Consider the following 72,089-nt stretch of genomic DNA (forward strand, 5'->3'; position numbering starts at 1 on the left):
TGATATGCATAGCAAGATAACAAGAACACCATTAATAAAATACATTTACACCCAATTAAATCAAGTCCTTCAAATAAATATTTTTCATATATAATTCTTCCAAATAACTCTCTTTTAAATATAATTTTCTCAAATAATTATCTTTCAAATATAATTCTTTCAATAAATCTATTCAAATATAATTTTCTCAAATAATTATCTTTCATATAATACTTTCTAAATAAAATTCCTTCCAAACAAATATTTTGAATATAGTTCTTTCAATTAATAAGTCACCATGTGACACCTCCTTTCATAATCATAAAAATACGGGTCTCATCCCATTTTCATATTTTTCGTAAACACGGGCCTCAGGCCATTTTTTCATATTTCCACGACACCTCGTGCCCATAATTTAATCATCATATTTCCCCAGCATCCCGTGCCCCCATTTCATATCACAACTGCACGGAAAATGCACGTGTCAATATCATCATTATTTACTCACGACACCTCGTGCCTACATTTCATATCATAATCTGCCTGGCAATGGCCACAGACCCCAATTTCAACATAAATCAGACTATTACCAATTTACCAACAACAAGACCAATTGCACAAGATATAAAAATAAACACAATGAAAATCACAACATCACATAAAAATTTTCAACGCAACAACCCTACATCATCACATATCATCTCTGACAATAGCCACCCTTATCTCTCCTATAGCCACCCTTATCACTCCTATAATAGCCTCCCTTATCCTTCCGCCCTTATCCCTCCTATAGCCACCCTTATCGCTCCGCCCAAACAATACCCCAACACACATAACAACAGTGAAATGCCTCCATTATGCCCACATAATATCAACAGTGAGATGCCACCCTTATATCCTTAAAATGATAACTCAATTAACACAACAATTTACACAGAATATTATTACGGCAACGTAACAAAAATTAATTCATATCACAATTTGCACAACGGCCACCACTAATTCCAAGGATATAACAAAATCAATTAATTTCACAACAAATAGCCCAAGGCTCCACACAATGTATATAAAACCTCAAAAATAATCAACAGAGATAAAAAAAATAATCAACATAGGGCACACCTTCATTAATCTAAATTTAGATAATTATATTAATACTTCTTCTTAAGCTTGCTTAATTAATTATTTGCATAGGAAAAATTTATAATGAAATCAAATTCCAAGAAATATCAAACCATCAAACTCACGGAAATCACATAACTATACAAGTAATAATTACATCGAATTGTCACATAAAAACAAGTTCAATAATTGTGATTTGAAGCATGGCAATTAGATGATTAAATATATACCAATAATTATTCAATTTACTACACAATATGCCCCAGACTTTAACTCAATAAATTTTGCACATATAAGCCCGAGTACGTACTCGTCACCTCGCGTACACGGCTTTTCACATTTCACAAATGGCATATAAGACTCGATGCCTAAGGGGTAATTCCCCCACTCGAGGTTAAGCAAGACACTTACCTTTTTGAAGTTAGGCCGATATTCCAAAATAGTCTTCTTGCTTGAATTGACCTCCGGACAGCTCAAATCTATCCAAATTAATTGTATAACTTCATTAAAATTCATCGGAAATAATTCTGGATAATAAAACGTCAACTTGAAAATTTATTCTAAAAAGTCAACAAAAGTCAACGCGGGGTCCGCCTCTCGAAACCCAACATAATTTTCATGAAATCCGAATATCCATTCCGATATGAGTTCAACCATACCGATTTTATCAAATTCCGATAAAAACTCGACCTCCAAATCTTAAATTTTTATTTTTGGAATATTTTGCAAAAATCTTGATTTTTCTTCCATAAATTCACGGATTCATGATGTAAATGAGTATGAAATCATGAAATATAATCAATATAGGACAAGGAACACTTACCCCAATATTTTCCCGTGAAAATTACCCAAAAATCGCCCAAGAACCGTGCTCCAAAAATTCAAAATGAAATGAAGGAAATGACCATTTTTGGTCCTTAAGTTTCTGCCCATCCATCACTAAAAGTCCATTTTTCGTCACTAAAAGTCCACACCAGAACTTGCTTGCACCAACCTTTATTCAATTGATCATAATTTTATATACAAATGTCCAAATGATGAATGGTTTAACTTTCTAGAAACTAAAATCAAAAGACTACAACTTTCATGTTTTGATAATTTTTTGATTGAGATATAAGCTTCCAAAGTCGGCTCCATGCATCAGAAATTTCAGGCAAAACTGCTCTACTAGCCTTCATTCAATCCATCATAACTTTATGTACAAATGTCCAAATAATGAATGGTTTAACTTTCTGAAAACTAGAATTAAAAGGATACAACTTTGACGTTTTATAAAATTTCTGATTCCTTATATATTGTGAGATATAAGTTTCCAAAGTTGGCTCCACGCACCAGATATTTCTGGCGAACAACTCTGCAAAAGAAATTTCCAGCAACCCTCTTTGTTCGAAATCCATTCCGTTTACCTTCCGAAATCCACCCGAGGCCCTCGGAACCTTAACCAATTATACCAACATGTCCCAAAATACAATACGAACTTAGTTGAGGCTTCAAATTATATCAAACAACATCAAAACGACGAATCGCACTTCAAATCAAAATCTATGAACTTTGAACTTTCAAATTCTATATCTTGTAATGAAACATATCAAATCAATCCGAAATGATTTTAAATTTCGCACACAAGTGATAATTGACATAACGAAGATATTCTAATTTTCAGAATCGGATTCTGACCCCGATATCAAAAAGTCAATCCCCCGGTCAAACGTCTCAAAAATTCATCTTTCGCCATTTCAAACTTAATTCCACTACAGACCTCCAAATAATTTTTCGGACACGCTTCTAAGTCTATAATAACCGTACAGAGCTATTTACATCATCAAAATTTTATTCCGGAGTCGTTTGCTCAAAAGTCGACTCTCCGGTCAACTCTTTGCTCAAAAGGATTGTTCTTTTAATTTAATTTCGAATCTCCGGTTATTCAAACTCGATCACACCCGCGGGTCATAATACATATTATGAAACTACTCGAGACCTTAAGTCACTGAACGGGGCGTTAATTCTTAAAATGACAAGTCGGGTCGTTACATATAAAGTGTGATTATAAATACGTAGGTATATACTTGTCGTTCATGACTCATTAGGCATCTTGAGTTAAAAATAAACATTAGGTTACATAAATTTTGAGAATGCAAATTCAACAAGTTTCAACATGGTTGGGTTCTCCACATTAAAGAAATTTGTTTTTTTTGGTAAGTTACTACTCCAGGTGCAAGGAAACAGTGCCCAAACAACAAAGTTCAAGCTCAAACAAATTTTTAATTATTAATTACCTAGTTTATTTATGTCATTAGACCATAGTCTTGTGCTCTGGTCAATGAGTGAACTCGAAATCAACATGCACAAAAGCTCTCTCAACATCAGGAAGCTGCTCTAAATTTTCTTGCAATGTTTCACCAATATTATGTGCTTGGCTTAGAAGCATGTCCTCTGGCAAAACTATATCAACTTCCACAAAGTAATTTGCACCAAATGTGTATGCTCTCACAGTATCAATGTGCTTGATTTCTTTGTGATGATTCCATATAAGATATGTCAATTTCGCCAGAAATTCTGGTGGAGCTATTCTTCCAATGAGTGATCGCATGTTTTCGATTACTGTCTTTGCCAACGTACCAATTGTGTATAGTGTTATCTGCAAATACATAATGTTATCGTTAATAATAATGGAAAATTTGGAGGGATGTCTTTGAAATTTTCTACTCATTTTATTTGCTCAATCATTTAGTGATAGTCGTCTACCACAATTGGTTTAGTACCTTTTGACTAGACGTGAAATTCAAGAAATAAAAGAGACAGATGTTAAATATGCTTAATAAGTCAGAAATAACATATATACATAAAGGTGTCAATCTTGATATAAAAATATAAATGTTTGGAGATTCTAAAGTTATAAAGATGTCAATCTTTTAGGACAAAAGAAAAAAAGGAAATAGTGCCTAGTAAATTGAGACAAGTGTGTGCACGTGCACCCAAGAGTATGACCTAGTGGTCAATAAAATTGGTATAAAGGTTGAAATTATGATTCCATTTATAGTGGAGACAAAAAATACAAGTTATTCCCACAAGCCAAAGCCTTGGGGAGTAACAAGGTGTCTGGTAAATTTTTTAGTGAGAGATAACAGGTACTAAGTGAAATAGTTGATGCGAACACCACTATATTTGCGCAAGTTGTCTTCGTGTGACCTAAGAGTCACAGGTTCGAACTGTGAAAGCAGTTATTAATGCTTGGATTAGGATAAGATATCTATATCATACCTCTTAGGTGCGGCTTTTTCCTGAACCATATATGAATGGGGAATACTTTATGCATCGAGATGCCTTTTAAGAAAATAGATAAAAATAAAAGAAGTATAAGTGATGATTGCGAACTCACCAATATAATCCAAATGACAAATGGTTTTACTTTCTGAAAACTAGACACAAAGGGCTACAACTTTTATTTTTGGATCATCTCCAAATTTCTTATAGATTGCGAGATATGAGCCTCCAAAGTCAGACTATTGCAACAGAGATTTCCTTCTTCGCGAACGCGAAGAACAAAGTCCCAGCAGCAAAATTCTTCTTCGCGAACGCGAGAGGCTCCTCACGAACGCGAAGAACAACACCAGAACCAGCAACCAGCACCATAAAAACACCCAAACTTGGTCCGGAACCACCCCGAATCAAACTCGAGGCCCCCGGGACCCTGTCCAATCATACCAACCAGTCACAATACATAACACGAACCTGCTCGAGGCCTCAAATCACATAAAACAACATCAAAATCACGAATCGCACCTCAAATCCAAATCTATGAACTTTAAACTTTCAAATTCTATATCTTGTGGCGAAACACATCAAATCAATTCGGAATGACTTCAATTTTTTCACACAAGTTATAAATGACATAACGGGCCTATTCCAATTTCCAGAATCGGATTTTGACCTCGATATCAAAAAGTCAACCCCCCGATCAAACTTCCCAAAAATTCAACTTTCGGCATTTCAAGCCTAATTCCACTACGGACCTCCAAATAATTTTTCGGACATGCTCCTAAGTCCAAAATTACCATACAGAGCTGTTGACATCATCAAAATTCTATTCCGGAGTTGTTTGTTTAAAAGTCAACTCTCCGGTCAACTCTTTCCATTTAAGCTTCTAATTAAGGATTGTTTCTTTTAATTAATTCTGAATCTTCCAAAAAATCAAACTCGACCACACCCGCGGGTCATAATACTTATTACAAAGTTTCTCGAGACCTTAAGTCGCTGAATGAGGCATTAATTCTTAAAACGACAAGTCGGGTCGTTATATTTAGGCTCTTGAATTAGGACGATACGGCCATAGAAAAAGAATGGCTTCCCCCCTTTTCGGCTTGAAAAGTTTATTATTTAATCATACAAAATCTGTTGTACCTTAGCATGAGATAAGGGATTTGCTCCAGAGTTCGAACGATTTCGTACCCATTAGGGTTTTCGAGGGTCGATATTATCGAGACCCTTTGTTTCGTAATGCCTTAGTATAAGATAAATAATTTGTTCGATAGTTCGAATGAATTTGTACCCATTAGGGTTTTCGAGGATTGACATTATCGAGACCCTTAGTAATTCAGCCGAGGGTAGCCTTTTTAACCGATTTTTGAAAATATCGAAGGCCTATTTTATAACGGAAATCGGACGTCTCCGAACCGTGTTAATTTGGCCGTAGCCTTTAGCTTGGGATTCACCTTTTGGGCTTGTTCCCCTATTAAACTTCGAACTTGTTCGAAGTATCAGTCCTAGAGTGGGGTGGCCATGGCTTATAAAATCAAGGATTGCCTTTTTAAGGTCTTACGATTTTGAGGTTTAGTAATTCGATCATGTCGATTTTTTGGACGGCAGTCCTCGAGTATAGTGTAAATTGTTTGAACTTCAGTTGTGACCGGCCCTTAAGCTAGTTTCCACAATAAATCACAAGCACGACATTGTAAAGTAAACAATTTCTCTAAGGCATGAAATATCTAGGGCTAACATGCATACATGTTTTCCATTAGGGCTCGAGTAATCTACATGGTCATGGTTCGTTCAACCGTTTGACCCTTACAAAATTTACCAATCGAGACCATGTTGGCACGAAGTATTTTCCTTGTAACTATCCAAGGGTGATGCCCTCCAGTATTCGAGGTTGATTGTAAAGGAGCCTCAGATACTGTTTAATTGCTCTAAGTTAGCACGAACAATGGTTGCCTCGTTAAAAACCTCGCCGGAAAAACCCATTTGGGATAAAAACCGGTCAAAGGAAAAAAGAGTGCAACGCGTGCTTTTAGACCTAAGGACTTTACGTTTGAAGAATCCTTTGATGTCTTCGATTAAACACCTGCAAATGGTTAGTATAAAATATAAACGAAAGTGGAGAAGGTCGTACCCTAGCAGTAATATCGTTTGAGGAGTGATATGTTCCAATTGTTTGGTAATTGTTTGCCGTTCATCGTGCCAAGCTTGTAGGATCCCTTTCTGATGATATCGAGAACCTGGTACGGTCCCTCCTAGTTCGAGCCAAGTTTTTCTTCGTTTGGGTCTCAAGTATTGAGGGTGACCTTCATCAGAACCAAGTCCCCGATTTTAAAGTGTCAAAGATTGGCTCTTCGATTGTAGTACCTTTCGATCTGCTGTTTCTGTGCGGCCATTCGAACGAGGGCGGCTTCCCGTTTTTCATCTAGCAATTCAAGGCTTGTATTCATACCCTCATAATTTGACTCTTCTGTTGTATATCAAACTATGGCGCTGGGTTCCCCAACTTCAAACGGGATCAGAGCTTCAATGCCATATACTAAAGAGAATGGTGTTGCTCCCGTACTGGATTTTGGCGTTGTTCGATATGCCCAAAGGACTTCGAGCAATATTTCTCTCTATTTTCCCTTAGCTTCGTTCAATCTTTTCTTTAGATTTTGAATGATGGTCTTGTTTGTCGATTCGGCCTGTCCGTTCCCACTAGGATGATATGGCATTGACAGGATCCTTTTTATTTTATGATCTTCGAGAAACTTTGTCACTTTGCTGCCGACGAATTGCTTTCCATTGTCGCATACGATCTCGGCAGGCATCCCGAATCAGCATATAATGTGGTCCCAGATGAAGTCTATGACTTTTTTCTCTCTAATTTTCTCAAAAGTCTGTGCTTCAACCCACTTAGAGAAATAGTCAGTCATAAACAAAATAAATTTAGCTTTACCTGGGGCCGATGGTAGAGGGCCGACGATACCTATTCCCCATTTCGTGAATGGCCACGGGGATAAGACTAAGTGGAGTTGCTCTACGGGTTGGTGAATCATCGGCGCATACCTTTGACATCTGTCGCACTTTTGAACAAACTCTTTTGTGTTATTTTTCATATCGGCCCAATGGTATCCTGCTCTGATGACTTTGTGAACCAATGATTCCGCACCAAAATGATTTCCGCATGTGCCCTCGTGGATTTCTTGTAGGACGTAGTCGGTATCTCCTGGTCCCAAACATATTGCCAGTGGTCCATAGAACATCCTTCTATATAGTGTTCCATCTTCAGCAATGTGAATCGTGCGACCTTCGTATGTAGAGTCCTTGAATCCTTAGGATCCGATGGAAGCTTCCCGTTCTTTAGGTACTCGATATATTTGTTCCTCCAATCCCAGGTCAGACTTCTGGAGTTGATTTCAGCGTGGCCTTCTTCGATTACTGACCTTGAAAGTTGTACGACAGTCCCCGAGCTAATCTCGTCGTCTTTGACTGATGACCCCAGATTTGCAAGGGCATCGACCTCGCTGTTTTGTTCTCGAGGCACATGTTGTAGGGTCCATTCTTTAAACCGATGTAAAGCCACCTGTAATTTGTCCAAGTACCTCTGCATTCGATCTTCTCGAACCTCGAAGGTTCTGTTGACTTGGTTTACCACAAGCAGAGAGTCACACTTGGCCTCGATGACCTATGCTCCCAAACCTTTAGCTAGCTCGAGACCTGCAATCATGGACTCATACTCGGCCTCATTGTTAGTTAACTTGGAAGTTTGGATAGCTTGTCTAATTGTATTACCCGTGGGCGGCTTCAAAACGATGCCTAGCCTGGACCCCTTCACGTTCGAAGCGCCGTCTGTGAAGAGGGTCCATACCCCCGATGATGTACCCGACGTTAATAATAGTTCCTTTTCGACCTCGGGTACGAGGGCTAGTATAAAGTCGGTCACGAAGTCCGCTAAGATTTGAGACTTGATGGCCGTTCGGGGTCGATACTCGATATCGTACCACTGATCTCGATGGTCCATTTTGCCAATCGGCCCGAAAGTTCGGGCTTATGCAAAATATTGCAAAGGGAATAAATAGTCACCACACAGATCGGGTGACACTCAAAATATGGTTTTAATTTCCTAGAGGCGCTTATTAGGGCAAGCGCTAATTTTTCTAAGTATGGGTACCGGGTCTCGGCCTCACCTAAAGTTTGACTAACATAGTAAATATGAAATTGCGTACCTTGCTCATCTCGAACTAGGACCCCACTTACCGCGATCTCCGAGACTGCTAAGTACAAGTAGAGTTACTCGTCCGCTTTCGGAGTATGAAGTAGTGGGGGGCTCGAGAGGTACCGCTTTAATTCTTCCAATGCTTGTTGACATTCCAGGGTCCATGCAAAATTGTTCTTCTTTTTGAGAAGTGAGAAGAACCTGTGACTTCTATCTGAAGACCTCGAGATGAATCGGCCTAGGGCGGCTATGCACCCTGTTAATCTTTGTATGACCTTAACATTGTCCATGACTGCGATGTATTCGATTGCCTTTATCTTATCGATCCCCCGATTTGATACCATAAAGCCGAGGAACTTGCCCGAGCCGACCCCGAATGCACATTTCTCTGGGTTGAGTTTCATGTTGTATTTTCTCAGTATATCGAAGGTCTCCTGTAAATGTGTCAAATGGTCCTCTGTTCGTAGGGACTTAACTAGCATATCGTCAATATAAACCTCCATTGATTTACCCATTTGTTCTTCGAACATTTGATTTACTAAGCGTTGATAAGTGGCACCAGCATTGTTTAGTCCAAATGGCATTACATTATAATAATAGGTGTCGTACTTAGTGATGAACGAAGTCTTTTACTGATCCTACGGGTTTATTTGTATTTGATTATACCAGGAGTAGGCATCGAGAAAACTAAGGATCTCGTGGACGGTTGCGGCATCAATCATGCGATCGATATTCGACAGAGGAAAAGAGTCTTTAGGACATGCTTTGTTTAAATCTTTATAGTCTACGCACATTCTAAGTTTATTTCCCTTTTTAGGGACTACGACTACGTTTGCTAACAATTTGGGATATTTTACTTCACGAATGGATTCTATTTTGAGAAGTTTGGCTACCCCGTCCTTGATGAGTGCATGTTATACCACGGATTGAGGCCTTCTCTTTTGTTTTACCGTGCAGAACTTCGGGTCCAAGCTCAGTCGATATGTAGCGATCTCCGGCGGGGTCCCTGTCATATCTAGGTGGGACCAAGAAAAATAATCTATATTATTGATAAGAAATTTAATGAGTTTTTCCCTGAGCTCAAGGGTTAACCCCTACCCAGGTATACCTTTCGATCGGGTAGATGCTCGATCAGTATGACTTGCTCCAGCTCTTCGACTGTCGATTTGGTGGCATCGGAACCCTCGGGGATTATTAAGGATCGAGGGGTCCAGTATTCATCGCCCTCGTCCGTTTCCTGCTTCTCCGACTGAGTCGAGGCTGGTGATTGTGATTGCTATTTAGCTTCCAGTTCTCCTTTGGACTCCGATCCCTTTGTCTTCCGAGCAGTGCGTTGTATCTCATATCGCCCTCGATCACATAAACTTTGTTTCTTGAATAGTTCCGGCTATATTTACTAGTAGGATGATTTCACCTTTAGTTGTTTCACTCGACATGTTGAAGCCATTGAGAATCCGAGCTGCGGGTAGGATCTGATCTTATAGGCCGAGCTGCTCCATGACCCTCGATTGAATAAAATTGACCGAGCTTCCTGGATCAATTAAAACAAGTTTAATCTGAATTTTATTCATAAGGATAGAGATTAACAAACCATCATTATGGGGTTGTGAGATCCCTTTTGCTTCCTCATCATTGAATGATAAAGTGCCTTCTCGCACATAGTTTCGAGTTCGTTTTTCCCTGGTGATTGATACTTTAGTGCGTTTGAACACAGGCCATTGTGGAATATCGACCCCACCAACGATCATGTGAATCACGTGATGTGGTTCTTCCTGCTCGTTTTTTCTGTTTGCATCCTTGTCTCTGAAATGGTTTTTAGCTCGGTCGCTCAAGAATTTTCGAAGGTGACCCTCGTTGAATAGACAGGCCACCTCCTCCCTTAGTTGTCTGCACTCTTCAGTTTTATGACCATGCGTGCCATGGTATTTGCATATTTGATTGGGGTTTCTTTGGGATGGATCGGTTTGTAGAGGTCTCGGCCATCTAGTATCTTTGATTCTTCCAATGGCTGACACAATACCTGATGCGTCAATGCTGAAGTTATATTCTGATAATCGTGGTGCTTCTGTGGGATCGGCATGTTTATCGAAGCCACTTTTGCTCATGAGCCCTCGAGAGCTCTATCCTCAATCATTCCTTCGATCATTTCGGATGAGATTGCATCCTGGGCCGCTGTTTCTACGATTTGCATTGTATGGTCGATACCGATCTCTGTTCGACCGAGGTTCTCTGTTGATATCCCTTTGAGTTCTGCCGACGGACCTGTTTGGATAAACGGAACTGGAAGGGGTCCCCAATTGATCATCCTCGACCCTAATATTTGATTGGTACCGATTATGTATATCATCCCAAGTTACCGCCGGATATTCAATCAAATTCTGCTTTAGCTGTCGTGATGCCACCGAACTTTGTTCGTTCAAACCTTCAGTAAAAGCTTAAACAACCCAATTGTCTGTGACCGGTGGTAGTTCTATGCCTTCCATCTGGAACCGATATACAAATTCCCTCAACATTTCGTTGTCTTTTTGTTTTACCTTGAAGAGGTCTGACTTCCTAGTCACAACCTTTATCGCTCCGGCATGTGCCTTTACGAAGGAGTCTGCAAGTATGGCGAAGGAATCGATGGAATTAGGCAGCAAATTGTGGTACTATATCATTGCTCCTTTCGACAAGGTTTCTCCAAATTTCTTCAGTAGAATAGATTCAATCTCATCGTCTTCCAAGTCATTCCCTTTTATTGCGCATGTATAAGAAGTGACATGCTCATTAGGGTCGGTGGTCCCATTGCATTTAGGAATTTCTGGCATTCGGAATTTCTTCGGAATGGGTTTCGGTGCCGCGCTTGGGGGAAAAGGTTTCTATACGAATTTCTTCGAATCCATATCCTTTAAAATCGGCAGTACCCCCGGTATTTGGTCAACCCGGGAGTTGTATGTCTCTATTTTCTTGTCATTTGCTTCGATTTTCTTTTCTCCCGATTCAATCCGTTTAGTGAGCTCCTCGAGCATTTTCATAATGGCGGGGTTAGTCCATGATTCGTTGGCGTTTGATCTTTCCGGCACAGGCTCGGTCGTGTGAACGACTTCTGGTTCGATCCTACTCGGTGTTCAGTGCTGATTTTGTAGTTGTGCTATAGCGGCTTGTTGAACCTGTAACATTTCGAATATCAATTGGAGGCTAACTCCACCACCTGATCAAACTTCCCTGCGTACTCTACCTTCGGGATCATCACCCAAATTTGTATTTAGGGTGACATATGAACTGACATCGATGAGATTTGCAATTGATGCTCCATCGAGGTCAGCTTGAGGCACCTTGATCCCTGGGGCGGCTATATTGTCGTTTTTCCCATGAAATCCGAGGCCGTTGTCACCATGTGTAGGCGCTGCTTGTGAGTTTGACATGTTTATCCTGAAAACAAAAATTCTTACGAGAACAAGTGTAAAGCAGTGTGTGTTATCGGAATAAGTATTAAGCAATCACTATTATCCTTGGCCCCACGGTGGGCGCCAAACTGTTTATCCTTAAAATTGGATAACAATTAAACTTATAATGTGGTTCTAAGGATACATGATTTCACTTAATACCAATTGATAAATATGAAGATTGATAAATATGATGAACTATAAAGTAAAGCAAACCAGTGTTAGAATAGAACTCAGCCCTCGAGTTTGGATACCCTCGAACTGGTTGATGCAAGAACAATTAAAGTATAACAATCTGATGAACAATAGTATAAACGAGAAAGAGAATTATATTGCTTTGATATCTGTGAACCATGTGTCTTACAAATGATTAGAACCCCCTTTTAAATAGTAGAGAAATTTCACTCATGGTATAATTCTAATTACAGAAGAAAATCCCATGATTAGCTAATTAACTGTTTCTGATTTGATCCGTTCCGAGATTTACGCCGAGATTTACGCCATGATCCTCGATCAGTCACGAATATCTCGCCATTCCGTTATTGTGCTATCTTCGATCTTGCTCGATGTCTGTCTCATTTGGTTTCGATCACTATTAGCCTCGATCTCGACAGGTACCTTAATTCCGAACTCGGTACCTTATCCTCGTGATTTAGTCTGTTCCGTTACGAGACCATCCTTCGATACAATCTCCCGGTCTTGGTCAAATAGTAAAATCGGGTGAGCCCGGTTTTAAACTTATACAATTTTTTTTTTTTATTTTTTTTTTTTTTTTACAATCCACCATAGTATTGCATTACATATTTGACCACGTTTGTGGTATTTTTCTTATTATATGGAAACAGAGGGAAGATTAAATATTGAATGACTTTTATATATTCTTCTTTTTTTGTTTTAATTGATTATGAAATTCACACATATTTAGTAACAAATAGTTTTAGAATATATATGAACGTGAAAATTTATTACTTTTGATATACATTTTTTAATGTTTGGCACAAGATATTTCTTGCATCGTGCATCGCAAGAACATAGAGACTAGTATATATATATATATAGAGAGAGAGATATTGTATGCGTCGGTGTCCCAAAGTGCAAATTAAATCAACTATCGTGAACTTGAAGTAAACTTGGGGATCGAAGCATGTTAGAATATATCCTCAGAATATACTTCTGTTCTTTGATGAAAGTATATCAATAAGTATTTTATTAAAAATAAAAATTTACCCCCAAAAGAACTTTCTAAGCCGATGTTGTATTAATCAAGAGTTTATTATTAAGTTGCCAATATTGGCCATATTATAAACGTACTACAGCAAAAAATTTCAAGAGGTTATCATATTCTATTTCACGCCTTTTATTATAATGTCAGCTATTCGTTGTATTTAAATATACCTACTTCATCTGTAGCAAAGGAATTTGATAAAGGGAAAAGAAGTAACATGATTAAATAATTTAACCTACTTCATCTATACCAAAAGTAAGATTTTCATAAATTCTATCCATCCATAAATTAAACCTACTTCATAAATTGTTTTATGTATTGTTGCAATCAGAGTCGAAGATAAGATTTGAAGTTTATGGACTCTCTACTTGTCATTATTTTCATAACACGTTTTAATTATTGGGATTTAAAACTTAAATATTTATACATATTTCGCGAGCTATTGTAAATTTAAATTAGGCATGCAGAGAAATAAGAAGGGAAAAAATGACATATGACTTGAGTTTTACGTTATCTAGCAAAGACCTTCTGGAATACAAGGAATCAATTGCCTTATGGGCTTCGAGAATATGTATTTGTCTGGTTCAAGAAAGTGTGCACATTAGAAGCTTCTCATTGGTAATTTAAACGTAGTATACTAATTAGTTCTTGCATAAATATTTAATTTGAACCAAAATCATGGCATAGACTAAAGAGTGTACCAATCTCAAAAGCCATTAAAAGGTACTTCGTTTGTTTCAATTCATTCATGTGGCAACAGATTAGACCAAATCTTCTATAAAGAGATAATTAAATAATAGTTTAGTGAGATTGCTATTTTTTCTTGAAAAAAAACTAATACATTGGGCACGTTTGGTACGAGGGATAAGGGATAATTAATCTTGGGATTAAATTTGAGATAAATTAATTATTCTACGTTTGATTGGGATAAAATCGCGGTATAACTGATCCCGAGATTAGTTATTCCGAAATAATTAATTTTGGGATAACTTATTTCCATATATCATGGAAATTAGGGAAGGGCAAAGGGAAAGGTGCAAGGGAACAATAAAAATTTAACCCACAAATATTGCAGTTACAAAACCTAGCTAGAGTACGTGTAAATGAATGTTGTAACAAATTACCCTAAACAAGACCTAATAAAAGTAAAACATTAAGCCAAAATATCACGCACCACAAATCGTGTACAACTAAGTTAAATGCAAGAACTATAATATATCAGTAAAAGGGATTATATATTCAATTTAAATCATCAAAAGTAACAACATGAATCAAATCTTGATTCAAATTTCAAGCAAGTTATACAAGAATTAATAATACCAAAAATACATTAGTAAATGAAAAAATAAAAAAATTGTAAAGTTAGCTCTTTAGTAATGTGCTGTCCTCCTCCAAGCTCCTTCATTCTTGGAAACCAACACGGGATGGTATCTAACAAACTTCATTGACAATGGAGTTGAAACTTTAAGAATCTTGTCTTGGAACAACATGTCACGGCGGTCCAAGGTGGCGCCGGTGGCCGCTGGCGTTTCAAGAACGCCGCCACACACAGAAGCTGGCGCCGCCGCAGCAACATCATCAGTAGAAATATTTTTGTTGTTGTTTCCGTTGATTTTTGGTGGCCTTGGATAGTAGAAATCAGTAGGGAAGAAATAATATTGAAGCCCTGCCATTGTGTTTTGTTTTGCTCTAAACTTTCTTAGTGATATTGTGTTTGCGTTTTGTGTGTGTTGATATTTTCCTTTCTTGCCTTTTTGTTGTGTATTTATAGAGAGAGGGAAGTATTCCAAATTGAAGTAGGAGAAGGAAAGTGCATAACCTTGACTGCCTTGTTCTCCAAGTAGTTTCCTATTCAATTTATGTCTCCCAACGTGTTTTCTAGAAAATTTTTGGGAAAAGAAAAATTACACTATATAACCAAATAATAGGCGTAAAAATATATATTTTTATTACACTTTATATATATATATATATATATATATATATATATATATATATATATATATATATATATATATATAAAATTCTGTATTTATATACAAAAGATATTACAATTTTTTTACACTTTTGTGACTATCGGATATAAATAGTTTTTGACTGTGAGCTAAAAGTGATATTTACCCAGTTTTTTTGGCTGAAATTAAATATCCATCAGAGAAAAATGACTTTTATCGAACCTAGAAGTACTTGGGAATCAAGAATATAATATATATTATCTGCATAGAATATACTTTACTTCTTTTTGCGCAACAGAATGGTCATAATATGTACGTACTCCTATAACAATTGATTTTTCATGTTCTCTTTTTAATTGAAAAATATTATTGTTTAAGATCTCTCAACTATTCTATCTTGGGATTAATATCCTGAGAGTAGAGAGAGAAGTGGAAAAGGTTTAGAAACAACAACAACAAAAACAACATACCTCACGTAGTTGGGTCGGTAGAGGCGGATTTATAAGCTAGATTATGGGACACGTGAATCATAGTCTAAAATGGCTGAATGGTGCACTTTGTTGAATATTGAATTATTTAACAAAATGATTGGGATGAATTCTCACTTAATATTTTTTTTTTCCTTTTTTAGTGGTGCACCATGTTCTAGAAATCTTAGATCTGCCTTTACAGGGTCTGAAAAAGATAGTGTATACGCATATCTTAACCCGACCTCGTGGAGACAGAGAGCTTATTTCCAATTGGAGAAGAAGTCTAGAAAGAGAGGGAAAATATCTTTTTGATTCTATGTAACTGACCATTAATACATACATGACCATTCTCAGACCCTTTATCCCCATATTTGTTTGTATTGGTAATGGAATATCTCAGCAGGCAGCTAAAGACATTAGCACAACAGTCTAATTTCAACTTTCATCCGAAATGTGCTAAGTTAAAACTGATTCAGCTGAGATTTGCAGATGACTTACTTTTGTTTTCTAGGGGAGATATTACTTTTGTGAAAATGCTCTTGATGTTTTCAAAGCTTTTCAATAACTTCTGGACTAATAGCAAAATTAAGCAAAAGCTCAGTATTTTTTGGAGGGTAGAACAACATGAAATATTGGCTATTCTGGGATTCTCTAAAGGGGAACTTCCCATAAGATATTTGGGTGTCCCTTTGAGTTCAAAAAGGGTCTCAGTGATGCAATGTCAACCCCTGCTGGATAAAATGATAGAAAGGATCAAGTCATGGACTAATAGATTCCTCTCTTATGCAGGTAGAGCCCAATTGATTAAGTCTGTCCTGTTTTCCATTCAAGTATATTGGTCCCAGATTTTTGTGCTACCTGAGAAGGTGATAAAACTTATTGAAGCTAACTGTAAAAGATTCTTATGGACCGGAGGTATTGAACTATCCAAAAAAGCTTTATTGGCATGGGATAAAATTTGTATGCCTAGATCTGCTGGTGGCCTAAATATACTTGATATCTCTGTGTGTAATAAAGCTGCAATGTGCAAACTGTTGTGGAATCTTTGTCAGAAGAAAGACAAGCGATGAGTAAAGTGGATTCATGTGTACTATGGGACAAACAGAAATTTGATTGAAGATGTTCCCCAACAAGCATCATGGGTGGTACAGAAGATATTAAAAGCCAAGAGATACTATATTGAGGCAGGTTATGGGGTGCATGATATATAAAATATGGAGAGGGCCTCCACAAAGGAACTTTACAACAGTTTAAGAGGGGAATTTCCAAAGGTAACATGGAGGAAATTGGTGTGCAATAACCAAGGCCTACTCAAATGGATCTTCATCTTAAGGAAGGCAGCACACAGAAGATTATTCACAAGAGATAGATTAATGAGATGGGGAGTGATAGTAGACAAAACCAGCCCTCAATGCAACCTTGAAGATGAAAGTATCGAGCATGTGTTCTTTAAATGCGAGATTTCTGCACAGATATGGAAACACCTATTACAATGACAGGGTATTAACAGAGAAGACCCTATGTGCTGGGATGAGGAACTAATGTGGGATGTTCAGAATGCAAGTGGAAAGAGCCCTGGAGCTGCAGTATATAGAATGTTGTTATCTGCAGCAGTTTACTATATGTGGAATGAAAGAAATCAAGAAGTATTCACCAACAAACAACAAGGAAAGGAAGCCATCATCAAAAAGATAGTTCAAGAGGTGCATCATAGAGGAGCAATGAAGCAGGGGATTGCAAAATGGCTGGAGCAGCTAAATTTCTATCCATTATAGCTAGGATTGTCAATATGAGAGTAGTTGAGGCGATTGTAGTGTAGAGTGATAGCTGGAGTTGGGGCTTGCTGTCCAACTATCAGTTTTTTTGTTATCGGTACATAACTCTATTTGGTAAATAAAAAATGTTTTACTTGCCAAAAAAAACAAATATAGAATACACTCTGTAGCACAAAGTATAATTGTTCCTATCTACTTTTATACAAAACTTCATATGCACCCTCACATCAAACTTCTATCTAGCAATTGCTGCCTAATAAATCAATGAAAGCTTGTTGTATTGATCACTTATGTGCTGAAACAATCTCTTCCAATACAAATGCACAACTTCTCAAGTTATAACCTGCATATTAGTGACCACAGATTAGAATTCTCTTATAGTGAATAAAATCAGTAAACATTGTCAGAATTTATCATTCATCACTCTCATTGAAGGGGAACCTTGGCGTAACTGGTAAAGTTGTTGCCACGGGGTCACAGGTTCGAGCCGTGGAAACAACATCTTGCAGAAATACAGGGTAAGGCTACATACAATAGACCCTTGTGGCCCGGCCCTTCCACGGACCCCGCACATAGCGGGAGCTTAGTGCACCGGACATCCCTTTTACTCTCGTTTTCAACTTTTACTGACTGGCTAATTCTTCTTTGTAGCCTCACTGGTAGTAAAAACATTCAGAACTGCATAAATTGGTTTCTATAGTCCTATTTAGCCTAGACATCTGTTAATTATATAGGTTACCTTTGAGTTCCCTTTTTGTTATTTCACAATCAGTGAATTACAAAGAATACAGGAAAGTATGCTTACCTTCATAATTCCTATAGGAAAGTAGTCAAAAAATTTGTTGGATTCATATTTCTGGGAGTGGAACAACTGCTTCGAATGCTTCCACAAGCATCGCCACTCTTTTTTTCCTGGCTGGAGTTAGTGTGGTGACTATATGCTGCATTGCATAATCAAGCATCCATTTTTCTGCTTTTTTCCTCTCATCTGTCATTTGGTGCCTTAAATCCACTGTTTCAGGTTCTTGATCAGGTGTAGGAGGCAGAAGCTGAGGTGCTCGTGGATTAAATTTCCTAGCTTTTTCCAGTGCCTTGATTGATCTCTTGAGGAGGATCAACTTCTTCAGCTTGCTCCAGTTTTTTGACTTTTGTGGCTCAGGTTTGTTCTTGGCTAAAGGAAGTGCTCTCTCTTCTTCTGTGATGATAGTATTAGCTTCCGGACCCTTTGTTTCTTGATCAAACATTTTTCCATCTTCACTCATGTCATGATTTGTCAAGCTCTCCTCTGTAGAATTTGAGCTGTTCTTTGCTTCACCTTCCATTTCTGAGAACTCCTGGTCCATGGTTATGTCACTGGTGACCGACTGTGTATCAGATGAATCATCTTGAATTGGCGTTGTAAGGATCTCGTTAACTGCCTCTCGTATGAGTTTGACAGCATCATCTCTGCAAAAATTTCTCCCATTGTGGCTTGGATTATGATCTTCTCTGCTTGTGTCTGGCTCATCCTTTGTGTCGGTGAAATCCTGGCGAGAATTACAGGTTCTCGTTCCAGTTGGTGTATTGCTGTCCTCCACCTCATCATCAGTTCCATCAAGTAGTTCATTTCCAACTTTTGACGCAACGTCTGATAGCACATGTTGTGATATCATGTGCCACATGCTGATGTAGTTCCGCTTATCCACCTGCTTTTGGGATGCTGCATCATCTTTCTTTGGATCGGACATTGCTAATAGGAGAGAAAATCCCCGAACAGCTTTAGGTGCTTTCTCACATTCTTTTGCTGAGACAACAGAGGATGTTTCTTTATTAAAATCATTTGAACTATCTTCCTGATCTTCTTTCTGAGCTTTTGCTTCCACCAAAACCTCATCTTTCGAAGCGCTTGTCACTTCGTCCAACTTCTGCCTTGGTATAGACGGTTGAATATCGTCATCTTTGTACTTAGAGCAGTCTTTTTCTTCACACTTACTGTCTATGCCTGAAATAACTTTCTCTGCCTTAATCCCCGTATCGCCTGCTCTAGAAACAAATTCATTCTCCTTATTTGTGATCTGCAAATGTTCTTCACTGCTGGCTCGGAGCTTAGGAAATGCAACCTGGCTATTGTCTCCTTGGGGTGGAACTACAGTTTCAAATGCTTTTATAAGCAATTCCACTTTTCTTTGCTGAGTCGGAGCAAGTTGACTTATCGCCTTCTGAAGTGCATAATCAAGCATCCATTCTTCTCCTCTTTTCCTCTCATCCGCTGTTTGAGGTTTTAGATTAACCTTTTCTGCCTCAGGATCAGGATTCAACTGCAAATGCTGCGGCTTCCTTGGATTGATCTTTCTCACCTTTTCCAATTCCTTAACGAATCGTTGGAGAAGTATCCACTTCTTAAGATTGCTCCAGTGTTTTGGTGCTCTCTTCTCGGTTTTGTTTTTGACTTCTTTTCGTGTTGTCTCCTTCTTTGAGCCAACAATGTCTTCTGTGTTCAGACTTTTTGACTCTTTGAAGTTTTCTTTGGTAGACGACACTGTTGCATTGAAAAAACTTACATCAATTGTTCAGGATAATTCCTATAGTGAGAACAGATAAAACTTACATCTACTCATGCTAAAACTCTCATTAAACAAATGAAAGACAAATATAAGTTGTAGTACTAATTTCATACCTTCATTGAGATTCATTTCCAAGGATTCTTGATCTGCACCGGACTCGCTTGTAACTGATTGGTCATCAGATTGAACTTCTGGAAGGAGTATTCTTTCGATTGCTTCTCGTACCAGCTTGATGGCGAAAAGCTTCCGCAATTCAACTTCTTGATTTTCTGCATCCTCATTTGCAGGTATCAATTCTCTTTCAACAAAATCCAAACATGAGTCAGAACTTTCTTCGTTAACTCCACTAGACGATTTGTTCTCAGATTCTGCAGATCCATCCGGAATCATATGCCTACGAATCATACTCCACATGCTCATATGCTTCTTCTTTGGTTCAGCAACTTCAAGTGGAAGACAATTCTTGGATTCAGAATCCACAGCTGAACCTGATGTGCTATCAACGTCCTCGTCCAGATCAGCTTTGCCATCCTTTTCTTGGATATTTCCAAGTTCCAGCTGGATATTTCTAGCTGAAACTGAAGAGATTTCACTGCTACATTTTTCTCCATGAAAAATATCCAACACCGATCTCGTTCTATTAGTGAATAGTCCATCTTCAGACCGAGTGTTTGCACTGTTACATTTTGCTCCATTAAAAATATCCAACACCGATCTCGTTCTGTTGTTATTTTCATCCTTACCAGATGTAGAGACACTATCATCTTGCTTTAAGACAAGTGAAAGATTTCTCTCCTGGTGACCAGAAACAGGTGATGCTGTAACACTATCATCTTTTGAGTCTACAGCATCAGTAACAGAAACAGATTCAATCTGCTCTCGCGCCATACAATTGCAGCATGTTGAAGCTGTAAAATGAGTGTCTTTCTCTTGTGTAGAATATTTTCTCATTATGTTGAGTGTCTCCTGGTAACTTTGTTCTGGAAATGATGTTTCACCAAAGGCAATCTCAGCAAGATCAGCATATTCAATAGCCTCGTAAAATCCAGCGTCTTCTTTAGTATTGCTTTCTACACAAAAAGAAGGATCTACACTAGGGATCAATCGAGTCATTTCGGAAAACTTCTCTCCATTTCTTGGCTCACTTTTCATTCTGATGCTTTTTTGTGATTTCAGCAATCTTTTCCTCCTATATACGCGCTTTACTGGGGGCGAAGGATCATCATAATGTCCTCCATGCAGAGAACAATGATGATATGAACAAACTTTAAACTTAGAAATCCTATCTGATTCAGTTTGTCCAGGTTGAAACACCACATGTTCCTGGAACTTGGAATCCTTAAGAGTCGAAGAACACGTTGCCTTATCCGGAATTTGACAGCATTTAGAGGAACCCCTCTTGGATTTAAGACTAGCCTTATTTATCAAAATCTTGACACTTCTCATACTAGTTGTCCTTGACAAAGTTTGCACATATTTCCTCGGACTCCGGCTTTGATCACTACTATCAAAGCTAGATTCATAGCTATTATGTAAACTTGAATGAGAATAACCTTTACCTTCAGAACAACTTGTTGCTTTCCTATAATGTGGTGGTGATGATTCTGAAACCTCAACTGAACTTGCAGCATAATCAGATAGTGATTTAGTAGGATTCTTGATTACTGATCTTGACCTTCTTCTAAATGACCTTGTACTTCCAAAATTCTTCATTATCTTTTTTAATGCTGGTCTGTTCTTGATTTTGTCATCATTTTGTGCAGATAATTCAGCTGCTAATGATCTTGAAGTTGATGAATGAATTGAGATCTCATCTACTGATCCAATCCCCTTCTGAAACATGAAAAAGGGTGTTACACAAAAGAGAGAATTGGTATTTTGCCTTCTTTAACAATGATCAATTCAAGCAAGAAATGAAACTTTCATAACTTTGACAAGTAAGAAAATTCATATTGTAATATTATGTCATTATCAAACAAATATTTTTATTCTTCATACTGATAGACTACTAGGACTAAGTCAAACACTTCTATGCTATGTTGTTCGGACTCTTCAAAATACCGATGGGTGCGTGTCAGATCCTCCAAAAGTAATATATTTTTGAAGGATTTGACACTGGTACGGCAAAATTTTTGAAGACGAGCAACATACCTTTTGTGTCATTTGTACTGTTTGATCAAATGCAAGAATCAAGAAAGTGCAGACACTTAATTTTACCTGAGAAGTACTTCCTTTCTTTGCATCATAGCTAGTTGTGACCTTCATATAATTTGGTGATAAATCTGGCATTTTCACTGGACTTAGTTGCTCAGGGCTCAAGTTATCACTTGATGTATCAATGGAGAGACAAGAAAACCTGGATTTTGAGCTCTTTTTTGAGGATGTTTTTTTCAAGAAAGACAGTCTTGGAAATCTGATAGATCTTAGCTTGTTTGGTTTCTTGTTGGAGTCTAAAGTTTGTGTTAATGTTGATTCAACTTCCATTCACCCTTTTTCAAAATTTCACTTTTGGGATGGTAAGAAGGTAAATTCTTTTTTAAAATTGTTTTACTAGTTCTTTTATCTTTTATGTGTTTTGAAGTTAGAAATTTTCTTATATATATGAGATTGTTGTGATTCTTGTTTCTGGATTATAATAATCCATTTGTCAAAAAGGTTGAGAATAATAATCCTTTTCGATTAGTGGCTGACATAAAAGACTATAGATTCTAAAGTTTGTAATTGGATTTAAATGATTGTTTTTTCTATGGACAATACATTAAAATTTAGAAGTTAACTAGCTAATTAGATCTAGATGATGCAAGTGAGATGTGTTTTATGTGGATTATACTGTGTGCTGTTCTGTTTGTACCTTGACTTGTCAAGATTGGAAAAGTTGCCTATTGGCATCATATAGTTGATTTTTCTATTAGAATGTGGTTGAGATTTTTTTGACTTGTACAAAGTTGGTGTTCTTGACTTGGCCTTATTGATTCTTACTTATCTTTTTGTGTGGGTGACCTCGGCTCGTGTGGAATAATTAATAAAGTCAAATTTCTTTATAACAAGTTCATTTGTTCCGATGTTTTTTGGTTATTATAGTAAAGTGTTGTTATAGAAGATATATATTATAATATAATATAAAAATCGATTCCGAAAAAAACTTGACTTTTATAGTGAATGATTGTTATATATGGATACTATTATAGAGGGGTCTGACTGTATTATTTTTTATGTATACTAACAGTGCAAATATTTCTATATCGTCTATAGTTTAACTTGTGATACCAGGTCTGCTATTATTTTTATCAAGTTATAATAAATGTTTATCAATATAGATTTACTTGTAATGACTTTATAAGAACCTGATTGTGTGAATAATTTTTTTACTTCGGAGTATAAAATGTAAAATCTTTGTAAATTTTTTGTCAAATCATAATTAAATGAATGAAATTCTGTCTGTCAAATGGAACCAATCAAGGAGGTCTATCTGCCAAAAATTGTTGAATTTATTCCATTTTTTGTTCCCTTTTCCATTTGATTCCCACACCCTTTGAGTGTGAATGTATTTTTTATTTCGTAGCCAATCTCAACCTATTCCTTTAAAGATTTAAGTTAACACCATCGTTATAATTTAAAATAGTATAGCAAGTTACTTACTATTAGTTTACATAAAGTTATATGTAATTATTTTTAAATGATATGATTGTTTGCACCACTTGTACAAAAACTTAAAATTCCTTTATTTAAGGCATTCAAATGTGAAAATTGTATTATTTTATACAATTTTCAGAGATTTTCAAATGACGAAGTACATATTACATATATCAATGAATATATACCATTTACATAGTTATTAATAAATCATAGTTAATTAATATACGTTTATACCTTAATTTATTATATAAGGGTATTATTGTATTTCCAGTTTGACGCGTTTGAGAGGTCACTGCTGATTAAAATTTCCAGTTAAGTCAACACTCAGCACCGACTAATTATTAAATTGAAGCTGACATTTATTTTTCTTTCCAATTTTTAATAAATGGATTTTCCACTTTATTCTCATCAATTTTTTAAACTGTTGCTACACTGATTTGCCAGACAATACGCACATGGTACCAAGTAATCATGTTTTGTCCCAATTCCCAAATGAGAAAATATAAACAAACGCCTTCACCCTCGAAGAATATAATGTAAATTTCTTACTAATATTATCAATTTAAACATGTAAAGATGTGGTGGAAGATCATATTCTCCACGCTTAACGTTTTGATTTTAAGTCTTTTGAATCTAGAATTATGTTACTTGATTAATAAACAAGTAAATCCTGTCATTTTTAGGGTTGAACTACATATGATTTCAAGATAATTTTCATAGCCATTATAAATCTCGTATCTTGTATGGCTATAATTAGTGATGGCAAATGAACAAGTCAGGATGAATTTTGATAGTTGTGCGTAAGGATTCGAACTTACTGATTTACTTCCTAATATTATCGATTGGGTCATCCCTTATTCCCTATTAACTCTGTGAAAGAAAATACCCTAAATATAATTGTGTGTAGTTTTATTTATGAATCGCTCTAATTTAAATGTTTTTGTCATACCATTTTCACATCACTTAAAATAATTAGCCTTACAACGACATCATACTCCTATATTGTTTTTGGTGGTTTTACTTATTGTTGGGCTCGAGTTGTAAAACTGATATTGAATGAAGCCCGTAGAAGAAGCTCAATCAGAAAGCTTTCAAGATGAGTTTGGCCCAATTCCACTCAGTTCATATATATATATATATAGAAATATATATTTTTAGCCGCTCTTACATATAATAGCCGATTATATATATATATATGTGCGCGTGTGTGTGTTTATGCATATATAATATATATATTTTATATACTTTTTAGCTACCGAATGCAATTAGTTTTGGCCGACTGACTAATTTTGTATTTTACCCTATATATATATATATATATATATATATATATATATATATATATATATATATATATATATATATATATATATATAATTTTTACTTGGGCTACAAGATTTAAGGAGATAGATTAAGCCCATAATTGATGTTCGGAGAAAAATCCCAAAACTTTATACAAGGCACTTAATTTTTGAAATCCAAATAAAAATCGACATATACGTAGACTAATTGTGATCACTTAATTTTAGCTGTTAAAATCAAATTGCTTGGGTTAATGTAAATATTATGTGCAAGTGCGAACCCATTTCCGCAATTCCCATTTACTTTTTATACTTTTTAACTATAAAGACATGAGCATAAAATATAATTTGCCGTAATATTATAAAGCATATAATTTTATGCTTTATCACCAGATTTATATAGGTAGCTACGAAAATGAAGTTCTTGTGTATATATAAACTAGTATTTATGAACGTGCGTTGCACGTTAATAATGGCACGTGATGATTTAAACATCTATTTATATAAATGAATAAAAAAAATTAATTAATGAGAGAAATCTTATGTATAATAATACAACAATCGTCTAATTAAATGCCGAAAAATATTATTATATTAGCATAATACATGAATTTAAAATAAAAGGATATCATCAAATCTTATACAAATTATCAATTTTGTCATGTTATTTGGATAATTATGTATTATAGTTTAAAAGTGTTTAATGTGATGGTATATTAACGAACACTTCTTTGTGGACAATATTTATGTGTATGTTTCCCCCTAATGCTTTGGTTGCTCTTCCTTAACCAGAACTCTTGTTGTCGATCTTGATATCTTTATTGAAAGTGCAATATACAGTTGTTCGTGTAAAAAAATATATTGCGGTAAATATAGTCCAATATTTAGGATGTTTATCCTTGTGCTTTATTTATTATATTTGCAAAACATAAACATAGTAAAAATTATTTCATACAAATTTAAAAGGATATTTCTTAGTTTCGGAAGACGAAAGTTGAATTCGGGGATAAGAATATACTTAGAAGCAAATTGACCAATATCATAATTTTGCATGTATGATGTTATTATCAAAACTTCTATATACCATATGTGTGCTATAACATAAGCTATTCAGTGTATCTAAATTTTTCAGTAGCATGACGAGCATATTTCTTCAAAATTAACCTATATACAATGGAAGATCAATTTTAACTTAATCTATTATATAAACGGTGACACTAACATACGTAAGAAATAATAAACTTGACAACAAACATGTATGGTAGAAGGCCATTTGGTATTAAAGTATTTAAGTATTCTTCTTGCTAGTAATTATTGATATCATTTTTTGCTAGGTAAAAACAGAAAAATATTTTGTTTTTACTATAAAATTTTACAATCAAATTTTTATTTAGTTGATCAACACATTCATATCTGCTAGCTAAGATGTCTTTTTAATTCTATCATGCGATTTGCACAAATTACATTTTAGTCTAATGATAGAAATATTTCTTTTATTAAATGCACTACTATTATCATTGGGATTGATAATCAAATTTCAAGAACCAAATCATTTTTTTACTGGATGTTATTGTTCGTTTCTGACATGAAGCAAGAAGACACTAATTACTAGATCTATTCTTACATTATATTTCTTGTTAGTTGAATCTTTTTCATTTGAGGTCATAAGTACAACTTTGACAAGCTAGCTTTTACAGTCTCTACTTTTGTCGATTTTGGAACTCCTGGTAGTACTTGACATAAATCACATCTCAAACCATTAATTTTTCACCAAATGGTTCATTAATATCCAATATATCTCTAGAACTTTGGATAATTAATTCAATCATTTAATACTTAGCCATAAGTGCTTCATCCCATATTATTAATTTTGCCTTCCTTATAAATTTAGCACCATTGCTCTGCTTTGATATATTTGTGATGGTTATTTAAGTTATTTCGAGAGGTATATCAAATCTAAAGTGGGTGACCTAAAATAAAATCGTTGTTGGTACACCACTTGCTATTATTGCTAACAATGCCATGCCTCTTGATATGATATTTGCAAGTTACGTGTTTGGATAGATGTGCTAAAACGGATAATAAGCGGTTGATATGTTTAGTAAAAAAAGTGTTGATAAGCTATTCTTTTGTTAAAATGACTAAAATAACCAGCTTCATCCTCTCATCATTGAAATTGACTCCTTGGGTGATGAGTCAAACATCTTTCGAGAAATTTGAAACATCTTTTTTTTAGGTGTTTCACACATTTGACAGTCTGTTTCGAATCCTGATTCGATGTCCTTGTTATTACATTTTGATTTGGGCTGCAGTAATACACTTGCACACGTATACACTGTAGCATGCCATTTATACTAGCTCATGAGTACGAAACTTGACATTTATTGATAATGTCCATGTATTATGGTATTATCCGTTTCATGTTGCTATTGAGCTTGTGATTATACCGGGCGAATTGTGATTGTGAGCATGTGATCATGTCGGGCGGCTTGTGACTGTGAGCCTGTGACTATTGTCGGGCGGATTGTGAGTTTGGCACGTGAGTTATCCGTATGGTTGTGATTTTGAGATGTGAGCACAAGATGTCGTGAGTATATAATGGTGGGTTAAGACCCGGGACTTGTGACCATTATATGAGATATCATAGAGCGATTTCGTTATGCAATTTGCGTTAGACAACGTGATTATTGGTTGTCCTTTGTATTCCTTATTTGGTTTTAAACAATGTTTTCTCGGTATTCTTATTGCTTTACTTCCTATATGCACATGTTGACTTCCCCGGACCCCGCATATAGCGGGAGCTTAGTGCATCGGGCTGCCCTTTTATGGTTATGCTGCACACGTTATTTTGTCTAGTGAGTGTCTTGACTGTATATCGTCACTACTCCACTGAGGTTAGTCTTGATACTTACTAGGCACCGACCGTGGTGTACTCATACTATATTTCTGCATATTTTTGTGCAAAGCCAGGTACTGAAGATATCGGACTCGGGCAAAGTTAGCTTGTTGGTCGTAAGGATTCGAGATAGAGCTGCTTGGTCGTCGCAGTCCATTAGGGTTCTTTCTTTCTTTGTACTGTCAGCTTGTATTTGAACAATATTTTATTTCAATTCTTGAGATCATTACATGTATTTAACTAGAGTTTGTGACTCTGTATTACCAGTCTTGGAGGTTATTATGATTGTTGCCACGTAGGCTTATTCCACTTTTATCTCGGCATTTATATTAAATCATGTTTCGAATCCTCATTATTAAAAAAATAGGCTTAATTGTTATAGAAATCAACTTACCTAGTTTAGAGACTAGGTGTCATCACGATATTTTATGAAGTGAAACTGGGGTCATAACAGAAACTCCTCCGTTTCTTTACCAAGCTCACTTTTTCTCCAAAAATGGCATTTTTTTTACTTAAAGCATTATATATGGGGTTTGGGGAGGGTAGTGTGTACGCAGACTTTACCCCTACTCTGGGATAGAAAGGTTGTTTTTGATAGACCATCACAACCTCTTGGTTGGAAATAGAGGGTGCTTACGACCGGAGCAACCCACTCTGGTCTATTTCCAAGAAACTTAACATATATAAAGCCAATTATTATGGGCTGTGCCGCTGAGGCCATTTCAAGCTGCAGAAATATCTAAGTTGACGCAAATCCACCACTTTAAGGGATGATAACGAGGGATTGAACTACATCATTTTGGACTTTCCAGGAAACTAGTTGGGTAACTGATACTGTATAGTCATTTTTAAAATATCGAAAAGTGTATATTTTTGTATATATATATATATATTATATATAAAAATTATATAAATTTTATATATTTTTTCGGCTATCGAATGTAAATAAGTTTTGACACGGATTAAAAGTGATAGATACAACAACAACAAGAACCCAGTATAATCCCACTAGTGGGGTATGAGGAGGGTAGTGTGTACGCAGACCTTACCCCTACCCTAGGGATAGAGAGGTTGTTTCCGATAGACCCTCGACTCCCCCCTCCAAGAACTCCCCACCTTGCTCTTGGGGTGACTGGAACTCATAATCTCTTGATTGGAAGTAGAGGGTACTCACCACTAGAGCAACCTACTCTTGCCTACTAAAAGTGGTGATAATGGGCATCAATTTGCAGAAGACAAAAAAGAAGAAGGATGGAACAGCTATTTTAGTAGGACGAAAGTCATTTTTACAGAAAATATTTGCTCCAACTAACACTTACACATTATTATTAATTCTGAGTATCAAAACACACTCTCCGATTGTCTAGTATAACTTGCTATTAACCTTAGTATAAACTAAAAAGGGTAATCCGGTGCACAAAATGTCTAGCGTTCACAAAGGGTCCAGGGAAAGATCGCACCCCAAGGGGTGTGATATAGATAACTTATCGTAATATAAGTATTAATGGTTGTTTTCACGATTCGAAGTCATACAAATATTCCAAAATTCCCCGCCTTCAACCTTAATATAAAATATATTTAAAAAATAATTTTTACTGGCCAACAAACCACCAAAAAAATTATTGTCCTAAAAAATATCTACAATCAAAACTGACTATTATCATATTAAATAAATATTCAACTTTAGAAAAACACTTTAGAAAAGTCATTATCGCCGGTGGTATTAGCTTAGAATAAATCAATAAAGTGATATCTCCTTTTCCTTTAATGCCAAAAATTTGAGGAGCCATGATTAGTGGTAAGTGGATTCCACATCTACATCACTATTATTGATTTTTTGCTCCCTAATTATATGATTAATTTGATTCTAAATCCATATAATACTTTTGAAAATCGCAATGACTATCTACTATAGCTGATTTATAAGTATCAGGATAAACACATAGATTAAATTTTGTATTTGAATGAACTTTTTAAATTGCTAGTGTGTCTAAAAGATGAAACTTACTTTATCTTGCCTAGAAAAAGAACTAGTGTGAAAAAGTCAAACCTTACTACTACAAAGAGACTTACAACTAGCCATTTATAGAAGAATTAACTCAAATAGTCGTTCACTCAACCGCTTAAACTAAAACTAGCCGGTGGATATATAATCTATGCATAATTTATGTATTACATGTATATAATTATATATAATTAATGTATAAACTATGTATATGACTAGAAAATGTAAAAAAATAATTATGGCCGACTATTTGTGTAAAGATTCCTTCAATAATTGGGCAATTAGAAAATTCTTGTCATGGTACTTCAGAATATAATTTAATTTCTCATCGAAAAACTTGCTACCGCTGTATTATCTATTTTTTTATTTATCCGATATTCAGAACTCAATAGCTGGATTTATCTGAATTTCGCTACCAAGTAGGCTAAGTAAGAGACGTAAAACTTTTTCTACCAAGAACTTCTCAACTTTTACGGTTCGAAATCGAGACATCTATTTAAAGTTAAAGGAATCTCAATTATTCACCACATCCCTAGGTGGTACTAGGAAATCTTAATTTGAGTCGTTTAATTCAAGGTTCTAAAATGTTTATATTGAAATAAATTACCAAATTTGAAAATGAGACCTACTATATTCTTAATGTAACCATACAAGAAAATAATGAATCTTTTCATATTAATAGTTTTTAGATATTTGATTGTAATTTTTTGACAGAGGTAGAAGCTTTAAAGAACCAAAGATTAATTTTAATAGGAAAAATTGATTTAAAAAAAAATGGAAATAAGATTTAATGCATTTCTAGTTCTAGAAAATAGTGGAATTTCATATGAACTAAAAAGACTTGTGAAATGGTATTTAGAATTTTCCTAATATGACTATAAAAGGCAGAGATAATTACTTGGAAATAAGATTTAATTGTTTTTTAAAATTATTATGACAAGTATAAACTCGAAAATAGGAGTATATTTTTTTTTTCATTTAAATTCAAAGGAGCAGCCTGGTGCACAAGCGGAGTTCGGGGAAGGGCCGGACCATAATGTAGGGCAAGACCCATTAGAGTCTTAACCTACATTTTTACAAGGGCTTGTTTACACGGTTTGAACATGTGACCTCCTCCCCTTCCTTCATTTAAATTCAAAGAAAGACGGGAAATGAAAAAATAAAAATAACAACAAAGAGAGTGATTCCGAACCAAAAAAATTTGTGCAGAGCCAGGTATTGGAGATATCGGATTCAGATAGAGATTAGAGTGTGTTCGTAAGGATTCAAGGTAGGACTGCTTGGTCATCGCAGTCCCTTGGAGCCTTTCCATTATATTGTACTATCAACTCTTATTCGAATAGTATTGTATATTCTATCCTTGAGATTATTGCATGTATTCAGTTAGAGTTCGTGACTCCGTATTACCAGTCTTGGGAGGTTGTTTGATATTTCTGCTGTTAGTGTTGACACTTGTATTGAAATTAAAAAAAATGACTCGAAATAAAATTGTAATCGGCTTACCTAGTCTTAGAGACTAAGTATCATCACGACGCCTGTGGTGGAATTTTGGGTCGTGACAAGTTGGTATCTTTTTGTGGTCCAGGATCACTCTCTTTGTTGTTATTTTTATTTTTCATTTCCCGTCTTTCTTTGAATTTAAATGAAGGAAGGGGAGGAGGTCACATGTTCAAGCCATGTAAACAGGCCCTTGTAAAAATATAGGTTAAGACTCTAATGAGTCTTGCCCTACATTATGATCCGGCTCTTCCCCGAGCTCCGCTTGTGCACCGGGCTGCTCCTTTGAATTTAAATGAAGGAAAAAATATACTCCTATTTTCGAGTTTATATTTGTCATAATAATTTTAAAAAATAATTAAATCTTATTTCCAAGTAATTATCTCTGCCTTTTATAGTCATATTAGGAAAATTCTAAATACCATTTCACAAGTCTTTTTAGTTCATATGAAATTCCACTATTTTCTAGAACTAGAAATGCATTAAATCTTATTTCTATTTTTTTTTAAAAATTATTTTTTCCTATTAAAATTAACCTTTGGATCTTTAAAGCTTCCACCTCTGTCAAAAAATTACAATCAATATCTAAAAACTATTAATATAAAAAGATTCATTATTTTCTTATATGGTTACATTAAGAATATAGTAGGTCTCATTTTCAAATTTGGTAATTTATTTCAATATAAATATTTTAGAATCTTGAATTAAACTATTCAATTCTTCAAATTAGTAAAATATAGTCGGTCGGAATACGTAATATTATATTATCGCTAAACTTAATTACGCTTTATACATAGTTTACTCTTAGAACTTGTAGCCAAATTCTTTTGACACGCTCCTTATTTATACACAATCTTTTACCAACCAAACCTTTTAAGTGTATGTGACACACTATTAGAGTCGTGACATGTGTACTTAACTTTAAAAAACACTTACAATTACAAATTTACCCCATCTTCTTCCTATTTTCACTATAAACGTTCACTTTAGGGAGGCTTAGGAAAGAAGGTTGAAGCTAGACCCTTGTATTAACAATAATCCTGTCAAAGGCCATGGCTTTTGGAAAAGCAAAAAATGCTAATAACTTTTGGGAGTGTTATAAGAAAAATTAAATTATGGTGGATGTCTACTCTTCCTCCATGATCTTCTCAAATGATTAATGACATATTTTTCTTCACTTTTCATGCCTATATAAAGGCCTTGTAATAGATAAGAAAATACACACAATTAAAGGAGAAAATCTCTTTCTTTTCTTTATCTCCATTTTTTGTTAATATTTTACTAAATTGCTTTTATTTTATAACACGTTATCAGTACGAATTGCTCATTTCATGATCTTCTACGTCAAGACTATGTAAATTATAAGCAGACAATGAGATCAAGTACAATGAAAAATATTTTGGATGATAATACAAAGATAAGTTTTACATCCATCTAAACCCATTCATACTTTCATATCTTTGCATTAACTTTATGTGCAGTATTTAGTTAAAAAAATTTTTTCAATTATATCCAGTGAAATAAAGAACCGGAAAGGTATGTCTTTATTTGCTACATCTCTTATAGGACAAAGATAATATTCCAATGTATATATATGTTCTGACCGTTTACATACTATGATAGATGATTATTAAGGTAATTTAGTAATAATATTTTTACCATCACATGATGTATTTCATTGAAAGCAAAATTATCAAATATGTAGGAGATTTTACAGTACCTTGCAAATTTGGCATTCAAATGTACAATCATTTTTGCTGGAAACATAAGGCTCATTCCTCCGTATTGAATTTTTTTGGTGAAGTTCTTATAGTCTTTGAAATGTAAGTGGTTGTAGGTTATCTGCACATTTTTCCTAATTAATTTATTAAAATGTAAAAGTGACTGTATCATTTAAAATTTTTTTGGCATATATCCTAACTAGCATTTTTGTTGCAGAGGAACTGTTTCAAGATTGAAATAGTTATATATGTCTTGTTGAAAGTTAATTTACTTATGCCTATAATTATGAAGTAATAATATTTTAAAGGCTCGAGTGCGAGTCCTAGTGAATTTTGACCTATTATGCCAAAGATTGAGGGTAAGACGATGGGTTTAAGTCCCAACGCACTATGTTGATGAAAGAACGTTGGATTCAAGTCCCAACGCATTATGGCCTAGCATACCTTTATATGGGTAAGACATTGAGTTTGATTCCTAACGTACCATATTGATAATAATGATAATAATAATAATAATAATAATAATAATAATAATAATAATAATAATAATAATAATAATAATAATAATAATAATAATAATAACAACAACAACTAAAGAAAAAATAATATATTTTTCATGAAAAAACATGAAGCTTGTCCCACTTGATTTGCTCCATTCTTGAAGTGAATGTGATAGCAGTGCATGATAAGTCTAAATAAAGACAAGTGGTTAACCAATGAACGTGGGCGTGCGAAATGCCAAAATAATAATAGTTATCACTATGGTAATTATAAAAAGGGAGAACAAGACAATATTTACCATCAAATTGGAATGAAAAAATAAATAAAATAAAGCACATTGTATGATTATACTCCATTCTTTGAAGAGAATGTGACTTGTGATAAAGATTGAGAATGCATACTCATTCCTGAAAGTGAATGTAAAAATATATATGTGATAAAGATTATGCATAATAATGTACTTGTGCATGGTTGGATAAATACTACAACTCACCTCTAAGGGAGGTTTGAGACAAAGAAAGATAATGAATATTACTGTGTAGTTACATGAATATATCATTGGTCGCATACATGTGATACGCCAAAAAATATTTTGTCAAGCCTTATGAAAGTTATTAAAAGTAAAATTAAAGCAAGAAATTATTTTGCTTATGATGATTTTGAACATGACAATTATTATGATATGATTCTCTTTGTGAAGGAGACATTCATTATATGGATGGTGTGACAAAAGATCTTGTAGTACAAAGGCAGTTAAGAGCTCTAAAAGAACTAATTTGTTACTACCTATATGAATAAAATTGTTCATGACATTAATATTGTAGTAAGTCTCAAAAGAAACATTTTGATTTACAAATATATTAGCCAAAGTGGCTGGCATATTGAGACTATAAGTGAAAAGAAGATTGAATATCTTTATATTATTATAACTATACCGGGTAAATATGAAGGTAGCCTGACTTTTCTTCTATTTATACTACACAAGTATAAGCATGATGATGCAATCACAATCCACAAGTAAACTAGAGGTTTATTGAAATAAATATTAGTTGGCATGACAGGTTGACCATCTCGGTTCAATTATGATGGAAAAAATTAATTGAGAATTACATTGGCATATATTGAAGAAATATAAGATTCTTCAAGAATTCTCTTCTACTGCTTATTCTCTTGATATACCAGTTAAGGCTGGGATTGAATCCCTTGATTTATGGAACGAATAAAAGGTGATAAATATATGGGTACAGTCACTTTCTATGTGGACCGTTTACTATTATATGATTTTAATAGATGCATATATTCTATGGTCACATGCGTATCAACTTGCAGTTTGTCTTTTGCAAGATTGATTGCTCAAATTATTAGAGCACAGTTCCAGAATATAAATTATGATGATTTATCTTGATAATACTGGTTTAAATCCAAGTTGGTTTAGCAGAAATTATATGCCTCTAATTATATCTAAATCACTGATTATGAGAACAAAACTGCCAAAATAAAATTTGGTATGTGATATATTATTTAATATACAACATCACGTGTATGTATCTAGCCAAGTTATGATAAGTTCTCCCTATCACAATCAGTTCAGGGTCAGGAACCAAATAATTTCCATCTAAAAATATGAATGTGCTATATGATTTAATTATTCCACCACAATACATAAAGATGGATCCCCAAATAAGGCTAGGGATATGTGTTGGTGATCCCAACAATAGGGGGAGAAAATGGGCAACTGAAAAAATAATGCATGTAATGAATTATTATGAGTATATCTAGATCCTCGTACGAGAAAATGTGAACTTGAAGTTCAAGTGATAATTTATTTGCAAAATATTGATAGGCATATTTGCTGACCCAGAGCTAAATGTCATATTCAGCTGCTAATGCTCCAAATAAAATAAAGTTCATAATGAATATTGTCTATGGCATGCATGAAGCATAATAGACCAATAGGTTCCAAAGATAAAACTCCTTGAAGAAGGAGAGAAACAAATATTCAAGATGGTCATAATAAGGAGGCAAATGCTCTAGAAGAGGACCACGACATAACACTTCATAAGACCTCATGGAAGAGGCTCAAGTACCTGAAAATAATAAGATAAAGAGATCTCAATAAGTTATGTCTTTATTGGGTAATAGTAGAACCGATACAAAATGATCGTCGACGATATTGCTAATCAAATGTAGCGCTCAATATTATTAATATTGATGAGGATCTTGAGCTCAAATCTGTCATGAAATTAGGATAGATAAATGATTGGCCAAATGAAAAATACGCAATGAAAATTGATTTCATCTGAAAAATATGAAGTTGGACGGATAGTCCCAACACCTAAAAGTATAAAGCCAGTGAAGGTATAAATGTATTCTTGTGCGGAAAAAAGAAGGTCAAGTCGATAGACATAAAGACGACTTGTGTCACAAGAAGATTTGTAAATATCCTGGCATTGATTATATAGAGATATATTCTCATGTGGTGGATGTCGCCATTTCAGATTTTAATCTGGCACTACAAGAAAATTGTGATATGCGTATAATGAAAATCATTGAAGGATTTAAATTGTTCTGAAGCATATTAAGGTTTAAAAGAAATTTATTAAATAAATCTTCAAAAATTCTTATACGGGTTGAAATAATCAGTGCGGTGGTATAATCGCCTGAGTGAGTACCTGTTGAAAGAAGGGTACAAGAATGATTCAATTTGTCCTTGTGTCTTTATAAAAATATCTGGATCTAAATTTGTTATAATCACCGTATATGTTGATGATTTAAATATCATTGGAACTCCTAGGGAGCTTCCTAAAGCAGTAGACTATTTAAAGAAAGATTTTGAAATAAAAGTTCTTGGAAAGATAAAATTTTGTCTTGGTCTACAAATTGAGTATATGAAAGATGGAATTTTTTGTCCATCAATCAACATACACTAAAATGATTTTAAAGCGATTCTATATGGATAAAGCACATCCATTCCGACCCCATGAAAATAATAAAGAGCTTCTTGGTCCTGAAGTACCATATCTTAGTGCAATTGGTGCACTAATGTATCTTTCTAACATTACAAGGTCTGACATAACTTTTTCAGTTAATGTCTTAACAAGATATAACTCTGCTCCTACAAGGAGACATTGGAATGGAATCAAACACATATTGCAGTATCTAAAAGGGACTACCGATATGGGATTATTTTATGGCAATAATTGCAATCCCGATCTTGTTGGTTATGCCGATGCTGGGTATTTATCTGACCCACACAAGACTCGATCACAAACATGTTGTGTGTTTACATGTGGAGGCACTGCCATATCTTGGCGATCGACTAAACAATCAATCTTGGCTACTTCATCTAATCATGTTGAGATAATTGCTATTCATGAAGCAAGTCGAGAATGTGTATGGTTGAGGTCTATAATACACCTTATTCGAGACAAATATGATTTGAAGTGTGACAAACTACCTACAATTTTGTATGAAGACAATGCAGCATGCATAGCCCAATTTAAGGGAGGATTCATAAAAGGGGATAGGACAAAGCAAATTTCACCAAAGTTATTTTTCACACATGATCTTCAAAAGAATGGTGATATCAATATGCAACAGATCCGTTCAAGTGATAATATGGCGGATTTGTTCACCAAATCTCTATCGACGTCAACCTTCAAGAAACTTGTGTACAAGATTGGGACGTGAAGGCTCAAGGATGTGAATTGATGCTCTCATCAGGGGGATTTAATACGCGATGCACTCTTTTTCCCTTACAAGTTTTTTTTCCATTGGGCTTTTCTTTGTAAGGTTTTTAACGAGGCAACCAAAAGGCGTATTTCTAAACATATGTACTCTTTTTCTTTCACTAGGATTTTTTTTCCCATAGGGTTTTTTCCTAATAAGGTTTTAACGAGGCACATTATCTATGGACATCTAAGGGGGAGTGTTATAAGAAAAATCAAATTATGGTGGATGTCTACTCTTCCTCCATGATCTTCTCAAATTATTAGTGATATATTCAATGATATATTTTTCTTCATTTGTCATGCCTATATAAAGGCCTTGTAATAGATAAGAAAATACACACAATTGAAGAAGAAAATCTCTTCCTTTTCTCTATCTTCATTTCTTGTTCATGTTTTACTAAATTGCTTTTATTTTATAATAGGGAGAAAAATGTTTTCATTTTACCTAAAAAAACAAAGGAAAAGAAAGCACAAGTTTGGTAGAACACGCAAGTGTTAATATAAGGCTTCAAACATAATTCTTTTTTGAATTCACTTGCCCTTTTTGTGTGTAGAACACGCAAGTGTTAGAAGACTAAGGGGTCGTTTGGTAGGATGCATTAGAAAAGATAATGCATGCATTAGTTTTTGATATTATTAAATCCCTTGTTTGGTACACTTTTTCAACCTATGTATTACTAATGCAAGTATTAGTTATACAATCTATTTGGTATTATCCTATGTATAACTAATACATAACAAACCATGGTATTAGCAATACCAAGGCTATTAAAGAATGCATTAGCATAGTTGATGAAATTGTCCTTAATGTCCCTTAAAACTAAAGAGTATGAAGGGCATTTTTGTTAACAACTAATATTTCTAAAAATTATGCAATGTTTTTTAATTTTATTAGTACACTACACCAAACAATGAATAAGAAATATTCTCTACATTACTAATCCTTGCATTACTAATACACCTAATTATTTACCAGTAAAATGGTACAGTTGAATTTTTACGTGATTTCTAGACAAATGAATTAATTTGATCATGAAATAATAAAATAATCGAAGAATTATGCAATATTTAGCCTTAGTATATAGACGAAACAACAGAAGTAACAGTTCCGGGAACAAGGTTTCCAGGCACAACAACAACAACAACAAAATCAAAAAAGTAAGAAGGTTAGATTGTATTAAGCTTTGTATAGAATGTAGCGTAAGTTTGCTAGAAAATTCGTGTCCTTTATAATGACAACTGATCTCACTATTTATAGTATGTCTAAGGAAGAAGGTCCTAGAATCGTGGCCTTCTTTAGTGTAAATTATGAGAGACATTGATGAAGATGTAACGGTGAACATAAATGTCAAATTTTCTGTAACGGGTAATTGCTTTTAATGCCATAGAATATTCTCTATTAAATGCTACTGAACGAAGAGTATTTATCACATCTTTATGAGCGTTATTCTTTCCGGTGACAAATGAAACAGTTGCCTTCGGTCTTTGGTCATCCCCCCGTCTTGGGTTCCACGTGTCCCTTTTTAGACGGTCACGTGTCATAGCATATTTTACCCTATACAGATAGTCCCCATGCTTTTCGGTGACATAACTTTATGTTATTGAACAATTGGTAGAAATACTCTTTTGGCAGAAATTACTATAATTCCCTCTAAAGGCTTCTAACGGTTGATTAGACACACGTTTCTCCGCATCTAATCCCCCGAACACGTGTCATCTCATGATTCAGCACAACTTTTGCTGATTATCGAGGTAATCATGGCCATGTATTTAGCCGCCAAAACTTTTACTTATATGTATCAACCTTCTCCCTTATACTTCATAATTTTTCAAGCTTCTCTTATCTAACTTGCATCTTGCTCTTCATCTTTTTTCTAATTCTCTTCAAACAAAAAACCTTCTCATTCTTCCATACAATGGCTTCTTCCTCAAAAGCGTACCGATTTTTCAATGAGCAAGTTACATATTTTTACATGTATCCCTTTACTTTGGGTGTGTTCTCTTTGAACAAAGAGCTTGACTCCGTGATTGCGGAGTTTTGCCTACGCTAACAAGTGCGTTTGGCACAAGTAAGTCCTTCTGTATGGAGGACGATTGCTTGCCTTCACGTTTGTGCCATGAGACCGGATAGGAGCTAACCTTAGTTCATATGATAAATCTCTATTCTCCCAAAATCTTCCACGGGGGAACGATAAACCTCTTTAAGTGTGGCCACCATGCTCTATTGTCAAGCATGGATTATGACAACGACCATGGGTGGATGGAACGGTTAGTTGCAGCTGCCACCAACAACATCATTCCGGTAACGACTTCATCCTTTCCGGACGCTTGGAACCGCACGCGTAAGCTCTTTGTTTAATATTTTCTTTTACTAAATATTTTTCTATAGCCATATTTATCCTCCATCCTTCGCATGTTTCAACAACTCGATGGATCCCATGGGTGGTTAAAGGTTTGGATCGGTGTGTACAAAAGATCTTGGACGTTACGACGCCCGAGACTCGCTTGTGGAAATAATTGACCCCTAAATATGGGTGGAAGGCCAAGAATCATGGTAATTCAAACTCACCCTGTTTCAATTTTTCATGTGAAGAACTTGATTGATCCCTTCTAACTTGTCTAAGAAATTAGGTCTCCCCGCGAGCTCTGTTGTTGCTCCCGAGGATGATGTCTTTATTGATCCTGCTGATGCGACGAGGCTGCTTCAGGAGGCGCTTACTCAAACAGGTGTCTCCGGGCCTGCTTTAGGAGCAAATGTTTCTTTACGGAGTCCCCGACCAGAAGATAAACAACCAAATAGAAGACGCTCCTCCGCAACCGGGGAAAAGAATAAGAGGGCGAGGACCGATACCCCCGAGTCATCTCCAGTAGCTATGGTGACAGGCCCTTCTCCTGGGCCAGTCATAGACACAGTGACGATCGATGATGATGAAGAAGCTAGTGATAAGGGAGCTTCTCTAAATAGAAGATGCCGATCCTCATCATCTCAACAGGATGCTCGACCTGTTGAGATAGTTACACCAACCGAGGACGATGCCTCGACACTTTGGAGAGAGTTTGATTTGGTAGATAATGTCAACTCCCGTTTTTGGTCCCTAATTGTTATGCCCGGTACTGCGGGGTTGAGTACCGGGTTCCTACCGTCTTTGGTTGGCGAGCATCCAACAACCAGCACTGCATTTGATGCAGCTGCTTCTCACTCTTCAACTCCATCTGCTTCATCTCCATCTTCACCAATACCAGCAACTGCTACATCACTTCCATCTTTATCCACTCTTCCACAGCAATTGCTATATCATCTTCACCGGCCGCACCTGACCATGAAGAAGGTGTTCCTCTTCCACAATCCCTAATTCATGAGAATTTGGGGCAAAATTATGCTACCCCTTCTGAAGATCTACAAAGAAGGAGTAATGTTACTCTTTCGGTCTCTACCGGATGCAACTTTCTATCCCGGGTGGTGGAGCTTGCTAATTATCTGAAGCCTTTGGCTTCAAAGAAAGACTGGGAAAGGATTTAGGCACTCTCGGGAGAGTGTTTGTTGAACAACTCCATGCACAAAGCCGCAGCAGTACGTTCCTTTCTTCATTTATTACTCCTTCTATTTTTAGTGTAACGACCCGACCGGTCGTTTTGAGCATTTACACTCCTTCCAACTATTTGAAGTCTTGAATAACTTCCTACGAGGTATTATGACTTGTGTGAATTATCGGTTTTAGTTTTAAGGTATTTCAGAGTTAGCTCGGAAGAATGAATTTTCATGTTGGAAGCTTAAGTTAAAATAGTTGACCGGATATTGACTTATGTGTAAATGACCTTGGAATTTAATTCTGATGATTCCAATAGCTCCATATGGTGATTTTGGGCTTAGGAGCGTGTCCGGAAAATTATTTAAAGGTCCGTAGTGGAATTAGGCTTGAAATGTCGAAAGTTGAATTTTGGGAAGTTTGATCGGGGGGTTTACTTTTTGATATCGAGGTCGAAATCTGATTCTGAAAATTGGAATACCTCTTTTATATTATTTATGACTCATGTGCAAAATTTGAGGTCAATCAGACATGATTTGATAGGTTCCGGAGTCGTTTGTAGAAATTAGAAATTTCAAAGTTCATTAGGCTTGAATTGGGGTGTAATTCATGGTTTTAGCGTTCTTTTAGGTGATTTGAGGGTTCGACTAAGTTTGTATGATGTTTTAGGACTTTTTGGTATATTTGGTTGAGGTCCCGAGGGGCTCGGGTGAGTTTCGGGAGGTTAACGGGTTGATTTTGGACTTAGCATGTTGGCTGAAGACTGCTGGTGTATTTTTCTGGTTTCCTTCTTCGCGTTCGCGAGTGGGCCTTCGCATTCGCGAAGGGGAATTTGAGACAGGCAAGATTTTCCCTTCGCATTCGCGAGAGGGTCTCGCATTCGCGAAGAGGGGCTGGAGTCATACGAGGTTGTTCACCGCGTTCGCGATAGGGTATCGCGTTCGCGAAGGGAAAAATTATGGGCATGGGTATTTTGCCTTCACATTCGCGAAGGGGATCTCGTGTTTGCGAAGAAGGGCTCCGTAAAGCATCGCATTCGCGAGCAGTGTCTTATGTTCGCGAAGAATAAATGTTGGGCATCACATTTTGTGTTTCGCGAACGCGAGGGACTTGTCGCGTTCGCAAAGAAGAGAGGTCTGGACAGAGAGTTTAAGTTCTGAAAATGGGACTTCATCCCATTTTCAGTTTTTTACAGATTGGAGCTCGGGAAGAGGCAATTTTCGGGAGTTTTTCAAGGAAAACAACGGTATTCGAGGTGTTTGGAGGCCAATTCACGAGGCAAAGGCATAACGGAGTAAAGAAATTCACGATTTGAGGTAAGTAACACTTCTAAACTTGTTTCTGAGGGTATGAATCCCCGAATTTGGTATGATATGAATTGTTTGGAGGTGACACACATGATAGGTGACGAACATGTAGACGTGCACCACAGAAAGTCTATCTTGAATAAATCTTATGAAGTTGTAAAATTAAAGAATCATGTTATTATCTGAACATGTGGCACGTGTTAGAGGAATTAAGTTGAGGCTAGTAATAAGGATCATGTTTAGGCTATGTGCAGATATTTTTGGACTCATGGGGTCATGATGCTGTTGAATTAATTATTCTAAAATATACATTTCACACTCAGTAATAATTGTCCATTGTAAGGATATTTATGGGATTGAGTTGTGCAACGCAGCAGGCCATTTGGCTTTATATATGTTATTATTAAATGGATCGGGGATGCCCGCCTGCAGCAGGCCAGAATGATTTTATACATTATTATTATATGGATCGGGGCTGCCCGCCTGCAGCAGGCCCTATTGGCTTTACTATTATTTGGATTGGGGCGGCCCGCCTGCAGTAGGCCTTATAAGCTTTGTTATTATACGGATCAGGACTGCCCGCCTGCAGTACGCCATATTGGCTTTGTATTACGCTTGGGCTGAAGGAGCCGCTCCGGAGTTTGTACACACCCCCAGTGAGCGTAGATGATCATCGATATTCGGGATGGACTTCCCAGGGCATGGAATTGCTTTACTTACTGCTATATATATATATATATATATATATATATATATATATATATGGGAATGGGATGGATTTTCCCAGGGCATGGACTTGACTTACTTAATTATATTGTAATGAGTTATCTGGACATGGATCTTGTCAGTATCATCTATATATAGGGAAAAATTATCCCAGGGCTGGATTGGCCTTATACAGTACTGAGTGACTGACTGTCAGTCGATGTGTAATTATATACGAGTTGGAACACCCCTGGGCAGGATTATCCATATACGGTACCGAGTGACCGGATAATTTATGACCAGTATTGACATGAGGTCTTTCTACTGAGATGTCATATTCCTCATATCATGCAGTATTGATCTATTTCACTTGTACTGAGTTTAACTGTTAAACTTGAAAGCATGCCTACATTTCTGTACCATTACTTTTACTGGACTGTACCTGTGGAGCTCATCATTCCTTTCAGCCCAGAGTTTAGTCTTGTTACTTATTGAGTTAGTTGTACTCATACTACACTCTGCACCTCGTGGGCAGATCCAGGTGCTTTCGGACACAGAGATTGTTAGATTTCAGAGTACTATTAGTTGGAGACTATCAAGGTAGCTGTTTGGCATTCGCTGACCTTGTCTCTCTTTCCTTCAGTTATTGTACTGTTCTATATTTTCAGACAGTGGTTTTTATCAGTCAATCATTGTACTCATATTAGATGCTCATGTACTCAGTGACACCGGGTTTTGGGAGTGTTATATTTGAAATTGTGAGATTTCTTTTGCTGAATTTAATTATTTGTTTTCAAATTTAAAAGATATGGTGGATTATTGAGATTTTTGGCTTGCCTAGTATTGAGATAGGCGCCATCACAACACGTGAGATTTTGGGCCGTGACATTTAGGTTTGAACAAATCCTCAATTTTACCTGTCTTACTTTGTAGGCTAACTTTCTTGCTTCCTAGGGTCTTTAGAGGTTGATTCGTGAATAGGAAGAGATTACCTTCTCACGGGATCAGATTTGGCAGAGCAGAAGCAACATGTCGCTCGCCTTTCGGAACTGGAAGCCAAGGTTGTTGAGGTTGTTGCATTGGAGGCTTGTTTGTAGTAAAGCGAGCAAGAAGTGGTAACCCTGAGCCAAGAAATTGGCCCGATGAGGGTTAGATTTGATGAAGCTAGGGCCAAATGGGCTGAAGTCCATAACGACGTTCTTGCTGCAATCGAACACGAAGCCGCCTTTGCTGAAAGAGTGACCAAATTAGAGGCAGCTTTGAACTCCAAAATTGAAGAGCTTGCAGCTACAAGGGCGAAACACGCCTAGCTGGAAGGGAAGTATAGGAAAACTATCGAGCATAATAGGCTTTTTTGTTCAACTATCAGTGACCTTGATGTTAGCTTCAAATCTGCTAGGCCCGCTCGGGAAAACCTTTATGCCGAGGTAACCCAACTCAAAGAAGAACTTCAGTGCCGAGAGACTTCCCTCGTTGTTGAGAAAGTTTAAGCTATGTACAGTATGAGGAGAAAAACCTTAGAAGAGGACAAAGATGGTGTTATTAATTTTGATGCTGAAATTGCTAAGGCCCATGAGCTTGAGTTAGCTGCTAAAAGTGGACTCTTAGCAAGGTCTGATGCACCTAGTCCTTCTGGTTTCGATTTCGAGTTCTAGGGAACTGAAGAAGAATCGGGAGGATGATGATGCTGAAGGCCAAACTGGTGAAAATGTTGATCCATCGGTGGGTCCATCTACTTCTCCCTGGGGCGCGGACACTTCTCTTCCTCCTGGTTTCGGAGATACTGCAGTTTAGCTTTTCTTTTCTTTTCTTTTCCCAATTCTTGTACTTGTGTCATTTTAACATAAATAAAAATATTTTTTGCTCAAGTGTTGTTTGAGTCTTCCTTTCGTTTGTATATTCATGCAAGCCTTTAATCTTTGCATTTTCTTGCTTTTTCTTAAGAATTTTGCGCAAGCTTTCTGTTTTACGTCTTATTATGTGAAGCCTTGGGTGTATTCTCCCCGAAAGCATTTTTGGCTTTGGGCATTAGCCCTTTTTCGTGAGGGTTGTGATAAGTGTTTGCGCAAGTTTACTTTATCGTTCAGACATGAAACAAGATAAAAATAAAAGGATTTCATTTCATTTTATTCCTTCTTTTTTCAAAAAGTACATAAGCATTTGCTATGCTGAAAAGAAATTACCATTACTTGTGGCTAACTTGTACAAATTGTTTCTACGGGGCTGGCCGTGCAGTCCCCGATCCCGGTGATGTAATTATATTTTCGATTTTTTATTTTCTGGTCGACGTGGCAGTCATTGTTGTTGTATCCTCATATCATTCCCCCCCATGTGTTCATATGCGAAGAGTGCGAATTGGAATACTGGAAATCTTGTATCTTCGAAGATTCCACTAATGCATTGCTAGATAATCCTTAACTTGGTAACACACTTTACTTCCCCTTAGGAATTTATGCTATCAAGCGAAGGACTATATAACAACCCTCTAGTGGTTTGTGCTCGTGAACGGCCGTGCAACCTTTGCTCAATAGCAAACTTAACTTCCCGGTGGGAATTTGCTATAGAGCAAAAGATTATCTAACCATCCCCGAGTGTATCTTTGCTTGTGTGCCTTGCTATTAAAGGTCTTATTGTTGTTGTCTTCATAGTATGCTTTCTGTTACTGCCTCATTAAAAACCTTGCCAGAAAAACTCAATTGGGACAAAAACTAAACGAAGGAAAAAAGAGTGCAGCACATATTTTCTGATCGGATAATGCTCATCAGCAATAATATCTTTTGAGGTGTGCCACATTCCAATTGCTGGGCAACTTTTCTCCATATTGGTTTTCCAACCCGTATGAACCTTTCCCGGTAATAGTTGAAACCCAGTAGGGACCTTCCCACGTTGGACCTAGCTTTCCCGCGTTGAGCTCCCGGGTATTTTGAGTTACTTTCCTTAGAACCAAGTCTCCTACTTTGAAATAACGGAGGTTGGATCTTCGATTATAATACTGCTCCATTCTCTATCTTTGAGCTACGATTCTTACATGTGCCAAGTCCCTACATTCATCGAGCAGTTCCAAGTTGACTAACATTGCTTTGTTGTTCGATTATTCATCTGCCTGGAAATATCTCAAGGTGGGTTCCCCTACTTCCACTAGGATTAAAGTTTTTGCACCGTACACGAGGAAAAAGAGGTTTCCCCTATGCTCGACTTGACCATAGTTCGGTATGCCTATAGAACTCCGGGTAATTCCTCGGACTAGTTACCCATAGCTTCTTCCAACCTTTTCTTGAGGTTTTGAACAATCACTTTGTTCGTTGACTCCGCTTGACCGTTTGCGCTCGAATGATAGGGTGAAGATGTGATACTTTTTATTTTTAAATCTTCTAGGATCTTTATAAGTTTTGCACCGATAAATTGTGGTCCATTGTCGCATGCTATCTCTTTTGGTATTCCAAACCTGTAATTATATTTTCCCACAAGAAATCCAACATTTCGCGTTCTCCGATCTTCTAATAAGGACTTGCTTCCAACCACTTAGAAAAATAGTCAGTCAAAAGTAAAAGAAATCTTACCTTTACGGAGCCGGTGGTAGTGGTCCGACGATGTCCATCGCCCATTTCAAGAATGACCACGGGGACAGAACCAAATTTAAGGGTTCTGTCGGTTGATGCACCAGTGGTGCGTAGCGTTGACACTTATTACATTTTCGTATGAAGTCTTTTGCATCTTGTTCCATAGGAGCCCAATAATATTCTGCCCTTACCAACTTCAGCACTAAGGAATCGGCGCCTAAGTGTTTGCCGCATATCCCTTCGTGAACCATTCTCATGACATAGTTAGCTTCGGATGCCCCTAAGCATCGGGCCAGCGGGCCTTGAAAAGATTTTCTATTCAATTGGACTCTCTTAAAGCTATATCGCGTTGCTTTGGCACGCAGTGCCCAAGATGCTTTGGGGTCTTCAGGTAGCTTCCCGTATTCGAGATAATCGATGATTTTATTTCTCCAGTCCCATACCAAATTAGTCGAATTTACCTTATAGTAACCATCTGTATCCAGGACTGAGTTCATCAGTTGTACTACCGTCACGGACTCCGATACCATTATTTTTGTCGATGATCCTAGGTTATCCAATATGTCTGCTTCTGCGTTATCTTCCCTTGGTATATGAGTAATTAACCATTCCTGAAATCGTGGCAACAAAGCCTGAAACTTTACCACGTATTGTTGCATGCGCTCCTCTTTGGTCTCGAAGATCATGTAGACCTGATTTATCACCAGTTGTGAGTCGCATTTGATTTCGATGACCTCAGAGTCAAGTCCCCAGGCCAATTAGAGCCCTATAATCAAAGCTTCATACTCTGCTTCATTGTTGGTTAAATGGATCGTTCTAATGGATTGCCTTAGGGTTTCCCCCGAAGGCGTGATTAAGACTATACCGAGCCCGGGCCCTTTTATGTTGGAAGCCCTATCCGTAAATAAGGTCCAACCCCTAATGTTGATTCTGACACCATTACTACCTCCTTGGTTGCCAGAGGCAATAATCCCGGATTGAAATCGGCCACAAAGTCATCCAAGAAATGCGAGTTAATTGCAGTCATTGGTTTATATTCTATGTCAAATTCACTCATTTCGACAGCCCATTTGGCCAATCTACCCGAGATCTCGGGTTTATGGAGGATGTTCCACAAAGGGAAAGTAGTCACCATGACTATCGGGTGGCATTGGAAGTAGGGCCTCAGCTTTTGAGCGGCGACTACGACAGCTAAGGCCAGTTTCTCCAAATGTGGGTAGCGAGTTTCTGCTCCCGTTAAAATTTTACTAACATAATAAATTGGATATTGCGTACCTTCATTCTTTCAGACTAAAACAACACTTACTGCAACTCCTGAGACCGCGAGATAATATAGCAACGTTTCACCTTCTTTTGGTTTTGAAATTAATGGAGGGATTGACAAGTACTTCTTTAAATCCCTCAAAGCCTGCTGGCACTCCTAGGTCCATTCGAATTTTTTTTTAAGCAGCGCAAAGAAACGATGACGCTTTTTTGATGACCGGGAAATGAACATGCTCAAAGCTGCCAATCTCCCCGTAAGCCTTTGGACTTTCTTCACGTTTGATAGTTGGTCTGGGATTTCTTCTATGACCTTGATCTTATCGGGGTTTCCCTCAATTCCCCTTTGTGATACCAGAAATCCTAGAAACTTACCAGAGTTGATCACGAATGCATATTTCTCGGGATTAAGTTTCATATTATGTTTCCTTAGGATGTTGAAAGTTTCTTGCAGATATTTAAGATGATCACATATATTTAAAGACTTAACGAGCATATCGTCTATATAAACTTCCATAGTTTTTTCTATTTGATTTTCAAACATCTTGTTCACGAGCCGTTAATAAGTAGCTCCAATGTTTTTCAACTCGAAGGACATCATATTGTAGTAATATATACCAAAATTTGTTCTAAACGAAGTCGTTTCCTGATCCTCTAGGTTCATCTTAATTTGGTTGTACCCGCAATAAGCATCGAGGAAACTCATTAACTCATGCCTGACTGTGGCATCAATCATTTGATCGATGTTTGGCAGTAGGAACAAGTCTTTCGGGCACACCCTATTAAGATCTTTATAATGTACAGACATGCAAAACTTATTGTTCTTCTTAGGAACTACTACTATATTGGCTAGCCAGTTTGGATATCTTACCTCTCGGATTGAACCGATATTAAGTAAGCGGGTTACCTTTTCTTTGATGAATTTATTCATGGCTTTCGCAATCGAGCGTTTCTTTTGTTTTATCGGAGGTATGTTGGGATCCAAGCTTAACTTGTGTACGACTACCTCTATCAGGATGCCTGTCATATCCTCATGCAACCATGCAAAATTATCAGTGTTAGATTTAAGGAATTGAATAAAGTCAGACCTGAGTTCTGGGTGCAGTCCTGTCCCTAAGTGGAATTTCCTTTCTAGGAATTCTTCGAACAATGCCACTTGCTCCAACTCTTCCGTTGTGGAATTCGTTGCATTGGTCTCTTCCGGAACTTAGAAATATCTCGACACCTGGTATTATTCTGCACCCAGGCTAACTTCATCTAATTCGGGAGTAGGTGTCGGTCCCTATAATTGTTATGCTACGTGTTCCTTTCCTTTGCTACTAGAGACCGAAATATCACTCATCTCCCTTGCCGCTGGTTGATCACCCCTTATCTGTCCTTCGGGCATTGGAAACTTCAGAAATTGATGATACGTTAATGGTACAACTTTCATTTCGTGCAACCATGGCCTTCCCAGAATGATGTTGTATCCCATATCACCATCTACTACTTCGAATAGAGTTATTTTCATTACTCCTTCAGTGTTCGTAAGTAATAAAATTTCTCCCTAGGTTGTCACACTTGCGAGGTTAAATCCGACGAGGAGCTTTGTGGCCGGAATAATGCTTCCTGTGATTTTAGCTTGCTCCAATACTCTCCATTGTATGATATTAGCCAAAATTCTTGGATCCACTAGAACATGTTTAATCTTAAAATCTAGCACATTTAAAGAAAGTACCAGTGCGTCGTTGTATGGTAGTGGCAATCCGTCTGCGTCCTCCTCCGTAAAAGTGATATCGTCTTCCCGAAGCCTTTTCTATGCGTTATTGATACTTTCATATTCTTTGCTACTGAAAAGGTGATCCCGTTAATCTCGTTCCCTCCGTAGATCATGTTGATTGTTTGATGTGGGGGATCTTCTCCTTCTTTCAAGGGTTTCACGTTATCCCGATTACGACCATAATTGTTCTTAGCTTGGTCACTCAGTAATTCTCTGAGGTGATCATTCTTCAATAATGTTGCCACTTCTTCCCGGAGGTGTCGACAGTCCCCTGTCCGGTGGCCATTCGTCCCGTGGTATTCATACCATAATTTGGGATACCTCTGGCTGGGATCAGATCTCATTGGTTTTGAGAACCGTGCTTCTTTGATGTTTCTCATAGCCAACACCAACTCCAATATACTGATGTTGAAGTTGTATTATGATAACTTGGGGTAAGAAGGATCTCGTGACCCTGACACTTCTTTATCCTGCAGTGATCGATTGTTTCAACCGCGATCAGTCCTCCTATCAATGGAAAACCTTTTCGCTGTCCAGAAACTTCAGCTGCAGTCTTCGGTCCGTTCGTAGGGCAAAAACTGTCCCCTCGAAGTCCATTTGTCCGCGTCATAATCATTCTTTGATTTTTCTCTATTTTTTTCTCGTCCTTTGGCCGACGATGGAAAACCAACCTGATCATCTGCGATCCTTATTTTTGATTCGTACTGATTGTGGACATCCGCCCAGGTCATTGCTTGAAACTCGAGTAAGTTTTCCTTTAATTTCTAGGAAGCGTCTCAACTCATCAGATTCAATGCCTTGATGAATGCTTCAGCCAACCATTCATCCGGGACAGCCAGGACCAACATTCTCTCCTTCTGGAATCAGGTATCGAACTCTCGTATCATCTCGGACTCTCCTTGCGCAATCCTGAATATGTCGGCCTTTCGGTCCTCTACTTTTCTAGCCCCGGTATGAGCCTTGATGAAAGAATCTGCAAGCATTGCAAAGAAGTCGATGGAATGCTCGGGTAACAGCGAATACCATGTCAAGGCTCCCATCATGAGGGTTTCTCCAAATTTCTTTAGCAACACAGATTCAATTTTGTGAGGAGCTAAATCAATTTTCTTTACTGTCGATGTGTAGGTGGTAATATGATTCTGGGGATTTGAAGTTCCGTCATACTTTGGCACTTCAGGTATTTTGAACTGCTTCGGGATTAACTCTGGTACTGCACTTGACTTGCATGTTGATTATACCTTTTCGAGTCCGAACCTTTCAGTACTGGTGGCGCACTCGGGATATGGTCTATGCGGGCGTTCACTTCCCTCATAAATCGAAAAAGTTCATTCTTGAAAGGATCATTCTCGTTATTGAGGCCAGATTCGTTACCCCTGCCCCATCGGAGCCAATTTCACCCTTGGGAGTGTTGTTGTCGACTCTCTGCATTTTTTGATTCGTGGGAGTCGCGGGAGGAATCCGATCTCGTCTGTTTGCATTATTTGAAGCTCCCCGGCAACGCTTGCTTCAACTCCGTCATAACCTTATCTTATCGCGTGAGGTAGCCTCGAATGATCGCATGTTGCTCTTGCAAGACCCTTACCGCATCAACGACATGTTCCTCATCAGCATCATAGGGAGTTGTCTCCCGAACATGTCGAGGATATTGCATGTCATGCACTGGTGTGACAATATTTCCCTCATTGTGGGTGTCACTGATTGAGTCCTCGAAATGAGGCTGATCCCCTCGAATCTCGGGGTTGTGCATCTTGTTAACATTGTTATCTGCCATTTCTTATAATTTTTTCTAAGACAAAAATAATCAAAACACGTTAGTAAAAAGGCAAGGATCAATTTAATTACACGGCTCTCTAGGCCCCACGGTGGGCGCCAAACTGTTTACCTGTGAAACGGTACAGTTAAATTTATACATGATTTCTAGACAAATGAATTAATTTGATCCTGAAATAATAAAATAATTGAAGAATTATGCTATACTTAGCCTTAGGATGTAGATGAAACAGCAAAAGCAACAGTTTCGGGAATAGGGTTTTCGGGCACAATAACAACGAAATCAAAAAGTAAGAAGGTAAGATTGTATTAAGCGTTGTATAGAATGTAGCGTAACTTTGCGAGAAAATTCGTGTCCTTTACAATGATAACTGAGCTCACTATTTATAGCTATGTCTAGGGAAGGAGGACCTAGGATCGTACCATTCTTTAATGTCAATTATGAGGGACATTGATAAAGATGTAACGGTGAACATAAATGTCAAATTTCCTATAACGGGTAGTTCCTCTTAATGCCATAGAATATTCTCTATTAAATACGACCGGACGAAGAGCATTTATCACATCTTTATGAGCGTTATTCTTTTCGGTGACAAACCAAACAGTTGTCTTCGGTCTTTAGTCATTCCGATCTTGGGTTACACGTGTTCCCTTTTTGGACGGCCACTTTTCATAGCATATTTTACCCTATACACTAATAGCCATGTGTATTAGAAGTATTTCGTGAAACATTTGGTGTGTGAAAAGTTGAGCGTAAAGAAGGAGCGTGTCGAACTAATTTGACTACAAATTTCTGAGGCAAATTATGTATTAAGCCTTTAACTTTTTATATATGTTAGAATGGAATTTAATGATAAGCGCCTGAACATTTGTTATATATATAGAGAGGATTTTCACGCAAGGCAAGAGCGTAAGTGATTTCTACTTGATTCTGATATTATATTTTTTTTTCGTGGATTATTACACCTAAATTATAAAATTTGGACGAGAATTTTGGGATTCTTTTTACTATATTGTAAAAAATAAAAATTTGGGGATTTGAGAATCCATTTGGACTCAGTTTTGATACATGGTGGACAGTCACCACTACTTTAATTAATATAATTTCATTTTCCAGTAGAATAACGTAATTGGCTGATCAAAAGCGAATCAACCAAAAAATTTGAAACTATAAAAGATGAATTATCACCTGCAACTGCAACAAAAATATCAAGTACGGGAAATTATATAAAATGCCGAAAATCATTCTAATATTCATTTTTAGAGGTGATTCCAGTTTCCATGCATAGAGTTTAACTTTTATGGTTTACATGCTAGTTCTGCAATAATTTTAACGTAAAAATTGTAATTCGGTGATTAATAATGAAAGAATTATCTTCGGTGGTTAGAAATTTTTATGCACTCGATTTTGTCGATGCTGTCTTTTCCATATATATTATTGTGTACGGTCAAAACCGATTCTCAGTCATAAAGACAGGTCGAGACAATGACGTTTCAATCGAAGGGTATCCACATGACAAGCTCGGACGAATCCCGAAGTAGGGACGTCGAGCTTCGAGCTATAAGACCAATCAACAGCAAAACTCGATATCATTATCGAGCCCGTGTCCGAATCGGACTACGGGGCAACACCGATCAACACAGGCACCGAATATCGATGATCCAAGGCAGAACCGAGCTCGAACCAAGACTGGGGGTTCGATCTAACACCGAACTCGAGCCAGTGCCAAGCTCGCAGACAAAGGCCGTTACAACCGCACCGAGAGAGAGAATCTTGGCGAGAATCAAGGAAGAGACAAACCATCATGGGTCCTCCACTATATGTATTATTTTATTATGTTGTTATAGATAAAGAAATGATCCTCTACTATAAAAGGGGGATAGACTGCAATAGACACATGTCTTCCAAGATACATTAAGATTTCATTGTGCTTGTTTTTCTAATACATTTTTCAGTCTTCCCGTCCATCATTCTCATTTTACAGCAAAAATACCTGTATTGTCATTTTGTATCAAAGGAATTTGCATACCTTTAGAACCATATCTAAATTTAACGTTATCCGATTTTTCGGGTAAATAGTTTGGTGCCCACCGTGGGGATAAGGGTAACAGTGATTGTTTGATATAAATCTACAGTACACTCCAGCTTACAACTTCAAATCAGCAATGGCTCTACCTATCGACCTCGAAGCTGGCCTTCAAGATGAAACCAACAACTTGGCACCCGAGACTCGAATCGAAGTACCTAAAATTCGAGCCGAAATACCATTGGATGTCAACTCACAAATAGCTTTGGAGGCGAACCAGCGTTCTCATCCACTTCGAGAAGTCACCCCCAGAACAGAGCCCGCCATAGTGAAATCTAACGAGCAAAAATCGAGGACTACTCCTGGAATTACTAAATTGCTCGAGGAACTCACAAAATGAGTTGAAGCCAGCGACAAGAGGGTGGAAATGTACAATGCCAGGGTCGATCAAATCCCGGGGGCTCCACCAATGATAAAGGGGCTTGATTCGAAAAAATTTATACAAAAGCCTTTTCCCTCGAGTGCGGCCCCAAAACCAATCCCCAAAAAATTCCGTATGCCCAAAATTCCCAAATATAATGGTACGACTGATCCTAACGAACACGTCACCTCCTACACATAAGCCATCAAAGGCAACGATTTGGAGGACGATGTGATCGAATCCGTGTTGTTGAAAAAGTTTGGAGAGACCCTCGCAAAGGGAGTAATGATCTGGTATCACAACTTACCACCAAATTCCATTGATTCTTTTGCCATGTTAGCAGATTCGTTCGTAAAAGCACATGCTGGTGCCATAAAGGTTGCAACAAGGAAATCGGACCTCTTCAAAGTAAAACAAAGGGGTAACAAAATGCTAAGGGAATTCATATCCCGATTTCAAATGGAACGTATGGACTTGCTACCGGTCACAGACGATTGGGCCGTACAAGCTTTCACCCAAGGACTGAACGGGCTAAGTTCGACAGCATCACGTCAGCTGAAACAAAATTTGATCGAGTACCCAGCAATAACTTGGGCAGATGTACACAACCGGTACCAATCAAAAATCCGGGTCGAAGATGATCAATTGGGAGCTCCGTATGGGCCCGTACGTCAGAACCACACAACCACTAAAAATCAGAGGGAAATCAACAGAGCACAAAGGTCGAACAGAGACCGATAGCAACCGTATGACACAGATCAGATGAACAACGGTTCAGCACGTGATACGGTTTGGAACAACCGAAGAACTGATCGGGGGCAAAATTCTCGGGGACTTATGGGCAAGAGCGGCTTTGATAAATATGCCGATCCTATAGAAGTCCCTCTATTATCGGAGTATAATTTCAACGTTGGTACATCCGCCACCGTATCGTCCATCGGACGTATCAAAGACACCGGATGGCCTCGACCCATGCAGACTGATCCTGCCTAAAGGAATCCCAATCAAATGTGCGAATATCATGGCACCCATGGCCACAGAACGGAAGATTGCAGGCAACTAAGAGAGGAAGTGGTCCGCTTATTTAACAAAGGACACCTTCGGGAATTTCTGAGTGATAGGGTGAAGAACCATTTTAGGACCAAAGAGTTCGGCAAGCAAAACGAGCCAGAAGAACCACAACACGTCATTCATATGATCATCGGCGGCGTCGATGCCCCTCAGGGACCGATGCTTAAACGCACTAAAACATCGATTGTGAGGGAAAAGCGATCTCGAACTCAAGATTATACACCCATAGGGACTTTGTCCTTCAGTGATGAAGATACAGAGGGAATCATCCAACCCCATAATGATGCACTGGTAATATCCGTACTCATGAATAAAACTAAGATTAGGCGTGTGTTAATTGATCCAGGTAGCTCGGCCAATATCATCAGATCGAAGGTCGTAGAATAGCTCGGCCTGCAAGATCAGGTCATACCCGCAACTCTGGTTCTAAACGGATTCAATATGGCATGTGAAACCACCAAAGGCGAGATTACCCTACCGATAAACGTGGCCGGAACCATCCAGGAAACAAAATTTCACGTGATCGAAGGTGATATGAGATATAACGCCTTTTTTGGAAGGCCGTGGATACACAGCATGAGAGCCGTACCCTCGACCCTACACCAGGTCCTCAAATTCCCAACATCGGGAGGTGTCAAAATAGTGTACAGAGAACAACCGGCCGTAAAGGAAATGTTCTCCGTCGAAGAAGCAAAATCAATATCCTCGTCTTTGCCAATAAAAGGATCAGGTTCAAAAGGAGACACAATCGGAGAGCAAAGCGCCAAATAGCAATCACAGACATCGGCTTCGACCCATCCAGGTAAGCAGAGCATTGAAGAAGATGATGATGATCGATGGATCCCTCGATCCTTCGTAACCCCCGATGATTTTGATGCCACCAAATCAACAATTGAGGAACTGGAGCAAATCATACTGATCGAACACTGGCCCGAACGAAAGGTATACCTGGGAATGGGTTTGAGCCCCGAACTCGGGAAGAAACTCATTCAATTTCTTATCAATAACATCGACTATTTTTCCTGGTCCAATCTAGATATAACAGGGATTCCGCCGGACATAATGGCGCACTAGCTAAGCTTGAACCCCAGGTTCAGACCGGTGAAGCAAAAAAGAAGGCCCCAGTCCGAGGAAAAGCATGCATTCATAAAGGAGGAGGTAACCAAACTTCTCAAGATAGGGTCCATTCGGGAGGTAAAATACCCCGAATGGTTAGCCAATATGGTGGTAGTACCTAAAAAAGGGAACAAACTTAGAATGTGTGTAGACTATAAGGATTTGAACAAAGCATGCCCCAAAGATTCCTTTCCACTGCCCAACATCGATCGCATGATCGATGCCACGGCCGGCCATGAGATCCTCACCTTTCTCGACGCCTATTCCAGGTATAATCAAATTCAGATGAACCTGGACGACCGGGAAAAGACTTCATTTGTGACCCGATATGGAACATATTGTTATAACGTAATGCCCTTCGGGCTAAAAATACAGGAGCTACTTATCAACGCCTAGTAAACAGAATGTTCGAAGAACAAATAGGTAAAACAATGGAAGTCTATATTGATGACATGCTAGTTAAGTCCCTGCGCGCAGAGGACCATTTGGCCCATTTGCAGGAAATGTTCGAGATTCTGAGGAAATACAACATGAAGCTCAACCCCGAAAAATGTGCTTCCGGGGTCGGTTCGGGCAAGTTCCTCGGCTTCATGGTGTCAAATCGGGGAATTGAGATCAACCCCGACAAAATCAAGGCCATCGAAGACATCACCATCGTGGACATCGTAAAAGCTGTACAAAGGTTAACGGGAAGAATTGCAGCCTTAGGCCGGTTCATTTCAAGATCATCAGATCGAAGTCACAAATTTTTCTCCCTACTCAAAAAGAAGAACGACTTCGCCTGGACACCGGAATGCCAACAAGAGTTACAAAAATTGAAACGATATCTATCGAGCCCACCACTGCTTCACTCTCCAAAAACCGATGAAAAACTATACTTGTACTTGGCGGTATCGGAAGTCGCCGTAAGCAGTGTCCTAGTTCGAGAAGAGCAAGGTACGCAATTTCCCGTTTATTACGTAAGTCGGACCTTAGGGGAAGCGGAAACTAGGTATCCGCACTTAGAAAAATTGGCACTTGCGCTGGTAAGCGCATCTAGAAAGTTAAGGCCGTACTTTCAATGTCACCCCATAAGCGTATTAACCACCTGCCCACTCCGTAATATTTTACATAGGCCCGAACTATCAGGCCGATTGGCCAAATGGGCCATCGAACTCAGTGGGTACGATATCGAATATCAACCCCGTACGGCCATCAAGTCTCAAATTTTAGCAGACTTCGTGGCTGACTTCACGCCAACCCTCATACCCGAAGTCGAAAAGGAACTCCTTTTGAAATCAGGTATATCGTCCGGGATATGGGTCCTTTTTACGGACGGTGCTTCGAATATAAAGGGGTCTGGGTTAGGCATAGTTTTGAAACCCCCCACGGGTAACATTATTAGGCAAGCTATTAAAACTATCAGGTTAACTAATAACGAGGCCGAGTATGAAGCCATGATTGAAGGTCTCGAACTAACTAGAAACTTGGGAGCAGAAGTCATTGAGGCGCATTGTGACTCTTTGCTGGTGGTGAGTCATGTAAATAAAACCTTCGAAGTCCGAGAAGGTAGGATGCAAAGGTATTTGGACAAACTGCTTATCACTTTACACCATTTCAAATAATGGACCCTACGGCATGTTCCACGAGAATGGAATAATGAGGCCGGTGCTCTTGCAAATTTGGGATTGTCGGTCGAGGTAGATGATTTGAGCTCGGGGACTGTCGTTCAACTTTCAAGATCGGTAATCGAAGATGGGCACGCCGAAATAAATTATACTAGCTTAACCTAGGATTGGAGAAATAAGTATATTGAAAACTTAAAAAATGGAAAGCTCCCTTCAGACCCTAAAGATTCCAGGGCCCTACAGACTAAAGCTGCTCGATTTACGTTGGCTGCGGACGGAACACTATATCGAAGAACATTTGATGGACCAATAGCGGTATGCGTGGGTCCGAGAGATACCAATTACATCCTCCGGGAAGTACACGAGGGCACTTGTGGCAATCACTCCGGTGCCGACACATTAGTTCGAAAAGTGATCAGAGCGGGGTATTATTGGATTGATATGGGCAAAGATGCGAAAGAATTTGTTCATAAATGTGATAAATGTCAAAGGTTGGCGCCAATGATCCATCAAGCCTGAGAGCAACTTCGCTCGGTCCTATCCCCATGGCCATTCATGAAATGGGGAATGGACATTGTCGGCCCTCTGTCATCGACCCCAGGTAAAGCTAATTTTTTTTTTTATTTATGACTGACTATTTTTCTAAATGGGTTGAAGTGCAGGCGTTCGAGAAAATAAGAGAGAAAGAAGTTATAGACTTTATTTGAGATTATATCATATGCCGATTCGGGATACCCGCCGAAATAGTATGCGATAATGGGAAGCAATTCGTCGGCAGCAAAATCACAAAATTCTTCGAAGATCACAAAATAAGAAGGATATTATCAACACCATACCACCCCAGTGGGAACGGTCAAGACGAATCAACGAACAAGACTATTCTTCAAAACCTGAAGAAGAGATTGAACAATGCGAAGGGAAAATGGAGAGAAATCCTGCCCGAAGTCCTTTGGGCATACCGAACAACGTCAAAATCCAGTACGAGGGTGACCCCATTCTCCTTAGTATATGGTTTTGAAGCATTGATACCAGTCGAAGTCGGTGAACCTAGTCCCAAATTTTAATTCATGACAGAAGAATCAAATAACGAGGCTATGAACACCAGCCTTGAATTATCGGACAAAGGATAAGAAGCTGCCCTCATCCGATTGGCCGCCCAAAAGCAACGAATCGAAAGGAATTATAATCCAAGAACTAAACTTTGCCATTTCAAGCCCGGGGACTTAGTGTTAAGAAAAGTCACCATCAATACTCGGAATCCAAACGAAGGAAAATTAGGACCAAATTGGGAAGGACCGTACCGGGTGCTCGAGAACGTTGGAAAAGGATCATACAAGCTCGGCATCATAAACGGCAAACAGCTATCAAGCAGTTGGAATGTATCACATCTAAAACGGTACTACTGCTAAGGTACGACCTTTCCATATTCATCTAACTGACCCATGTAGAAGTCCGGACAAGAGCTGAAGAAGATCTTTCGCTTAAAAGCACGCGTTGCACTCTTTTTCCCTTAGACCGGTTTTTTCCCAAATGGGTTTTTCGGCAAGGTTTTTAATGAGGCAACCATCGATCGTGCTGCACTTTAACAATATTCGAGCCCTCTTTGCAACCGACCTCGAATACCGGGGGGGGAGGGCATCAGGACCCTCAAATATATCGAGTTCAGATGCAAGAAAGTCATATCACAACAATAGGGTTCCAACAGAAAAAATTATAAGAGCCAAATAGTCAAAATGAACCATGCTCATATAGATTGGACCAAACATAAACACAAGTGCAATGACTTGAGATTTATTGTGCAACCAGAATTAAGATTCAGCATACGGGCTACTTTCATTCCGAGTTCGAAATGATCACTTGAATATTAAGCCTACGGGCTACTATTATTCCGAGTTCGAGCAAGCACTCACTCGACCAATACGCCTACAGGCTACGTTATCTTGACTTCGAAACATGCACTCGACTGTTAAGCCTACGGGCTACTATTATTCCGAGTTCGAGCAAGCACTCACTCGACCATTAAGCCTACGGGCTATTATTATTCCGAGTTCGAGCAAGCACTCACTCGACCATTACGCCTACGGGCTACGATATTTCGAGTTCGAAATATTCACTTGACTATTAAGCCTACGGGCTACTGTTATTCCAAGTTCGAGCAAGCACTCACTCGACCATTACGCCTACGGGCTACGTTTTCTCGAGTTCAAAACATGTACTCGACTGTTAAGCCTATGGGCTACTGTTATTCCGAGTTCGAGCAAGCACTCACTCGACCATTACGCCTACGGGCTACGTTTTCTTGAGTTCGAAACATGCACTCGACTGTTAAGCCTACGGGCTACTATTATTCCGAGTTCGAGCAAGCACTCACTCGACCATTAAGCCTACGGGCTACTATTATTCTGAGTTCGAGCAAGCACTTACTCGACCATTAAGCCTACGGGCTACTATTATTCCGAGTTCGAGCAAGCACTCACTCGACCATTATGCCTACTGGCTATGATATTTCGAGTTCGAAAATATTCACTCGACTATTAAGCCTACGGGCTACTGTTATTCCGAGTTCGAGCAAGTACTCACTCGACTATTATGCCTATGGGCTACGATATTTAGAGTTTGGAACAATCATTCGACTATTAAGCCTACGGGCTACTATTATTCCGAGTTCGAGCAAGCACTCACTCGACCATTACGCCTATGGGCTACAATATTTCAAGTTCAAAACATTCACTCAACGGCTAATAAGCTACTTTTACTCTGAGTTTACATTAACTCAACCATTACATTACACCTACGGATTATTTTCCTTCAAAGTTTGAATCATCGACTCAACAAGCAAACCCAGGGGATACAAATCTGATCGATCAGAGAGACTATAAGGTCAACATTCGATTAAAAGTCTTCACAAAACAAAAACAAGTCGACCTCGTTATACATATATATACAAAAATTTCCTACATGATTAATTTACGAACATGAAGAATTAGAAACTAAGCTTCCTGGTCAAGCTCTTCCCTGTCCTTAGATCCGCTTTTGCTACCATCATCATCAGAAGCCAAGGCTTCAGCTTCCGCTTCGAGCTCTTTGGCCTTTTTTACCTCTTCGGTAAGGTCGAAACCTCGAGCGTGTATCTCCTCGACGGTCTCCCTCCGATACCTACACTTGGCAAGTTCGGCAACCCAATAAGCTTGAGTATCGGCGGTCTTTGCCGCTTCTCGGGCCTCCATCTGAGCAGCCTCAGCATCAGCCCGATATACAGTAATGGACTTATCCGCCAAGACTTTCGATGACTCAACCTCCGCCTTAGCCTCAGCAAGTCGTGTTTCAAGCTCATCGATCCTCTTAGCTTGAACTGAGCCCTTTTGCTTGACACTTCGAAGTTGAACATCCACCGATAATAATTTTGTTAAGATGGTTTCTTTTTCCGCTACCAGGCGGTCGAGGGTCTCCTTCCACCTTTTGCATTCAGCTCGGATTTGATCGACTTCTTCTCGAAGTAACTCGATCTTTTCAATCTTTTGCTGTAACTGAGACAACGAAGGGTTAACTTCCACGGTTGAGTCAAACCCATACTTTAACAGAACGAGGCTCACCTGCTTATCGAGCTCGACCCCTTCTTCACGGACCTTAGCCAAATTCGCTTGGAGGTCCTTTATAGCCTCGTCCTTTTGGCTGCAAAGAAGCCGCATGGCATCTCTTTCACCTGAGACCTTCCGGAGCTCGGCCTCACACTGGCTATGATCGACTCGAAACCTACTAATGGCCTGCACAGTAAGAAACACGAGTCAAGTATGGAAATGAACAAAGAAACCAAGTATGGAAGAATCATTACCCGAGTAATGAAATGCTGAGCCTCCTCTAATAAAAGAGAAGCGTCACCATTATCGGAACCATCGTCGACTCTAGTAAAATAATCCCTAAAAGGATCCCCTGCACCAGAGCCTGTGCCGATATCGGGCATCTTCAACTCTCTAGCTTCCTTCAACACCTCCTCAGAAAAAGATGGAAGAGAAGGTGAATGACCCATTATCATAGCCCCGAGCAAATCACTCGGGGTACTCAGGTCGAGACTCAGGTCTTCGGAAACAATCCCGACAGGCACAACCGCCATCGGCTCAGGAGCTCTGGCAACCTCGATGGCCTCCGTAGATCGGACTACCAAAGCCGAGGAGCTATTTTCTTCTTCTTCTTCTTCTTCTCTCAGTCAGTGGACCGAGTCAATCGAAAGGGCAATTGCTTTTCTCCTCACTCTTCGAGTTTTGGGCTTGGGGTCCTCTAATCGAGAGGAAGCTCTTTGCTTCTTATCTTCCCTCTGTTTAGGGACTAGGAACTTATTTCCTTCTTCACCGCTCAAAGGCCTCAAAGCGGCATCCCTGGTTACGCCTGTACAAAAGGAAATCGGTAACGAGTAGAACGCAAAGAATACTTCGAAGGAAACAAAAAGCAAACCTCACCATGGTTCTTGGCCTCCCATCTACCTTTTGCCAAATCACGCCAAGCGCGCTCGGCGTAAGAGGAGGTCGAGGCTAACTTCCGAACCCAGTCCTCGAGGTCAGGCACCGCGTGTGGCATCCAAGGGGCAGCTGAACATCATGGAAGGACATCAGAAAAAATTGAAAAAGGACATGAAAAGTGAACAAAAATCACTTACGGTCAAAATTCCATTCTTCAGGGAACGACATCTTCTCCTCCGGAATGAGATCACGGGTCCTCACTCGAATATAACGACCCATCCAACCCCGATCCTTATCTTCATCGATGCTCGACATCAAAGCCTTAGATGCCCGACGATGAAGTATGATTAGTCCTCGAAAGATCTGAGGCCGATACAGTCATATGAGGTGGTTCAGAGAAAAATTCAACCCCCCGGCTTTGATAGAGAAGAAGCACGATAAGATCACTATATGCCATAAAGAGGGATGAATTTGGCCAAGGGTGACTTGATACCTTTTGCAGAAATCAATAATCACCGAGTCGACGGGTCCCAGTGTGAAGAGATAAGTATAAACACTTAAAAATCCCTCCACGAAGTGGTAACACTCTCATCGGAAGATGGAATTTGCAACACTAACCTCGGAACCCCAGTTGCAGTCGTTTCTGACGGCCTCGAGGTGATCCTCTATTATAGAGCGCGTATACATCAATACGTGTTCACATCGACCCGGAACGGAGGAAGGATTCTCCACCTTAAAATCGGTCTTCAAACTGCACGGGCCAGGAACATAGTCATGAACTGACGGCTCCATCGGCGCCTTATCATCAGACGGCCATGAGGAAGAAGCTTTCTCTTTCTGAGGTATGGTTTTGGAAGTTTTTGCCATTGATATGAAAGGGAAGAGCGCAAAGGAATGTGAAGAAATAGATAGCACCAAAATTCTGGTATGGACGGCCCCGTAGCAGCGAAATAGAGAGGACAAATAAGAAAGTTTGGAAGAAGAGAAGGCGCAAAAGCTTCGGCAAAACCGAGCCGACGTGACAGCTATCACATACGTCAAGATCGGGTTTGATAGAAACATCAGCATAAATTTGATCGAGCCGCAGGGAAATCATATCGTTCCTCGCCACATCCTTTTCGAGAAACGAGGGGACTATCTGTGTACGGTCAAAACCTATTCTCAGTCATAAAGACCGTTCAAGATAATGATGTTTCAATCGAAGGGTATCCACATGACAAGCTCAGACGAATCCCAAAGTAGGGATGTCGAGCTTCGAGCTATAAGACCAATCAACAAGAAAACTCGATATCATTATCGAGCCCGTGTCCGAATCGGACTACGGGACAACACCGATTGACACAAGCCCCGAATATCGATGACCCAAGGTGGAACTGAGCTCGAACCAAGACTGGGGGTTCGATCTAACACCGAGCTCGAGCCGGTGCCAAGCTCGCAGACAAGAGCCGTTACAACCGCACCGAGAGAGAGAATCTTGGCGAGAATCAAGGAAGAGACAAACCATCATGGGTCCTTCACTATATGTATTATTTTATTATGTTGTTATAGATAAAGCAGTGATCCTCTACTATAAAAGGGGGATAAACTGCAATAGACGCAGGTCCTCCAAGATACATTAAGATTTTATTGTGCTTGTTTTTCTAATACATTTTTCAATCTTCCCGTCCATCATTCTCATTTTACAGCAAAAATACTTATATTGTCATTTTGTATCAAAGGAATTTGCATACCCTTAGAACCATATCTAAATTTAACGTTATCCAATTTTTCGGGTAAACAATTATTATATCTCTAAAATAAATAATTTATTGAACTTATGACATATATTTCTTCAATTTCTGTTAAGGTCTATCCTATAAAGTAATGTCGTCGTATCCTTATTTCCTTATTTAAGCAGCATCATATGACATTTACTACTCTGGGGTTTTAGATTTATTTATATGAAGTATGAAGAAAAGGGATCGCTTGGTCCTTGAAGAGTTCTTTCAAAACAAAGGATCAGTATAAGTAGCTTAAGTTTTTGAAGAAAAGAGTGGAGAAGGAAGGGTGGTTGAGGACCATAAGAACTATTTTTAGCATTTCAAGAATCCCGTTTAGAGTCAGGATATCTTTGGTATATCTAACAACAGCGCCTTTGGCATGATAAGAAGGCAACATATCTTGATCCATCAGTAACAGGGCCTTAATATATATCTTCTGTTTCGGCTCCTGAAAGATAATCCACGTTGGTATATCTAACAGCAGCGCCTTTGGCATGATAAGCAGCATGCAACATATTTTGATATATATATATATATATATATATATATATATATATATATATATATATATATATCTTATGTTTTGGCTCCTGAAAGATAATCCACGTTGGTATATCTAACAATAACGCCTTTGACATGATAAGTAGGCAACATATCTTGATCCATCGGTAACAGAGCCTTATTATATATCTTCTGATTGGCTCATGAAAGATAATCCATGTTGGTATAATCTCATTTTATATTATATATTGCCACACAATTTTTGCGATAAAATTGAATAAGTATAAAATCTAGCAGGAGATATTCTCTTGTTTGAACACCACCAATTACTTGGTATTAACAATAATGAAACTAAAATTTAATTACTGATTTACTGTAGTGATATGCAACAAGCCTTATGTTAATCTTGAACTAAGTTTCTATAAAATGAGTTGCAGAGTTATTAATTATTAGCCATGACCTAACTAATTCTCACGCAGTCAGTCAGCATTATATACCAGGCTTCCTTAAAAGGTAACAAAAACAAACACAAAATAGCCCAAAATGAAAATGAAAACGCTTTATAATTGCAGTTTCGTGTGTGGAAATTCAGAGACTGTGAGGTGTAGACTCCATTGGAGAGGAAGCTCGAGCTAAGGCTGCTAGCTCATGGCTGAGGAGAACGTTCTGGAATTTGAGAGAGAATGTAGGAATACAAAAAGTGATTTCATTCACTATAACAATTACAATATATACACGTGAGTGGAGAAGTGTGACTAACCTAACAGCCAGCAACAACTCATAAACAACTAGCAACTAAACTACCATTAAGCTAATTGACTAACCATAACTATCAGATTAACAACATATACATAAATATGCTTAGTCAATCTTAACACCCCCTCAAGTTGGTGGGGAAGAATTCACTGCCAACTTGCCAAGGATGCTGGTATGTTTGATGCATGTCAAAGCCTTAGTTAGAATATCAGCCAGTTGATCATTTGTTGAGATGTGATGAAGAGTGATCAACCCATCTTGTATCTTATCTCTTACGAAATGACAATCAACCTCTATATGCTTTGTACGCTCATGAAACACAGGATTCCTTGCCATGTGTACAACAACTTGACTGTCACAGAAAATAGGAATAGGTTTTTGGCATGTAGCAGTTAATTCTTCCAACAATCTCTTTATCCATATTAACTCACCAACTACCTTTCGAATTGATCTATATTCAGCTTCTGCAGACGACAGAGAAACTATGTCTTGTTTCTTTGATTTCCAGATGATGGCACTCTCTCCAAGAAGAACTACATAGCAACTCACACACCTCCTAGAATCAGGACAGGCAGCCCAATCTGAGTCGCAATATGCTTTTAAGGTGCAGTCAAGACTGTTGGACAAGAAAACACCAAGTGTGGGATCAACTTTTAGTTACCTAAGAATATGTAATGTAGCTTTAAGGTGTGGTTCTCTTGGTGACTGCATGAACTGACTTAGATGTTGCACACTGTATGTTATGTCAAGTCTTATGTTTGTGAGGAAGTTGAGCTTCCCCACAAGTTTCCTGTAATATGTGGGATCTGTCAACATGGATCCTTCAGTTGCCTTCAATTTAACTGTGCAATCAAGAGGGAAAAAGACTGTAGTATATCCCAGGCAATCATACTCTTTCAACAAATCTGTAGCAAATTTTCTTTGTGAAATAAGTACTCCATCATTCTTATAGAGCACTTCCAGACCCAAGAAATAATGTAGCTTGCCCAGATATTTGATCTTGAATTTGTCATGTAGGAAGCTATTCAAACCATTGATCTCTTCCAAATCTGTCCCTGTGAGGATTACATCATCCACATACACAGCCACAAATACAGTTAAGGAACCATTCTTCTTATAGAAAAGTGAGTAATCATTAGTTGAATGCACAAATCCTTTTGAACACAGAGATTCTGTCAATTTGTCATACCATTGTTTGCTTGTTTGTTTTAGTCCATATAAGGACTTCTTCAATTTGCATAAAATACCTGGTATGTCAACTTGTAAACCTTGTGGGACATCCATGTACACTTCTTCATGCAAATCCCCATGTAGGAAAGCATTATTTACATCTAATTGGAAAAGGTCCTAAACTTTCTTCACAGCCACACTTATTAATGTTCTGACAGTTGTCATTTTGACAACAGGGGAGAAGGTTTCCGTGTAGTCAATCCCTGCTTGCTGTGTGTAATCCTTAACCACAAGTCTTGCTTTGAACCTCTCTATGCTTCCATCTGTATTGTGTTTGATCTTGTACACCCACTTGCATCCGATAGCTTTCTTTCCTGCAGGCAAAGTTACTAAATCCCAAGTATAATTAGCATACAAAGCCTCAAATTCTTGTGTCATAGATGCTTACCAAGAAGGATTTATGGCTGATTCCTCATATGAACATGGTTCACTGTCATGTGAAATATTCCTCATAACCTGCTGACTGTTCTGGCTCAAGGTATTCAGGGAGACATCTTGGTTTTTGGTGAAAAAGGAATTGAGTGAATGTGTGTGTTGAGAGTTGTTCTTCAATGTGTGGTAGATTTTCTAGGTTCTGGTAACATGATGGGAGGATCAGGTACATGATTGGTGGCAATATTCAGATCATCTGTTATGAGTGACTCACATGAAGGTGCAGGGGCTATGTTTTGTGGGGAAGTAGGTACAACATGATCAATAGATATAGGAGAATCAGTGACAGAGTTGTGTGTGTGATTCTTATCCTGTAGCTACAACTATCCAAAGTATTAGTTTGATCACAGTCATCTATGATGTTGGGCAGAGGGGATGCATAACTTGGACTGTAAGTTATCAGGTGTAAAACTGAAGGGAAAGTGGAATGATTAGGAGAATTAGCAAATGGGAAAAGGTGTTCATAAAATTGTACATCTCTAGAAATGTGTATCCTTTTACTAATCAAATCAAGTACCTTGTAACATTTTATTCCAAAGGGGTATCCTACAAATATGTGTGGGTTGGCTCTTGGTTCAAATTTGTCTTTGTGAGTTTTAAGGGTGGTAGGATAACATAGACAACCAAAGCTCCTCAGATGTGAATATATGGGTTTCTGTTTGTAGAGGATTTCAAATAGGCACTTGTTATTTAGTATTGTAGAGGGGAGTCTATTTATCAAGTATGTTGCAGTTAGGATGCACTCTCCCCAATACCTCAAAGGCAATTTAGACTGGTACAATAGAGCTCTTGCTGTCTCTAAAAGGTATTTATGTTTTCTTTTGACCACATCATTTTGTTGTGGTGTATAGGGACAAGTTCTTTGGGGAATAATCCCTTTGGTTTGGTAAAAGTTCAGGGCTTCATTACTGGTGAATTCCATCCTATTATCAGATCTAATGGTCTTGACTAACATTTGGAACTGGTTTTCAACCATGCAAATAAAGGTTTTGATAGCTTCTAGTGCATTGCTTTTGCAACTCAATAACTGTGTCCAAGTAGATCTACTACAGTCATCGACTGTAGTTAAAAAATACTTATAATTATCATGTGTGGCAAGGTGGTAAGGACCCCAAAGGTCTATATATAATAGATCAAATACTTGGGTGGAAGATATGGTTCTTTGTGGAAAGAAAAGTCTGCCCTGTCTAGCCATGAGACAGACTGAACAAAGGAAAGGTTGTTTGGGTGCAAAATTAGCTGGTATAGAACACATCCCCTTCATTTTCACAAAAGGTACATGGCCTAATCTGTTGTGCCACAAGTAATCAACATAATTTTCATGATTTGAGACAGACAAAGAAGTAATATAGGAACAAACTCTCTTATTATCTGATTGGTAGTTATTTACAAGAGGAAGTGAAGGTAATTTGAGAGCTTGTACAACATCAGAATCACTACTGAGGCTCTCACCAAAATAGACTCTTTTATTGCTTAACTGACAATTATTTACAATTGGAAATGAAGATGGTGAATGATTCTGCACAATACTTGCATCGTGACATGAATTAGTACTACCAGAACTGAGTAAAGAAGTTGAACTAATTGATTGGCATTTTGAGCAGAGGAAATACAGACCATTCCTTGCTCTACCAATCTCCAGAGGCCTCTTCATTGAAGGGGCCTGCAATACACATGTGTATGCAGAAAAATTAATAATGGATTTGAGTTGTGATGTTAATGAATAAATGGAAATGAGATTGAACTTGAAACTGGGAACAAACAACACCCTGTGCAAGGTCAGCTTTGGACTAAGAATTGCATCACTTATCTCTGTCACTTTAACCCTATATCTATTTGGGAGAGTAACTAAAAAGGGGTATGGCAAGGTTCTAGTATTAGTGAGTAGATTTTTGTTATATAACGTGTGGTTCGAGGCTCCAGAATCTAAAATCCAAAAATTAGCAGGTAAATGGGAACATTTATATGAAAGATCACCAATAATTTCATCATAAGTACAGCAAGCCAATATACCTGCGAAGTTCACAGCTCCACTTGTGATATTGTTTGAGGTCTCAGCTACAGTCCCAAAGTGAAGTTTTTCCAGTAGGTTCAGCAACTGATTGTACTGTTCTTTCGTCAAGTTGGGCGCATTGTGGTTCTGATTCTGACCTCGATTATCAGCTACATCAAACTCTCCACGCAACATTTCTTGAGATCCTCGATGAACATTTGCAGCAGATGTTGTATTCCTGCTTCTTGTGAACTTGAAGTTCTGTGGGAAACCATGTAACCTATAACACTTTTCTTTAGTGTGGCCTGGCTTTTTTGCAATAGTCACAAAACAAATGTGGACCTCTGTTCTCTGATCTATAGTCATTATTTCCTGCATTATTTTCCATTTGATTGTAATTTGTTCTAAAACCACTATTTGCTTGTCGATGAACGTTTAATGACATAAATTCTAAACTTAGCTGACTGTGTGGCCTAACTTCGCGTTATTTTTTCTCTTGAATTAGAATAGAGAAGGCTTGTGCTATCGTGGGCAGTGGGTTCATCATCAGAATACTTCCTCTTACTACATTATATACCTCATTTAAGCCCATAAAAAACTGAATGAGTCTCCTATCTTATTCTGTCTTGTGCATATTTTCCTTTGCCCCGCAGGTGCACTGGCAATTGCACTGAGTATTCGCATTCAACGTGTGTAATTCCTCCCAAAGCTTCTTCATCTTTGTGTAATAGCCAGTGATGTCCAGTGAGCCCTGAGTCAAGTCATTGATTTCCTTTTGAAATTGATACATCTTAGCTCTGTTGGTTTGGTCATACCTATCTTCCAATTCCTGTCAAAGTTCCTTCGCATCATTTACATACTGTAAACTGTCTATTATGTCCTTCGAAAGTGAGTTCAAAATCCATGAGGTGACCATATCATCACACATTTCCCATTGTCCGTAATTTACAGAATCAACATTAGGCTTTCTACATTTACCATTAATAAAACCTATTTTGTTCTTCACTGAGAGGGCTCGCAGAATTCCTCTTCTCCAGGATCTATATCCTACTCCATTAAAAGGTATTGGTACCAAGGTCGATCCGGCATTTTCTGATGGATGCATACATAGAGGATTAGTTGAATCCATGACATCTCTTACCAAATTGGGTCCGTTATTCTCAAATTGATGAACAGTTGGGTCAGCAATATCCTCTTCTCCGACCATGATTTGTAGTATCGAAAGAGAGAGATGAAATTATACTCTAACAGAAAAACAATGAATCAAATTGACGCAGAAAAGGGAGAAAAATTGATTTCCAGATTTTGGGAAATCCTAGATTTATTGAGTCAGTGAAATCGATTGAAGATTGAGTGAGAACTAAAGCGGAAAACAGAGCTCTGCTCTGATACCATGTGGAAATTCAGAGACTGTGAGATGTAGACTCCATTGGAGAGGAAGCTCGAGCTAAGGCTGCTAGCTCATGGCTGAGGAGAACGTTCTGGAATTTGAGAGAGAATGTAGGAATGCAAAAAGTGATTTCATTCACTGTAGCAATTACAATATATACACGTGAGTGGAGAAGTATGACTAACCTAACAGCTGTCAACAACTCATTAACAACTAGCAACTAAACTACCATTAAGCTAACTGACTAATCGTAACTATCAGATTAACAAGATATACATAAATATGCTTAGTCAATCTTAACATCGTGAAAAACCAAACTGATCAGGGCGGAACTATATTTTATCTGAGTGGAATCAATTGACACCCCTTTGACACACACACACACACACACACACACACACATATATATATATATATATATATATATATATATATATATATATATTCGGTCGAACCCATTAATAAGGAAGAAAATATTTGGAAACAAAAATGCTTAAAACATACTTCATGTGCTTTATTCTTATAGGAAAAGATAGACCATCATTTTCCATTTTTGAAATAAAGGTCCAAAATTCGTAGCTATCAAAGAATTTGTTGAAGCACAATTAAATAGCAAATTAATGTGCAACCAATGGACGATGTTAAAAGAGAAACCATGATTTTACAAAGGGAACGTGCAAAACTCAAGCACATGCACAGACATGCAGAATATATTGTGAAATCCTCTTATAATTCATGTCAGGTTATAAAAGCTTTCAAAACCAAGAAAGTCAAGACCCTCATCTGGTGGATGTCGTTTCAAAAAACAAAATTAATGTATTTCACTTCGTTCGTAAATACCACGTGGAAAATTATTCATATTCTTAATTAAACTATTAACTTGCTTACATGCAAAATGGTTTTCAAATGTTTATGCTAAATAATTCATCAGAATGGCATGTGAATATAATCAATTTTACTAAGTTCAATAATAAATTAAATCTGCAATGGTAAGAAAAGCGAAATTAGATTTGCATCCACATTAATTATATATATAGATAGATATATGTATGTTTGCTTGTTCAATCTGACAGTATTGAAAAAAAGTTCCATTCCTACAGGCGAACCCAGAATAGGATACTTTTGTCAATCATATTCCTAGCTAGCACCATCAAATTGATATTATTTTGGCTGTCTAAAATTTAAACTCTATGGGTTCATTTTTTAAATTTTTTTTGTATTGAATCCATTATATATTTTTAAAATTATGAGTTCATATCTACTATTTTTATAATTTTTATATATTTTATTTTACTCTGCATCGAAAATTATGGATTCAATTGAACATGTCATTTATACACTGCATAGGCCCCTCTATTTTGGAGAACTATATATATATATATATGCATGGTGGAGAGTCTGATACATCCACTAGAGACCACTACTTTAATTAATATAATTTCAGTTTCCAGTAGTGGATAACATAATTGAAACTAGGGATCCCTTGAAACTATAAAACATGAAATCACCATAATATTCCGAAAACTACTAGAAAAATATCAAGTAACGGGAAATGATATAAATGCCGAAAATCACCACAAAATAATATTCTGAGGTGATTCCAGTTTCCATGCATAGAGTTTAATTAACTTCTATGGTTCACATGCTCGTTATGCAATAATTTTAATGTAAAAATTGTAATATAATTCAGTGATTAATAATAAAAGAATTATCTTCTGTGGTTAGTGAAATCTTTATGCAGTTGGTTTTGCGAGAAACAATTTTGTCTTTTCCCCACACACACACATATATGTATGTATAGTATATCTCTAAAATAACTAATTTATTGAACTCTTAGATAATTACATATATTCCTTCAATTTTCTATTGAGGTTTATCCTATAAAGTAATGTTGCCGTATTCTTACTTCCTTATTTAACCAGCATAACCAGCATTATATGATATTTAATTATTTTTGTACAAGTAGCTTAAGTTTTTGAAGAAAAAGGTAGAGAAGGAGGGGTGGTTGAGGACCATAAGAATTATTTTTAGCATTTCAAGAATCCAGTTTAGACTTTAGAGTCAGGACATCTTTGGTATATATATCTAACGGCAGTGCCCTTTGCATGATAAGTAGGCAACATATTTTGATCCATTGGTAAACGAGCCTTAATATATATCTTCTGTTTTGGCTCCTGAAAGATATCCACGTTGGTATAATCTCAT

At 37.7% G+C, this 72,089-nt stretch overlaps 2 protein-coding genes and 1 long non-coding RNA gene across 3 annotated transcripts; all 3 read right to left on the minus strand.

The window, feature by feature from the left end:
* Positions 1-17,515: 17,515 nt before the first annotated feature.
* Positions 17,516-22,517, minus strand: LOC104087022 (uncharacterized). Its single transcript, XM_009591411.4, has 4 exons — positions 22,168-22,517; positions 20,064-21,783; positions 18,213-19,925; positions 17,516-17,750 (listed from the first exon to the last, which is right to left on the minus strand). The coding sequence occupies exons 1-3, from the start codon at positions 22,432-22,434 to the stop codon at positions 18,256-18,258; spliced, it is 3,657 nt and encodes a 1,218-aa protein (XP_009589706.1). The 5' UTR covers positions 22,435-22,517; the 3' UTR covers positions 17,516-17,750; positions 18,213-18,255.
* LOC138908838 (uncharacterized) lies at positions 17,700-27,709 on the minus strand. The gene is made up of 2 exons (XR_011415239.1): positions 27,662-27,709; positions 17,700-17,961 (listed from the first exon to the last, which is right to left on the minus strand). It is a non-coding gene; the product is annotated as an uncharacterized lncRNA (long non-coding RNA).
* A 41,401-nt stretch (positions 27,710-69,110) lies between these two features.
* Positions 69,111-69,701, minus strand: LOC138909156 (uncharacterized). The gene is made up of 2 exons (XM_070200339.1): positions 69,444-69,701; positions 69,111-69,323 (listed from the first exon to the last, which is right to left on the minus strand). The coding sequence occupies exons 1-2, from the start codon at positions 69,699-69,701 to the stop codon at positions 69,111-69,113; spliced, it is 471 nt and encodes a 156-aa protein (XP_070056440.1).
* Between the last annotated feature and the right edge of the window lie 2,388 nt (positions 69,702-72,089).

Source organism: Nicotiana tomentosiformis, chromosome 4 (genome assembly GCF_000390325.3).
Source record: "Nicotiana tomentosiformis chromosome 4, ASM39032v3, whole genome shotgun sequence".
Lineage (NCBI taxonomy): Eukaryota > Viridiplantae > Streptophyta > Magnoliopsida > Solanales > Solanaceae > Nicotiana > Nicotiana tomentosiformis.

Bases quoted from the DNA above. Each gene is read 5' to 3' on its own strand.
- LOC138909156 (XM_070200339.1), bottom strand. From the start codon at position 69,701: ATGGTCGGAGAAGAGGATATTGCTGACCCAACTGTTCATCAATTTGAG. The intron at 69,324-69,443 runs GTAAATTACGGA...GAACTTTGACAG, and splicing joins GAAAGCCTAATGTTGATTCT to GAATTGGAAGATAGGTATGA.
- LOC104087022 (XM_009591411.4), bottom strand. From the start codon at position 22,434: ATGGAAGTTGAATCAACATTAACACAAACTTTAGACTCCAACAAGAAA. The intron at 21,784-22,167 runs GTAAAATTAAGT...TTCATGTTTCAG, and splicing joins AGAAAGGAAGTACTTCTCAG to AAGGGGATTGGATCAGTAGA. The intron at 19,926-20,063 runs GTATGAAATTAG...TCAATGCAACAG, and splicing joins GGAAATGAATCTCAATGAAG to TGTCGTCTACCAAAGAAAAC.